Below are 72,089 nucleotides of genomic sequence, written 5' to 3' on the forward strand. Positions count from 1 at the left end.
GACTGTGGATTAATGGATGTATTAAGAACGCTGGATGCTATTTTTTATTTTTATTATTATATTATTATTATTATTATTATTTTTATTCTGTCCTCTAGCGGGGGGCGCGTCGGCGGAAACCCCCGGTTTCCAACCACTGTTTCTTTTTCATTATTAGTCACGTTGAATAAAAGTAAAACCATTCGTGGAATGCGCCGATGATTTATTATTTTATTCATTCTGCATAATCTACGCCGGCCGGCGTCTATGTCTTTTGCAGTGGAAAACTCTATTTTGACTCACCCAGTTCCAAGGCAGCAGATAAAGCAGTCGCCCATGGTTTCCAGCGTCCACTTCCCCTGTAAACGCCTCATCTGCTTTCTATGTCGCCGATAAAATAAGGCCCTTGCTTTGTTTGCTTTCCCGTATCAACCGGCCGCGACCGATTCGAGCAATTCAGACTTGCGTTCGAACGGCTTTCAGAATGCAGGACGGCAGCGCGCGTCGGGGCCCGGGGACGCTGGGGCGGCATCTGGCCCGGCGGCTAGTGCAGGTGGGCGTCCGCGACGTCTTCTCCGTGCCCGGCGACTTCAACCTCACCCTACTCGACCACCTCATCGCGGAGCCGGAGCTCAACCTGGTGGGCTGCTGCAACGAGCTCAACGCCGGGTACGCCGCCGACGGCTACGCCCGCGCCCGCGGCGTCGGCGCCTGCGTCGTCACCTTCACCGTCGGCGGTCTCAGCGTCATCAACGCTGTAGCTGGCTCCTTCAGCGAGAACCTCCCCATCATCTGCGTGGCCGGCGGCCCCAACTCCAACGACTACGGCACCAACCGCATCCTCCACCACACTATCGGCCTCCCCGATTTCTCCCAGGAGCTCCGATGCTTCCAGACTGTCACTTGCCACCAGGTACCCCAACCTTCTCCCCCCAATTTCGTTGCGAAATTTAGGGTTTATCCGATCTTAAACACGGCTTCGTTGATCTGCCCCAATCTGTAGGCGGTGATCAATAATTTGGACGATGCGCATGAGATGATCGATACTGCAATATCCACGGCTTTGAAAGAGAGCAAGCCCGTGTACATCAGCATCAGCTGCAACTTGCCGGGGATATTTCATCCCACCTTCGCAAACGAGCCTGTTCCCTACTTCCTCGCGCCCATGTAGGTGTTCGGTGCTCTCTCTCTGTCTTCAATTCTCGTTAAAATGAGAGGCGATGGTCCTTTGCAGGGTGAGCAACCAATTAGGACTGGAGGCTGCCGTGGAAGCAACAGCAGCATTTTTGAACAAGGCCGTGAAGCCAGTACTGGTCGCCGGACCCAATCTGAGGGTGGCTAAAGCACAGCAAGCTTTCGTGGAGCTCGCAGACGCGTGCGGCTATCCAATAGCCATCATGCCATCAGCCAAAGGACTGGTACCGGAGCACCATCCTCACTTCATCGGGACTTACTGGGGCGCCGTGAGCACCAACTTCTGTGGAGAGATTGTGGAATCAGCTGATGCTTACATGTTCGTCGGCCCGATCTTTAACGACTACAGCTCTGTGGGGTATTCTCTCCTGATCAAGAAGGAAAAAGCTGTGGTGGCAAAGCGGAACCGTGTCACCGTCGGCAATGGCCCCTCTTTTGGTTGGGTTTTCATGGCTGAATTCTTGGCTGCACTGTCTCATAAGCTGAAGAGGAACACTACTGCTATGGAGAATTATCGTCGTATCTACGTCCCTCCAAGCATGCCGATGAGACGAGAGAACAACGAACCTTTGAGGGTTAATATCCTTTTTAAGCACATTCAGGCATGCCTTTGAAAATCAAATTCAACTTCACTTCGATTCAAGTTTGTGCTTGTTGTTTGTATTGAGTTTGTCATATGTTTTCTTTCAAGCAGAGTATGCTGAGTGGAGAGACCTCTGTCATTGCAGAGACTGGTGATTCATGGTTCAATTGCCAAAAGCTTCATTTGCCGGAGAACTGCGGGTGAGTTGGTCGTCGTCTTACCATTGTGAATGGCTGGGAATTGTGATCATGAAGCCATCAAACGGTTGACCTAGTGATACAATTTTCTCAGGTATGAATTCCAAATGCAGTACGGATCAATTGGATGGTCAGTAGGTGCCACTCTTGGATATGCTCAAGCTGCCAAGGAAAAGCGTGTTATTGCTTGCATAGGAGATGGGAGTTTCCAGGTGAATTGTTAATCTGTTCTTAATGATTTTTATAAAATTGAAGAGCTATTATTGTTGATGAACTAAACAAATATAAAGAGAAAACATTATTTCTTGGATATTTTTCCTCTAAATTCTTCATTCTTTTATTTACTACTCAAATATCCTTCTTTTTGTGTGGCTCAAATGAGGTTATTATCTATGATTCAAATGTAATCATACAGATGCAATCTCTAAGACTAAGAAATGAGATAGCTCTTATGTTTTCATTGTCTTCATTTTTCTTTTCATGATTACTGATTATCACTGTTGCTCTTCGATAATTGGCCTATAATTCTATAGGTGACTGCTCAAGATGTATCTACAATGATCCAGCAAGGGCAACACAGCATTATTTTTCTCATTAATAATGGTGGATACACTATCGAAGTAGAGATCCATGATGGGCCTTACAATGTGATCAAGAACTGGAACTACACTGCAGTTGTTGATGCCATAAACAATCAAGCAGGCAAATGTTGGACTTGCAAGGTGAGTTCGTTGCAAGTCGCGACCATTGATGACAGATCTAAGTTTTGAAATCAGTTTGACATGGAAACCCCTGGTGGTTTATTGCAGGTGAACACTGAGGAGCAATTAGAAGAGTCGATAGCCACAGCCACAGGAGACAAGAAGGATTGCCTGTGTTTTATCGAGGTAATTGTGCACAAAGATGATACTAGCAAAGAGCTTTTGGAATGGGGATCAAGAGTCTCATCTGCTAACAGTCGCGCGCCAAACCCACAATAGAAAAACTGCATGATATGAGTAAAAACTAAGATCTTTTTTCCTTCACGATCCAACTAGGTGTTGTATCGGGGTCGGAAATGAATAGATTACCTAAAGTTGATGATCCAGGGGTTTGCTATATCTTGTTCACCCTTTTGATATTGAAATTGTGTTCAGTATTTCTGCTGCCACTACAATGTGTTGTATCAGTGTAGCCTTTGAATAAAAGCTATCCAATTGTGCTCCATTTTTACATCAGAATTCCTGTGCACTTTACAATTATTCTGGGCATTGCAGGGCCATTCATTTTCTTATCAACTTCCATCCTCAGATCCTTTACTTTGTGTTTTTTTTTTTTTTTTTTTTTTTTGCAAAATCAAAAAGGCGTCCATCTTTTCCAAAGTCGACGAGTTCTCCATTTTCAATTAAAGTCAAATAGATATCTTACTTAACGCTAACTTTATATTTGAGAGGAGTTGAGTAAAGGGGAGGGAAGGATAAATAGGGAGACAGGGAATTTCTTTTTTCTTTTTACATGCAGATTTATTTAAAGAAAAGAGGATTTTCTTATAGTTTTATATGTTTAACCTTTATTCTCCCCATTTTTCTCCCAAATGAATTTTCTCTTCCTCTTAAATAAGGGTAAGATAAATATTTTACTTTTTCTCTCTTTCCCATCCTTTCCATTTTTTTCCCTTCCATTAATAAATCTTCTTTCATCCCATCCAAATAGAGGGTAGCTGTCCAAAATACCCTTCCATTATCATATAATGCTTATTTGAAATATTAGGTTACCATTTAGAAAATGATATAAATGTTGAAACAATCTCAATGGTCCGTAGTACCATATATTTTGGTATTTGAACAAAGGGTTTAAGTTAGGTTCACCCTTGTTATTTGATATGTCTATATGAGTGTGCAGGTATGCAGGATACACATGTGACTCAGGTTGATGGCTTCGAGTCTGGTGAAGGATGGAGCATCCGAGGGACCGTGGACAAGGCAGCGAGGACAAGGGCCAAGGGAAGCGACTTCGAGGCATACGCGAAGGATGACATTGGGGACGAGCCGCGAGTTTGTATGCATCCAAGGGACGAGAGCCAAAGGAAGTAGGCTTGAAGGCAAGAGGTCAAGACTGCAAAGAAACGTCAAGTGAGTCGTAAAGGTGAGAGTCCAAGTGCTGAGAGAATGTACTCGGGTATCAGTCGACTGCTGGTTTCACCAGTCGATTGGTGCAGGTCCAATCGACTGACAGCGAATAAAATGTTTCTGTTCGCTCGGTCAGTGTGGAGCAGTCGACTGCTAGTTTTAGCAGTCAACTGGTATTGAGCCGTTCGGATGTAACGGCCGAATTTCGGCTACATTTTTTTATTTACTTAAAGGAGTATCCTAATTTCAAAATTATTAAAAAGAGTACAAAAATAGTATTATTCCCTTTATATCTCTCCCGTCAACCTCCTAAATCCCCTTCTCTCATCGTTTTTCAATGCATCCTCTCTCTCTAGGATTAAAAATGATCTAATATTTTCTTATATCAGATCCACCGTTGGACTTGATATGAGATTATATCATGCCCATGATAGACCTGATATTTTTCTATATCAAATCTACTCTGAGTCTGATATGATCTAATATCAGGACTAGTATGAGTCTGATATTTTCTCACAATAGATTTAGTGTGGACCTAATATTTTTTCATATCAGGTCAAATAAGATTTAGAGAGAGGATTTAAGAGATGGGCCAGAGAGGGAACACAATAATACTATTTTTGATGTTATTTATAGTAGTTTTAAAGCTAAAATGTTTTTTTTATAAATAAAAAAACCTGGCTGATAAAAAGCCGTTGAATAAAAGCTATCCAATTGTGCTATATTTTTACATAATTCCGCTTTTCCTGCAAGTGTCCGCTTTACATAATTACGCTAGCTTTTACCACATGTAAAAGTTACATGTTAACTTCTATATGGATGATCATGATTAAATAATATTTATTTAAAATGTAATGAGGATTATGGAATCCCTATCAATTATTTTATTTGTTAAAATATTATTTTAATTATGTTATCGTTTAAAAAGTAAAATTAAAATGATATAAAATTATTATCACGTCGCGTGTGTAATATAATACATTGAAATCACATTGTCATTAGGGTAAAGTACCTAACTTTTGAAAATCTGAATCATTTGGGCTTTGAAAATCTGAATTGTTTGGATTTTGAATGTCACCCTTACATTCAGAATCAAGAATAACGGGCTTCCCTATGAAAAAAATTATTTTAATTTAATAGTATACTAATTCGACAGACCCATGCAATAGTGCAATAATGCAAGGGTTACGCTAGAGAATCCAAGCAACAAACTACTGTAACAGGCTTCCCAATGAAAAAATATTAATTTAATTTAATATTATACTTATCTTAGTAAAAAAAACTAAGAAAAGTATATTTTTTAACATTGTCGACCTAAAATATTTATAAAAGCTTCTTTGATCATAGTGTTGTCAATTCTAAGATATGGGACTAAAGAGAACTATATTTTTTTATATAAAATAATCAGAGAAAATTAATGATGAGAAACATTCATAATAATACGTTGCAGCAGAGAAAATTATTTCACTTGTGGAATTACTAATAAACGTTAGAATTATTTTTAGTGTGAATGGAGAAAAGGATATTAATGTAAATTTATTTTAGTCTTCACCAAAATTAGTTAGTAAAGGGGAGAGATTTTTAATAAAATAGTAACATTATAAAAGCTAAGGCTAATTTCTCCTGAATAAGAGGTCCAACGATCAGATAATAGGTTAGCCTTTGAATAAATGGGTTTTTATAAAAGGAATGATCCTGTTTTCTTATTTATTCAAAAAAATATCCTAATTTTAAAATTATCAAAAAATCATAAAAGATAATATTATTCTCTTCTTATACGGTTATACCTCCCGCTAACCTCCTAAATTTCTCTTTCTCTGATCATTTTTTTAATACAACCTCTCTCTTTGGGATTAAAAGCAGGCCTAATATTTAGCCGCTCCTTTTTGATAAAAAGATAAAAGCTATCCAATTGTGCTCCCTTTTTACATAATTCCGCTTTTCCTTCAAGTGTCCGCTCTACAAATATTCTTGGCGTTGCAGTGCCATTCATTTTCTTATCAACTTACATCCTCTGCGCCGCAAGCTCTATCAAACGGTCTTTGGAATATTATCTAATTTTATTATTAAATTGAATCTGTTATAGAATTATTATTTTTTCTCTAAATTATGTAAAACAAAATCAATTTTGGCAAATAAAAACTTTATTTATTTATTTTATAAATTTCCCTAAAATTATTCCCTTCTTCCGTCGTTAAATAGTCCAGAACGAAAACAGTGGCATGCGGATCCCACGTGCTTCACGTCCGCTTGGCCAGCCCGCTTGCTTATAACAAACTGCGGATCCATCCATCCACGCATTTGCGTTCCGCTGCGGTGAGTGGATCTCTGTCTCTCTTACTACATCGGAGACGATGAGGAGCTTCCTGGTTAGATCTGTCGAGTCAGCGCTCAGACGTGGCGGAGCCTCCTATGGCCGCCGCCTCTTCTCCTCCGACGCCGCCCCTGAGCGCAAGGTCGCGATCCTCGGAGCTGCTGGTGGTATCGGCCAGCCCCTCGCCCTCCTCATGAAGCTCAATCCCCTCGTCTCCAGCCTCTCCCTCTACGATATCGCTGGCACCCCCGGCGTCGCCGCCGATGTCAGCCACATCAACACTCGCGCCCAAGTTTGGAAATCTTCCTTCCTGTTTCTCTCCGCCTTTTTTTTTTCGATCCTTGCGGGGATTCTGATCGGATCTAGGGTTTCGGGTCTGTCATTTGATCGATCTCCAGGTGGCGGGCTATGCGTGTGAGGATCAGCTTGGCACGGCTCTTGAGGGTTCCGATGTCGTGATCATCCCCGCTGGTGTGCCGCGGAAACCCGGCATGACTCGCGATGATCTCTTCAAAATCAACGCTGGCATCGTCAAGTCTCTCTGCACCGCCATAGCCAAGTACTGTCCTAACGTAAGTGCTTTTCTCTCCTTCACCAACAAACTATTGCACTTCCTCTTTGTGTTCGTTCCCTCCAAGCTTTTGAGGAATCATGGTCTATAAGGAGAATTAATTTGTGTTTCTTTTAATCAGGCTGTTGTTAATATGATAAGCAACCCAGTGAATTCAACTGTACCTATTGCGTCTGAGGTGTTCAAGAAGGCAGGAACATACGATGAGAAAAAACTGTTCGGCGTTACCACTCTTGATGTTGTCAGGGCTAAAACCTTCTATGCTGGGAAAGCTAAGGTTCCGGTGGCTGGTAATACCTATTTCTTGTCGTATCTGATATTTTCATAATTTGGTGAGCAAATCATCCGAGTTAAACGATGCGGTCGTTTATACAGATGTTAATGTTCCGGTTGTCGGTGGGCATGCTGGCATAACAATCTTGCCTCTGTTCTCTCAGGTGATTGCTGGGGATTTGATGTAATAATGTTGTTTCTGTGTTATGAGCCTATGATTAATCTTTGATAGGTTAAAATTTCCTTTTTCCACAGGCAACTCCTGTTAGTAATGATTTGTCTCACGAGGATATCAAGGCTCTTACCAAAAGGACCCAGGATGGTGGGACGGAGGTTGTGGAGGCAAAAGCTGGAAAAGGCTCAGCAACTTTGTCAATGGCGTAAGTTACACATCTTATTCTATTATTTGACGATTCAGCTCTCTTTCATTGTTTTGAATATATTGATCAATGTCTATCTTGGAAATTGTTATTTCCTAGTATTTCTCCTTGACTTTTCAATGTTATGTTGAGAAATTTGTGTTTGGTGCCTTTAAGAGTTCCTCACTTCTCTTTCGGATCCAGGTTTCCTCTTTTTCTATTGAAACAGACAAGAAGCTATATCTTACTAAAGTAGTTTTTTTCATTTCTATTAATTTAGTTAGTCACATTCTGTTTATCCTTTATATAAGACGAGATAACATTGAACCAAGGTGATGTTCTCCTTAGAACCATGATGGTTCTCACATTCTGCCTAGATCTCTCAAATCCTACTTACTTTGCCTGATTAAACATATTAATGCATATAAACTTTTATTGTTGATATTGTAACACCTGAGTTTAGAATTTTGGGCTTATAAAGAGGTTTTATAAGTTTACAAGAGGAACTATTATTAACTTGTGCTTAAACATTTTGAACTAGTAGTTGGGCGTAATAAGTTATTGGGCTAGTTTTCTCATTTATGTGGGTTTAAGCTCAAAGCAAAGCATCCATAGGTACCAATTTCTACTACATTTTAAGTTTCTTAAGTAAACAAATTTCAGATGCCTAACTTTAATACATGAATGTGTGGCGTTCAAATCAGATGTAGGAATGATGATATTTAGTTAGTTCAATAAAAATTCAGTAAGATGATGTGTTGTTTCATATAGTTTTGATTCCGATCATTTTATCTCCTATTATGTTATTCCTGTTTCTTGTTTTTAAGACTCAAGCCAGGTTTTACATTCATAATGACCTGCTGGTCTAGAAGTGTTTAAGAAATAACCCACCCTAAACCTCACTGGAGCCAAAGATATGGGCAATTTTGGGTCTTGCTTTGGGTTTAACGGTTTGATGTTTTGGTTTTTAGTGGGATATACTGTTTTTCTTCTTCTTTCTGACTTATAAATACATTTTGGAACTGAAATCCAACCCAGTGCAATCATTTGTATTGAAATTTATATCCATGGCCTGGATGTGTCAAAGCAGCGATGTAATATTTCCCCAGAGGTAACCTGACATGGCATAATTTTGAGTTTCATATATGAATTACTTTGAACCTAAACTGTACCACCATGTTGTCATGGTTTGACTGAATTGCTTTGGTACTAAAGTTCACACCAAATTGTTTTTGTGACCTGACTAGTTGTACAGCATGGATTTGGTTTAATACCATATGCAACCTTGAACACCTACCTGTTCAGTATTCCATCTTGATTTGCTGTTGCTCATATTATTTATGTTTCAGCCTTCACCTATTAGATTCTAAGCCGCCTTTTCATTTTGAAATTTAGTGATTTATTACTTTTTCAATTTGGAATTTGGTGAATTTTGCCTTTTCATTTTGAAATTTGGTGATTTCTACGTGGTGTAACTGCTGAGAAAGAATAAACCTATCCATTGAAGTTAACTGATAGTCCGGTGCAGATATGCAGGAGCCATTTTTGCAGATGCGTGCTTGAAGGGTCTTAATGGAGCTCCGGACATTGTTGAGTGTTCATTTGTGCAATCAAGTGTTACCGAGCTGCCATTTTTTGCATCTAAGGTCAGTTACATTCTTGTTGGCTTGCTGATTAAACAAGCACGACCTAAGCTTTAGGATGTTTAAGCTTATTTGATAAGGTACGCGAGCCAAACCAAGCTAAGTCGAATCTAAAATTAACCAAGCTAATGAAATGATTGCTCAAGCTTGACTTAATTTATTTTTTAAAGCTTGAGTTTGATTTAAGCTTGGTTTGAGCTTGGTTTATTTAGATATTATCGAACTCTCAATTTCAGCTTGATTGAAATTTTTACTTGTTTGATTGGTTATTGAATTTGATAATTCAAATTTGTTTGTTCATTTTAATTTTTTTTAAAATTTATTTAGCATGTGATAATAGTTTTGTTAATGAACATGATTCACGGACATTAATGAGCTGAACACATGTGTTCAAGCTTATTTATTTAATTTATATTGTATGTATTAAATGAGCTTTGACCAAATCAACACCAAACTTATTCATGATTGTTCGATTCATTTATATCTTTAATTACATGTTCGATTCATTTATAGCTTTAGTTACATGTATAAGCTTCAAATCCCTGCTTACTAACTGCGTACCTTCATGCTATTCCCGCTTTGTGTTTCGTCAGGTGAAGCTGGGGAAGAATGGAGTGGAGGAAGTTTTTGGACTTGGCTCTCTGTCTGATTACGAGAAAGAGGGCTTGGAAAATCTGAAGCCTGAACTAAAAGCCTCAATCGAAAAGGGTATTAAGTTCGCACAGGAAAATTAAGCATTAAGTTCCCAGTTTCACAAAAATTTTGCTGTTGCAAGTGGAGGGGTCAGCGACTCAGCATCTCAATTCCAGCTTTGGTACTTGTTTTAATAAATTGTTTCCAGAGGCACAGTCAAATCTATCATTCACAAATTGTTCTATATGATTGGTTAGGTCCAATCCATACTGCGTAATTTTCTATTGTTTTTGTCACTAAGAAAATCTAATTGATTGTTTAATAAAATTAATTAGCATGCTCTGATTAGCTCGTGTAAAACATAATGCTTTCTCGTAATTGTTGACTGAAGTAAACTCAAATCAACATCGTTTTCTTTTCTTTGTCTTTCCAATAGGGGAAAAAAAGCCAACAAAACTTTTTCTATCCAGATCTTCAGATCCTCAATCCTGGGTCCTTTCTTGGTTTTTTCACAATTTACACGTTAGATCAAGACTTAAATCTGGTTAAAATTCTCTACCTCTCCTATGTTCATCCTTTTATTTAGGTTGTAATTTTAGATTGAGTCAATTAGCCGGAGGGCGGTAGATGGGCCGTTCCTTGCTACATAACTAATTTCAGTTAGATTTTGATCGTGATTCAATGTACAAATTGTGGAAAGGATAAGAAGAGATTAAGGATTATGAATCAGAGGATCGGAACATATTTTTTTTAAGCTATTTTTCTTTAGGGAAGAAAGAATAAGGAATTTATTATTATTATTATTTAAAAGGACAAGAATATTTTTCAAAAGTTATATGTTTATTTTTATACATGTTAAAAAAATAGGAAAAACATAAATTTTTAGATAAATTTCAAAAAAAAAAATGTATGTTGGTATTTTTTTTGAAAAAATTATCCAACAATAAATAAATAAAACAAATGTTTTCCTAGCTAATTGACAACCATTGTGCAGACGGAGTTCGATAAATGAGTGTTTCCACAGACTTGGCCAAAACAAAACCCTAACCTCTCCTCTGGCAACCAGCCTCTCCTCTCTTCACCTCTACTGCAACTGAGAAGAACGCCATGTCTTCGACTCTCCTTGAGGTGACGCGCTCCGCCCATGAGGACGTGGAGCGCCTCGAGCGACTCATCGTGCGAGAGCTCCAGCGCGAGCCCGACCACAACCGAGACCGTCTCTTCCAGAGCCACCGCGTCCGCCACATGATCGACCTCATCACAAACACCACAGATAAGCTTGTAATCCCGTGTTCTCATATCCTTCTATTATGTAATCTCGTCACATTATCTTGTTGTCTGGCTTAAGCGTCTGATGTGCAATTTATTTACGTTGATTTTTCTTCTCTCTGCAAGATTGATGTATACGAAGACAAAGACAGTGCGAGGAAAGATGAAATTGCGGCGCTTGGCGGGCAGACTGCAACTGGTGCGACTACGCTCTTTGGTGCGTTTTATGATAGGCTTAAAGAGGTGGGTGTTCATTCAAGCTCTAGATATTGAAAAAAAAAACTACCATTTATTTGGTGGGCATTTGCTTCTGCTTCGGATTTGGCCGATTTTTACATGGTTTAGTGCACAATTCTCTTTCCGATATTCAATATGATTTACGGAGATCTACACAATTCTTTTTATGTTGATGTTTAGGAAGCTTGATTTCGTAATTTTTTCAAAATTTTGCATGATTCTGAACTTTACCTTGTGCAGATCCGTGACTACCATAGGAGACATCCATCAGCTCGTGTGGTTGATACAACTGAAGAATACGAAGAGCTTCTAAAGGAAGAACCACATATTGAATTTAGTGGCGAGGTATCTTAGGAGTCTGTCATAATTTTGTGCTTGCTTTTTCCTTGCGAAGGACACTTGATTCCATTTTTCACATGAAATCAATTTCAAAGATTGAGATTCAAAGCGTGACACCAACTTGAAATTTATCCCACAAAACACAGGATTCCTGCTTCATGATCTAGATTATCTAGTTACTTTCCTGCAAACTTGCTTATTTTTCTTTGGGTTCTTCCATATTGGTTATGTCTGTGTCTTCAATATATGATCATTGATGGGTGAAGGAATCCAGTTTAGTGAAATCCAAACAGTTCAATTGGTTTGGCACAAGAATTATATATGTTAACATATGGAAGTATTGTTGCTTAACTCAAGCTCTGACTATATTTTTGCCAAACTAGCTTTTGAGTTTGAGTTGTACTTTTCTTTTGGTAATTCAGTTGATCTAGTTATCAAGGATGAGTTTTGATGAGTTAAGTATACTCAGTAACTCAAGAAACTGAAAACATTCTATTCCAACAAACAGCTATAATGTTCTAACTAAGCCCAGTAATATGAGTGGCAAATGGCGAATGTATGAGTGCAGTGGAGATGACATAGTCATGGAAAAATGAATATTTTCTTCTTTTGATGTTTGTTCACTGTGGTGTGGAATCTTGTGAATAATAATTCTTTTGTTTCTTCCAATCACGATGAGGAATGGGATAGACGCCTTTGTGATTTTTGGATTTTAATTTCTGCAGGATTTTGTCATTGTGCATGCAGGATCATGCTGGCACACAGGGTAAGCTTTAGGTGTTTATACATCTTCGTGATCATATATCTGATGCCTTTCTGAGCTAGGCTGTCCTGCAATTTTTGATAATTGGGCAAAGCTTACCTTTTCATGGCGTTATGTTGGGGTGGATGGTTATTCTAAATAAAAATGAACTATGCACTTAATATATTTCAGAGTATACTATGTTTATTTCTGAGAGTACCTTCTGAGATATCAACACGCAATTGTGTTTTGTGGTACTACAACATAATTTTCTATTTATGTATTTTTGGTTGTTTTCACAGGAAGCTTTTGGCCGATACCTTGATATGCATGAGCTATACAATGAGTATATCAATTCAAAGTTCGGGGATTCTTCTACAGAGTACCTGACTTTCTTGGATTCATTTTCTCAAACTCAAAGCATTCCATTCCATCTGAAGTTGAGTAGGTAAACCCTGATTTTATATTTTGGCGTCTCTTATTTGTATTATTGCAATTGCAAATGCCAATGCACCATAGCCATCACAATTAAGTAGTTTTTGTTTCATTTATGATTTATTTTCACCCATTTTCTGTGGAAAAGGATGTTCGAGAGGTTCTTTCTTTTGCTTTTCTTTTAATTGTCATATAGTTCTCTCTAGCTTTGTTAATTTATTCAGTACTTTTTAACATTATTTTTTATTTTTCTTTAGTAGCGATGCTATGCCATAATATGAATGGAAAAAAATAACTTGAACTGCTCTGACTTTACTTTTTGTTAATTCTGACAGACAATATAAGGAATATTTGGAGCATGTTTTGCAGTATCTTGTATCATTTATGGAGCGTACACAGCCACTACAAGATCTTAATAGGTTATTTGAGAAGGTAAAGTTGCTGATTTTTTTCTGCTAATGAATTCTTTAAGTTAATAACTTTGATATACATCTACTGTATTTTATTCTATGAATACTTTAGTTAGCAATACTAATGTTCTCTTGGATGAGAGATTGATCCATTGACTTGTTAGACCCAACTATTGACCTAAATTTCTTAAAGTCAAAGATAATAATAGCTTACCGTCTAAGCGTATCCATTTTTTATATGCCACACACCACCTTGCTGGACTAAAGTAGGATGTTAAACTTGTGACAATATTTGTTAATGTCTAAAGTCCAATTCATGGCCCATAATATTCTTAAGTTGGCGACACATGATGTCCAATGATGGCTCAACCATCACATAGGCATCCCTTTCCAATAACACAGCTTGTGTAGTTGAAAAACTGACACATTATCACAGGCTTAATTAAGTATTTTGACAAGTGATTCGGCCTAACAAATTAATGTGATGGTTAAACCGGACAAATTAGTGGGTCGATTCTTTAATCTAATGGGTCTTGAGAGAATGTAATTTAAGAATTTGATTGTTTTAGAAAAAAATTATTATCTTCTAATCTTGCATTTGATTATAATGTGAAATGTCTTATTTTCATCTTTCCGTCATCTTAACAAGTATCTCTAATTTCAATGTAAATTTACTAATTGGTCTTATTGGAAAGCAATTGTATTGATCTTGGCACTGCCTTGTTTAATTTTATTTGAGTTGCCCATCAATTTGTAGTTTGACTGATATGAGTTCATTAAATACATGGCCATCATTTATGCCTGCCCTTGTACGAGAGAAGGACAATCTCAATCTCTTGTTAAAGCAGAGAAAGAACACTAAATCTACTGAAATTGCTAAATAATGATCATAAGTCTAGCTAGTAGTGGGCTTCAAGTGTTGGCAATTTTATACCGCCATTTGATGTTCCATGATGCTATATTTAATCCTATGTAAATCCTGAAAACTTTGTAAACATGTTCCTAAGAATTTTTTTTGAAAAGGTAAAAATGATTTGATAGTAGCAATTTAAAATAAAGAATATTTAAAGATATATTTTAAGTGCAGTAAATTGTATAGTAAACTATTTATGTAAATTGGCTATGACTAATTATGGGCAATGTGACAATAGTATTTTGGATATGACATGCTCAAAAAGGTCCCATTTACATTTTTCAACCGTAGTTCATGATCAATGCTAAAAATCAAATCAACGAGATCAAGTAATCTTCACAGTTTTGATCAAAACTATCTAGTTTATTCACATGCTTTCATTTTTTAAAAATATTTTGTCGTTTCCTCTACTTCTAGTCTTTTCTCAATTAATCAAAATATGAACATGATCTCATTTTCATGCTTTCCTTATCTAATGAAATTGCATTTATAATCCTAAAAAAATTGAATTAATAAGATCTAGGATTCATAAAAAATATGATAAAAAAATTTGTAAAGTTTGTTTCTAAATATGTTTTCTTGCTTTTCCATATTTTGCTTTATTTCTTTTGATGTTTTCGTCAATTTAAATTTATATTATTCTGTGAACCTTTAATCTGGTAGATATTGACTTAATTTTTTAATCACTTGTTGAAGCTGAGTTGACCACATTTGCTTAGTGGAAGCTATTCCAAATTCATAGAGTGATATTAATAGACGGTCTTTTTACTAATATAGCATAACAAGAAGTTTATTTTTCTCGTAGCAGCTTGAAGTTGAGTTCGAACAACAATGGGCTGATGGGAAGGTTTTGGGATGGGAAAACAAGGGTTTAGACAGAGATCCTCTTCCATCACAAAGCGATGAGCTTGATCTTGAGTATTACAGTACACTTGAAGAACTTATGGAGGTTGGACCTGAAAAATTGAAAGAGGTTAGTTCTTTGCCCCTTTACTATTTCTCTAAGCTGGCAGTCTATACAATTCATTATCCCCGATGGTCCTATGTTTTTCAGTTTTATTCTGGTGAACACTGACGTCAGTTTATTTCAATCAAATTTATAGTCTTACATCATCTACTGATGTTGCCAATGACTAGGCTCTGCTATTTTTTTGCCTGCATTGCTATTTTTTGCTTGCTCTGTTTGTTGTGTGATACTGATTTCTTACATTTTTTGGAATAAATGAAAAGGCAGTATAAATTTGGACCTTTCTTGGCCTGGTAGCTTATTTCATATTGTATTTTACAAAAAAAAAACATTTCCCAAATAACAAGATTGTTTTGAAAATGGGATTGACGCTTTAAAAGTTTCGATAATTAACATTTATTGAGAAAAAGTTAATTTAGCTGTTTCCATGACAGATTTACTATAATGAAAGTAGGATATAATAGTTCACATTAGGAATAGGGTTGGGCTTGGGTTGGTTCATTTTTTTTAGAAAAAGTTCGACGCTTGGTTTGATTCAAGTTATTAAAACATCCCCATTTACAGATTCATACTTAGAAAAAAAACTTAACTAAATCTTTTTAGCTTGGTTCGCGTTTCAAGGATCTCAAATTTTTGTATTTGGGGATTTTGGATTTGTTATACTACACTGCACATTTCATAGAAAATGAAAAGGGCACTCTTTATTATCCTTATCATCAAAAGAGCGCCTCATTTTTTTTTAAAAAAAAATCAAAACAGCATCTCACTTATAATTTTCTGCCCAAAATATTCCTTTGTTCTCAGTCAGTTTAACCGCAAGAATATGAACTGGCAACCTGACCACCACCTTGGAGCTACTTTAACCAAAGCAGGTCCAGGGTTGAGCTGTAGCTCCAAAATGGTGCAGCTTTGGTCAAAGCAACTCCATCGTGGAGCACACAAGCTATTTTGGGCGTAAAATTTTAGGTGGGGCGTTATTTTGATAATTTTTGAAATTGATGATATGGATAAAAAGGGCGTTCTTTTGATTTTCTGCCACTGAATTGAACTCTACAAAAGCTCTAGCACTAGAATTAGACCTATAATTCACAAAAATTGTATATTGAATGCAAGTTCTTCAATTCACAAGAACTATATATTTTAGATTAAAAAAGAAACATAGTTCCTATTGTCATGTTTCAATTGTAAGTCACTGATAGCAATAGACTAAAAATTAATCAACATTTTTTCTCACTAAATATATAGGATCCAATACCCACACAACTAAGAGAAATTATCAACGATGAGAACTCAACATGATGAGCTATTTACCATAAATTCTAATCAGCTTAAATGTAACTGCATGTTACAAAGGACGTCAAAAGGAATGCTGGACATAGAAGGGTTGCTGATTAGATTTATGTTGCAATGTGGAAGAAGAATTAGTGGAGGTGAGGGGTGGATATAAGCAACATATTTTCTTAGAAAAACCAATTTTTTAGTCAGTTCACTTTTCAGGATCTATTGGTAATCTATCGCTCTAAGCCATAAATCAGGACACACACCAAAACTTCCAAACAAGACTTTTATTTACAAACTTGAAACTTGCCATGACAGGTTGACAGTAAGTCTGTTGTGGAAAAAAATGAATAAACTTTGCTTAATTAATGTGTTCATAAGGCAGAATAAACACTTTCAAAGCATAAATCTCAGTACAAAAACATTCTTGCAACTGCAGAAAAGGGATGCAACGTCGTATGGTTCTTGCAAAAAACACTATGAAATATGATATGCAGCCATAAAAAAATGAAATTTTTAACCTATACTACTTTTATGGATTCCCTAATGATTAACCTGATAGAAATTGAATTGACAACTTATCAACCAACTTTCACTGTGCATAGATCATTTGAGTAATTTACCAATGAAAGTTATATACTCTCCTTCCAGGATTTACAAGTCATTTGTTGATGATGCACACACCTTCATAATCTTAGTTATATATCCAATTACAAATGTACATGCATCTCTTTTAAGGGAGGATCATATAAGTATTAAAGTATGTTGTTCTCCAAATGAAATAAAATGAATGTGGCATTCTCAAATCTAAGGATCATTTAGACAGACACCTACCTTGCATGAAACAGCAAGCTACATGCAACAATTGTTCTCTGGGATTTTATAATTATCAAATTACTTAAGATAACAAATTTTATTAAACAATGCAATTGTAATATATAATGAAGTGTCTATACAATCTGATTGCTCCTAATACTAAGGCACCATCACTAACAGTACAACCTTGCATGATTGGTACTTCAAAGGAAATCAAACTTTGATTATGACATAGTTTGAGGTGGATATTGGAAACTATAATAAACTGTTAAAGTTTAAATGAATGCCTTTTCCCTCCAAATTGCAGCATTGCTTCCAAAGGGAAGAACGACTAATGCTCTCTCTGGCCGTGCTTACTGTTAATTTTGCTGAGGCTTATTGCTGACCATGAATGTTCTCTCTGGCTATGCTTATTGCTTGATACTCTCGGGGCTTGATACTAACCACTTATGTTCTCTCTGGCTGTGCTTACAGAAGGGCTAAGGCTAAGGTTCATATAATATCCATATGGTAGCTAGTTTTAGGTGCTTCCTGCTAGGTAATTCAGATTAATGTTTGTGGTCATAGTTGGCAAACTCTTTGAATGCTTCTTTAAAATGCTTTAATATAGACTAATTTAGCATGCAAAACGGGTAGTATTTCTTTTCAGTGATTTTTTTATGCTTATGATTATTTTCCATTATGCTGAGTAATGACAACACTTTAGGCCTTGGCGGCTCTTGGCTTGAAAACTGGGGGTACTCTTAAACAGCGTGCAGAGAGGTTGTTTCTTACGAAGGTTAGTAGTAACGTCTTGTTTAACTATTATCACTACTTTGGGTGTGTGTGTACCTTGGTTTCAGTTTCCATCTATAACTAGGCAAATTTATCCTTAATCTTTGTGCGTTTGCTTGCTTCTAGTTTTTTCTTTCTGTTTCATATTTGAATAAGCATCAAGGCAAGTTGTTTTGACAAAATTTTATAGCTTATATTGATAAAATTCTTTATTGTTTCCTTATTTTTGCACAGTAATTTTTGACCATTCATTTTCATGATTGCTAAAGGTAAAATCAACTGTGTTCCTAGATAGACGAACTATGTTTCATCTGGTGGAATCTTTTTGCATGGGATTTCTTGTTTTACAACCAGTGATAAGATGAATATTTAGGGTTGATCTTGATTTTCTTCCCCTTACACAGTGATCACAATTGCTTGGATTTTAATAAGATCTTATGATCCTGCATCACAAATTGGCCTTGGCATTTGTTTCCCAAGTAGGATTTTAATCGAGATGGTATCTTGTACATCCTGATCTTAAGTTTCGATACTATTATTAGGCACGATGTCAATGTGAAAACTTGACTTAATGGAATATGCTGACATTCATATAGGTTCCCTAAATTTATCTACACATGTTAGGTTCACGTTGTGAACAAAGAATATGCTTGCACTAGCACTCACTTAACTTTGCTACAGCTTACATCATTATTGTGAACAAAGAATATTGTGAAGTTTCAATAAGACATCCATCCTGACAAGATAATTTTTAGTCCTTGAGAATGCTTCCAAATTTTCTAAACTGTATTTTGAAATATAGACAATCAACAATTACTGCTCATACTGGAGATTGGGCTATCTTAAGGTACTGGTACACCACTTGCTATAGTATATTTTGCCAATTTGCTTAGATTGTTATCAATTTTGGACCATGCTTTAATCCTATAACCTTGTCATCACATTTCGTAGTTATCTTTGTTCACTAGCTATTTAGTTTTCCTAGATTTTTTTGTCTTCTAAAGGTCATGCACAGATTTCTTTGATTTAATTTAATTTGATCTGGAAATTTGAGCATGGTTGTGCTTGTTTGCTTATGGATAACTTGAGCATCTTGGTTCCCCTGTAGAACACTCCTCTAGAGCAACTTGATAGGAAGCATTTTGCAAGAAGCTCACGTAACTCAGAGAAAAATGTTGCCACTGATCAGATTAGTTCTAAGAAAGAAATTGCTTTAATGGAGGCAAAGTTGCATCAATTATGTGACCTTCTAACAGAGGTTAGTCTATGACTGTTCTTTTTAAATGCATTCTATCAGCATTTATTTGTTATTCTTGATAGTTTGCTTGATATGCTCATTCAAGCAATTCGTACACACATCTTTTTTAAAATTCTTTCAGGAGAAAATAGTGTTGATAATGTTCGGTTTAATTCTAAACACTGTGAACTTTGGCCTTCCATGATTTCATATCATATGATGGGTATATTATTGAAGTAGAAATTGCAGGTTATGTATTATGACAGTACACTATGAATTCTGTAGATTAAGCTCTCGTTAAAATCGAGGATGTATTTACTTTAGTGTAGGAACAGGAAGAAAGAAAGGAACAGTAGTGGTAAAAAGAGGAGGGGAAGGCCGCGAGAGAAGGAATTTCCTTTGAATTGTATATTTGCTAAGAGAGGACTGTAAGAGAAACAAAGAAAATGACAAAGTTACCCCTTTCATCGTCATTCCCAAGACATGCTGGTTAAACTAGTTTCTTATAAACTTTTTCATCTTTCTCCCTTCTGTCCTCTTTGAACTAAGAGTGGGGAAAGGAGGCCTAATAAACAAGGGAATTGATTGTTTTCCCTTCCTTTTCCTTCTATGTTGGCTTCCTTCCCTTCGAGTAGACAAGTCCAGAATGTGTAATATGCATGCACACTACCATTTAAAACCAGAAGTACACTGTGCTTCTTATTCTCTCATTTCTTGTAATAACAAATGGTCCCATCTTTTTATTGGCAGGTTATTGATCTAACTAAAGAAAATATTGAAAAGAAGCAAGCTTTAACATATGAGGAAATGGAAGCAGAACGTGAAGAGGTAACCTTCCATTCATTGATGAACTCTAGGATTGTAACTTATAGATAATAGCTGTTGTACTCTGTGGATAGTTGCTGATGAAATGTATTTTGATCTTGCAATACACTTGTAGACTTTGCAGTTTATGTTTTGTTCAGTGTATAATTGCCTGTTTAAATGGTAGAAACTTATCTCTTTGGCAAGCCTCTTACATGGTTGAGGATATTAAGGAGGATGGAGCTGGGTGCATAGCTAAATGTTGTGATGTGGTTAGAAGTAAGAACGTGGAAGCTCATGCTGTGGCTAAGCTAGAGATGGTGGGGGCTGTGATCTTAAAGTGGACTTGGTAGGAGGATATTAAGGAGTTAAGGGCTTGGTCTCTAGCTAAATGGCGACATCTATTTAGAATTAGGAATATTTAGGTTCTTGCTGTGGCTAAGGTGATGATGAAAGGGTCTTCAGGTGGAGGTTAGTTTGTAGTATTGTAGTTTTCTGAAGAATTTAATGTAATAGTTGCTAGCTGTTTTAAAAAAACATTTATAATTGTCTTTGCTTTAGCAATATTCGGCTTATCCAATGTTAGGCCATCAGGTTAGGCATGCTTTTTGACTTAAAAAGAAGCCAGTGATTTCTGTTTGCTTGCAGAGAAATGAGAGGAAAGGAAATATTGTTGATAAAAAGTTATTATTTCATCCTATTTCTTTCCAAGTAAACAAGAAGTAGCTTCTGTATTTATTCTGAATTCTGATAGACTATTTTGCGTACTTGAGGTGTATCAAGGTTTTGTGGACTTAATATCCTAATCATAACTGAAATAATTGGGACCCATATTGGTTCTCTTTTTGTATGTTAGAGAGAATTTTGTCATATTGTTGTTTGAATAGCCTACAAAGCTGCTAATTAGCTGTCATTTGTAGAACACTGCAAGCTGCATGCAATATGGTTGTGCAATTATATTTTCTTGAATCTCAGTGCGAAGTTTTTTGGTAACATTGTTATATTGTGGCTGTAATTTTTATTTTTTTTTAAAGAAGTACATGCAGGTAGTGTGGCTATTATGTAACACATGTGTGATGCTAATAGGATTGCGTATGTGCCTCATGTTAATAAGTTAGTTTATGTTATTTATATTCAACAAAATGTGATTTACATAGTTCTTAATATCTTAAATCAGTACTTAATGTAATGAACTATTTTCAAGTCAGGGTAACTAGGTTTGGAGAGTCTTGCTTCTCATTTGAAAAGAGGAAGCTTTTTCCCTAGTCAAGCATTATACATCGATATTTTTCAAATTAAATATTTGATTTCTATTCAACTAAATTAAACCAATTTGATCAATGCGTGTCATGAAATAAAGCTGGCATTTAGAAAGATAAATAAATAAAAAAATACTTTAAAATATTTATATTCAGTAACAGTACAAATAAATATAACATAATATATAAGGATGCTTTTATATTACAAAAGGTATGACAATAAAAGTAAAATAATTAGATTAAACAATAATATAAATGTATAATAAAAATATTTAACTTGTGGTACTTTAATGTGTGTTAAGCATTACTGCCAATGAGCTAAAATGATATGTAAAAATAAAAATAATCAAAGATGCAAAATAGAAATTTTTGAAATAAAATAACTAAATTAAGATTAAATAAGTGCAATACATTAAATGTGAAATCTATTATATGTAAAATATATATGTCAGAAAACACACTTTTTATCATCTAATTTTTAGGGTAAATATAATTACACTTCACGTAGTTTACTGGTATTTTATATGCCCTCTCCCCACCCCACCCTCACTCTTTAAATATTCACTTTAGTCCATAATATTCATTATTATATTACATTTAATAAAAGTTTATTCTAATTTTTTTGTTATATAAATGATAGTTTTTTACTAGATATGATCATTGAGAATGAAAGTCAGAATAAAATTAACATATTACAACATATTAATTTGAGTTAAATTAATAGATACTATAGATCTAGCATGGATATTTTTGGTAACATGTCAATATATGGAATACCAGTAAACTTCATGGATGCACAATTTGTTGGGTATGTTTAGTTGGTGCCTCTTTACAATTTTATATCAGCAACTGAACATTCAAAATAATTTTCATCTGTGCTTAATACCAACGATGCTGACTTGCAAGTCTCAAGCTTTTGGTGTCTGCCACATGGATATTATCATTTATCCCATAGCTGAAGGCATTGGATTGTATGCTAATATCAATCTTTTAAGTTACTTTTAACTTTGTAAGAAGAAAATTTTGGTCTCCCTTTACTTACACTTTCAAACTAAATTGATTCAATATTTCAATTATTGATTAGATCTTTTTTGACGTGTTTTGGTCATATTGTTTCACTTTCTCACATTTTAATATTTGTTGGAGCTATCTCTCAATCTTTTTTATATAAGTTCTTAATCTTAGTGTTCTCATCTTTTCTACAATAACTTTTGTATTCTTTCTTAACTACACTTCAATCCTTAATGCTTGATTTGTCACACCATAAATTTATAAACTTTTTTTTTAATTCAAGGGGCACATAAGGATCACAAAAGACTCTAAAAGCTCCTCTTATTTTTAACTACCCAATCATCTTCCATACCAACTTGTTGAATAATAGATGAGATACCATTAACTAAATAGTTAGACTTGTTATCTATAAAGACTGGAACTAAGCAACCTTTGGAAAGTAGTATTTTCTTGAAACAAAGAGCATTAGTCTGTTGATTATTTATATTTTATGCTGTGTTGTTTGTAAACTATTTTTTCTCCACAAACTCTTTGTGTAGGTCTAGTTAATCAGCTTGGTTCTGTGTGTTAATTGAATATAGAAGCATTAGGTATATGTGACCCACATATATACTATCTGTTATATTATAATCTTTAATCAGATCTATATTAGTCTTGCTACAGCATAGAATCCAACTTCATAAGCACTGGGTCTGCCTCCAGATGAACATGTAGCCACAAAGGAATCTGTACATGTAGCCACAAAGGAATCTGTGAGTAATGGTTAAAGGATACATAGCTAGCAAATGCAGGCAATTAATTCAACGGTTAAAACCTTTAACTACTTGTTTACTCATGGTTTTCTCCAGTCCTCTTCCAGAATTTGATTTTATGTATCAAAAAGATTTTGTTAATAGAATGATATCTTCCTTCCATCTTTAATTTTCTTCTGTATCTTAATTGCCTTAATTTTTTTTCAAGTTTAAATCACATTTTTGTTACTTCAATCAGGAGGTGACACAAGCTGACTCTGAAAGTGATGATGAGGAGCAACAAATCTACAATCCTCTAAAATTGCCAATGGGCTGGGATGGGAAGCCTATTCCTTACTGGCTTTACAAACTTCATGGACTTGGACAGGTGTGCTTACATCAGTCCCTATGTTCATGCAGCATGCAAATTTTATACTCTTGCTCTAGACTTATCTGATTCCTTTAATTCACCATGTTATTCTTTTATGTGGTCCAATGTAAGCAAGCCTTTCACAGCCATCTGTGATTATAAAACTATTGTAATCTATTTTATAATTTCACCTTGTCAATACATGGTTCATGTGAAACCATTCATCCAAATGTGCGTGCTATCAAATTAATGGCTTCATTTTATTGTACATAAGCTTTTGCTCTTTTTTAATATGCCCATATTAATACTCAATAATTTCATAGCTTTTCCTGTCTGTGCTGATGAAAGAAATAGGCAATAATTTCATAGCTTACGAGTATACTCCGTTTAGTGCTTTTGTTTCCTCTGTTTTTTTTTTTGCTTCATGGATTTCCATATTAATTGTTTTGTCTACATAGCCGTGCATGAACTATTGTTTATCTACGTAGTTTGACTGTGAATTTTCTGTAGGATTTTAAATGTCGTATAATGCAAATAGTTCAGAGTTGCTAATTAACACGAGGGATCATTTTGTTCCTTTGCTGTAGGAATTCAAATGTGAGATATGTGGGAACCAAAGCTACTGGGGACGAAGGGCATTTGAGCGCCATTTTAAGGAGTGGCGTCACCAGCATGGCATGCGCTGTCTTAACATTCCTAACACTAAAAACTTTAATGAGATCACGTCCATCCAGGTAAATACAGACATTTACATTTACTTCAATGAGATCCCGTCCATCGATACAGACATTTACATTTATTTCATAGCCATGCTTTTGAATTCAGTTTAGTATATGGCTCCACAAATTCCAAAATCCTGCAAATATGTCACCAACTATTATTGATTGCTTAACCTTCTAGCATTAATTTGAATTTACACATTATAAATTCATAGTAAATAGCAGTATTCATAATAATTTGAGTTTATTTTTTTTTAAGTAGTCGGCACTCTGAGACAACATGGCTAGTCTAATAGTGTATTTTTACCTTCTTTGTAGCCTAATAGGAATAAATTGTTCACACGTTTCTCTAAAGGCTACTTTTCATTATAGCAATTTTATTTTATTTTCAAATTCTTTCTCTATCTTCATCATTATTTCATTATTAAAAAATTGGTTTAGATATTTTAACTCTTCTAGAAATTTTAAACTTTGTGACATCAATGGAAGCGTAAGCAAGTTACCTACCATTCACCATATGGTAAAAGAAATCTCACCTTGAATGTTACCCATCACTCACTATGGTAAAAATCATGCGATTGAATTTCACCATATGCCTTAACAGAGCTATTAATTCCTTCATCAGGAGGCAAAAGAACTTTGGGAGAAAATACAAGAACGTCAAGGAGTCAACAAATGGAGGCCCGACCTTGAGGAAGAGTATGAAGACAGAGAGGGTAACATCTATAACAAGAAGACATACACTGATCTGCAGCGCCAGGGGCTGATTTGAAGAGGTGATCAGTTTCATTTGATTATTGGGCAGTTTGTTTAGTCTTGTTATTCTGAAAAGTACAATTTAAATAAAAAAAAATGTAACATTTTTTTGTTCTCAACGCAGGATCTGAAGAGATTTCAGCAGCCAATGGAGCTTGTTAAAGCCATATCAGCTACTTAAACGCATTTGAGCCTTTTCTACTATCATGTATTCACATTCCAGGATTAAGGTTTGACACTAAATGAGTGTGTTAGGTTTAAGGTGTTGTATTGCATTAGTAAAGTATCATTTTTCTCCTACAAGTGCTCGTGATTTATGTGGAAAGTGCTCGCCATCTGCTAGTTGTCAATTAGCAGGAGTTGTATGCGAAATACACAACGTTGTTCAATTTTCAATCTGTTTCCCTCGCCATGTACTAGCTGGTATATTCAATTTACGTTGAGGGTAGCAGATCTAGTCTACGAAAAATGTTCATCAGTTATCAAAATAACTTGAGAAGCTTTCACAATGGATGATTTATTAGTTTAGTGTTTTTAAGTTATTACCAAAATCACCTACCATTAGAGCTAGTGCTGTAAATAAGCCGAGTCGAATTTTGGGGTGTTCAAGCTTGTTTGATAAGGTAATCAAATCGAGCTTAAAATGAACTAAGTTTTTGAAATGAATATTTAAATTTTGTTTGATTTATTTTTTATGAGTTTGAGCTTGGTTCGTTTAGATGTTATTAAGTTCTTAATTCAAGTTTGTCTTGAGCTTGGTTCGTTTAGATGTTATTAAGCTCTCAATTCAATTTTGTTTGATTGTTTGAAATTTTTAATTGTTCGATTGATTATTGAACTTGATAATTTAAATTTATTTATTTTATTTTATTATTTATTTAGTATATTGAAAAGAATTTTATTAATGAATATGGTTTGTGAATATTATTCATGAACGTTGTTCACGATCGTTAACGAATTAAACATATATGTGTTCAAGCTTATTTATTTAACTTAACGAACTGTTAAGTTTATTTGTTTAATTAATTTTATATATATTAAATGAATATAAATAAATTTTTATTAAGTCGAACATCAAATTTGTTCACAAACGCTCGATTCATTTACCGTCTTAATTAGAGCCATCTCTTCTTGGGCTGGATCTTCTGCGCTCATCAATATTCCCTTGTGATTTCTTAATGACGCTGATAATTTGAATTTAAATTAGTCGACAACTATAACAAAAAAAAAAAATTAAATTTATTGTTTCATTTTTTTAATATTTCTGTAAAAGAAAATTCAATAAATTTAAACATCTTCCCCCAAAACCACCAAATTTAAAAGGAGAAATAAATCTCCTTAGATTTTTCTTATAAATTTATTTATTTATTATTATTATTATTTGTCTTTTAGTTCTCTCTATTTTTCTTCCACAGTACGCAGCACTGTCCAGTGCCTTGCCCTTGGGGGTAGCCGTAGGCCTCACCACAACCTTCCCACGGCTCCACCAACATGCATGCTTGCGTTTAATGGTCTCGTCTCGTGATTCTCTTCTTTTTAAGGCCCATGTCTCGTCTCCTAAGTAACATCCTACTAGTAAACATACTCTGCACCAAGTATCCAAGAATTACGTTGCAAAACAGAAGCAGTTCCAGTGCTGTATATTAAAACACCCTTTAAAGCTTGTCCGTTCTAGATTTACTTAATAACCTCTTTAAAACCAGATGGAAACATAATTAACATCCATTAATTAAAAAGAAGCTTTTATCAATTTAAATCTACTTTAACATCAGCTAATGGATTGGAATAAAAACCTGCTACCAAATAGTGGGTTCAGAGTCCTCTAATAGTAAGATGCCGGTGCTTTACAAGGAAGAAGGCATCTCCACAAACAAATTGTGGACCAAATTCAGAACTCCAGGCTCTGGCTTTTGGTGCTCTTTAGGCGAAAAAAAACAATGGTGATGGGATATCCAGCGCAATGAATGCATCCAACAACTATAAGGCAATGATATTCACCGCTTTGTAGCAGTGTGCATTTATGTGAAACCTAAATCATCAAGCTTGGGGGACCATTAACACTAGGCTTTATGCTGAGATATGTGAGGCACAAGGAAAGCCTTATGCCATGATGATAAATAAGAACAGTCCAATGTACAAAGCCATTACGCAATTAGTGGGGTTTTGGGAAAAAGTTTATTATATGTAGTCTTTCACTATTTTGCAAGAAATTATTTCCAAGACTTGAACCTGTGACCTCTAAATCACAGGATAACAATTTTTCCGTTGCATCAAGACTCCCCTTCCTATGTGATGATAAATAAAATCACAAGGCAGTACGCAGAACACATTAGTATATCATTGTATCATAGAGCAAATTTTCAGATGAGTTGTGTCCGTTAGTAAAAGGAAAAAAGAGCTTAAAAGAGAAGTAAACTTGTAATGGACATGCATTGTGGAAGGAGAAAGAATTCATAAAGTTATTTTATTTGGTAGAAGTGGTAGCATATCAATTCCACAAGGATTAAAAAAAAAATCAATGAACATCTCTTTTTCCCTCTCCCGGTCGCTCCTATCTATCGACTAACATCTTCAGCTTCCAATAATCTGTTTGTGTGCCGTATATACATGCAGCGAACAGCCAACAACTTCACTCGATCAAACTGCTCGAAGAGCAGGTACAGGCATATATGGAAGATAAACGGTGGACTGACAGGGAAAAGGGATGAGATTGGATATAGCAATAATGGAGCAGAAAATGGTAGGAAAGAATGAGCAAAATGGGCAATGTTGAAGCAAAGTAAAGTAACCGTGGATGAATATGAGCTCTTTTTTGGATTCAGGTTCACTCTTGGACACAAATTGAGTATATTGTAGCTCAGTTTCTAGACTAAATGAGGAAGCTGTGAATTTTCCAGGATCTATCAAAATTGCTCAATTGCTTCTGTCACCTTAAAGACTGTAGTGGCTCACTGATGACTCCAACACTCGATGGCTGGGGCAGATCATCTCCTTGACTCTTCTTCCATTTTTGTAGATCTTAAATGTAGGGACTATCCTAACATTCTCAGCCTTTGCAATAGCAGGACTACGACTGATATCAACCTTTTGGTACAAAACGTCAAAGCAATCAGAAACCATAATAGAAGGAAGACAACAGAAGATTGTGATGCAGAACCTAATACATCACCTTGAGAAAGTTTGTAGATGGATGTCGGTTGCACAGTGCATCAACAAAAGAGGATAATTCAGTGCATTGTGTGTTCAAAGCTGTCATGAAGTAGACAACTGAAGCTCCTGAAATAATAAAACCAACTTAACAGAGGAGCAACGTAAACAATAGGACTAGTAATCAATATAAGTGAAAAATCAAAACTGACCAGGTAAAGATACTGCTGCATGGAATTGTTCCACGCTAGTGACTTCCTCAACATCTCCACCGAACTTCAAGTTAGAGACATCCTCACCACGAGAAGTCTTTAGTGCAACCTGGGCACGGAATAAGGCTTCAGCGACATCATTGTCCCCAGGAAGCTCTTTCCTCAACACTTCATAATCTCGTACAGCTTCAGCCCAGCGCTCAAGCTAATTATGATGTAAGACCAATGAACAAAGAAAATTCACAATCCTTCTATAGAGCATACAATGTCAAAGAAGCAAGATTATATGAGACAACCTTGGCATAAGAATCAGCTCGTCTGAGGAGAGCCTTAGTGTAGTTAGGTTGGAGTCTCAGAGCTTCATTGCAATCCTCAACAGATTTACCCCACTGTCCAAGCTTAGAACGGCATGCTGCTCTATTGCATAGCAGTACTGGGTTTGAAGAACTGGACCTTAGTCCTTCCCCATAAGCTGTACAGGCCTCAGCAAAATTTCCAGACTTAAAGAGCTCATTTCCTTGAGCCCGAGCTCTTGCTGCTGATCTTATGCTGTTCAATACTGATGTCACTTCCACACTCCTAGCATCTATCTGCCTGGCCTTCTCAGCAGCTGTTACTGCATTCTCAAACCTACAATATTCATTTTTATCTCATGACCTAAGAAATGATTTATGGTATGATATATTACTCTGAAATAGTCACTTACCTTCCCAATGCCATATCAACTTGCGCTTTAACAATGTAGAAATAGGAATAGGAGAGCATACCAAAGATTTTGGTAGCGGGGAGTACATGGATTGAATCTTCAACTTGAGATCTGGTAAAAGTTGAGTCAGCCTCATCTAACTTTAGGAGGTTGAGGAGAGATTCTGCTCTCATTGCAACAAACTGCAACATCAATTAAAAGTAAATTAATGACATTAAATTTGCCTTCAGAATGCAGAATAAATAAATAACATGCAGAATTTACCAGCATAGAAGTATCCGCTCCTGCAGCAATTGCAGCGTCAGCTTCCCTTAATGCGGCCTTCCAATCTCCTATCCTTCTTGAAACTTCACAGTTCCCCAAATGCCTCTCTACTTCTTGCAGCTTCTGCAACTCAACAGGGTCGGGTGGTTGTCCAGTCAAGAAAAGGTGTTTCCTTCCATCTTCAACAAGCCCCAACCTGTAATATGAAATGGTTTAGACTAGGAAGTATCATATCTAAAACCAATCGAAATTTGAAGATAAGAATCCGAGGCAGTCATAACAGAAAATGTGAAAGGAGAGTTTGGGGAAAATGTCATGTGAAGATGGCAAAAAACGCATCTACTATAAACCAAATTCAAATCTCAATCAGTTGATCACCATGCTAACTAGGATAGATATCTAGGATTTTTTTTAATGTTCTGTTCAGAATCTGAACTAACAGTTCACATGATGAATTGCAAAAGGTCACTCCCTAGTAAAACAGTGTATAAACTAGTAAGAGAACATTGCACATCTCGTGAAGGAACCAGAGAGAAAGAACGTGACATGTACTATAAGAACTTCAACCAACCGTCTACTCAAATCACTCTACGATGTTAAGAAAAACGATTTAAACATAACACTAATTCATCAACACAGGAAGACAAGGAATGAAAAAAAACTTCCATTATCAGTGTCATCACTTGAAAACCAACAAAAACATAAACTACCAATGGGATCAACAGAAAACAGACACCTTTAGGATGAAAAGAACGCAAAACAGCGGAGATCTTCCAAACATATGGATCATAATTGTGTAAAAACGATCCATAGAATTTCAAAATTAACCACCAAAAGTTATATGCTAAGGAGAGAAAGGAGCATCGATTGATTACTAATATCTGACCTTCCAAAGCGCATTTTGTAGTGAGGAGTGAAAGGAGCGAAACCAAGAACAAGCAAGTTAACAACAACACTTGAATGGTACTTCTACTCACCGTATGTATATACATGCTAGGCGATGCTGCGCCCGCCCGTTGGTCGGATCCAATCGGATTGCCTCCTCGCATTCTCTTGCTGCTTGTCCTACCCTGCCGAGACCCACAAGAGCTGCCGCACGATTGCTACGGCAAGTACTATTTTGGGGGAACATGGCAATCGCTTTATCATAGAGGGCCAAGGCATCTGCATACTGCCCTTTCATGTAGAGCTCGTTCCCGGCCCTTGTTATTTCCTCGGGATCGATTCTGCTGAAGTCTCTCCTTGCGCTCGAATCCTCCATTTTCCCTCTGCCAGCAACCCCACCCCGGATTACGCTACCATGACCATAGTTCCCGGTACCAGAACCGAGCACATCGGACCTCGGCGCCGTCCTCTGCATCAATCCGGTCTTCCCGATCTTCCCCGAGGGGAATATGTTCCCCGCAGGAAGCACATTGGCTACAGGAGAGCTGGCCGTACTGTTACCAGCGACGCCAGCGCTACTGCTACTGCCACTGCCACCGGAGTAGATCTGCGGCCCAGAACCCGATCGACGGTGGAAGGGGCTCCTCACATTCTTTATTTCCATGGATACCGGGCTGTTCTCACAGGACAGCTCGCCGGAATGGCTCCGGCGCGCAGCGTCGGCCACGCCAGCGCCAGGAATCCCAGCCCGAGCGGCAGCGGAGGCATTCGCGACGGTCTTCGCTGAAGCGGATCCGGAGGAACTGGAGCAACTGCTGCTCTGGGATGGGTTGCGGGGCCGTAGAGGGGAGACGGGGGACCCGAGGTCAGGGTAGTCGGGCTTGTTCTCCTCCACGTCGAGCGCCGCCTTGAACCTCTCAACCACGGGCTGGATCCGGTCGGGTGACGCCGAAACCGAACCGCTTCCTTGCTCCGGCCGGCCTGTCTCGCCGGCGCGCGACATCTCGGCCGCCTCGTTGTCTCCGCTTCGGATATCCCGTCCGCCTCCTGCTTCCCTGCTTACCCGTAAACTCTCACAGTAGCAATGCCTACAGGGGAGGAGAAACCGCCACCAAACAGTACAAGAACCTCTCAGGGAGCAAGAAATGCGAGATCTCGAAGTGGGCAAACCAGACCAGAGAAAGCAATGGAGAACACGGAGATCTCAACGAGAGATCAAGGAATGTCAGATCAGAGAACGCAAGCAAGGAGAAGAGAGAAGAAGGAGGAAGAAGAAGAAGAAGAAGAAGGGAAAGAAAAGAAGAGTGAGGGAGCAAGAAACAAATAAATAGAACCTCCATTTTCCCTGTGTCGTGACGTCTCGAAAAACAAAATTAATATTTCTGGATACGTATTTATTAATTTAATTAGTATTTTTAATCGGAGGCCACAAATTGATCTCCCAGTTTCGATCCATCCCATGACCAAACTGCCCACCAGAATCCGCCTCCTAGCAGTGTATTTGTGTGAAATTTAGAGCGACCATGGGGGTGTTTAGGTAATTTAGTAGAGGAGACGGGAGGCAAAGGCAGGTGGTCATGCACCGCGTTCCAAGTGCCAGCTGGCCTGTTGAGGGAGCCCGAATGGCTCCATTCCCTTGCCAGCTAAGCGTAAATACTTCAGAAGGTGATCCGACCGCAGCCCATGGGTCTGATGGAGTGATCCAATAATTACCATAGTGACGAAGCAAGTCCATTTTTCTCTGCTGTATGATTTTGTTTCCAACTATATATTGCCATATTCTTCCTGAAGAGAGAGTTTCTTCAGAGGAGGACGGAATTCTGTAATGCGGCGTGTATAGTACAGAGGATAGATATGATAGGAGAGAGGATAACACAACATATTCATGTTCCTAATTTTTTTTTCCCCACCTAATCACTTGATTATAGATTATAAATTAATCTTATAATTTATTATCTTTTATATAGAAGGATGTTTTAGATAAATATAATCATCTTTACTACTAAAGAGGATGACACTGCGTAAACCCAAAGAATGGATAAGGAAGCTAAGTTCATCAATTGGACAAGATGCCCTAATACATACATCTCACAAATTTGGCAAGAAAAAACTATGACGAGCAAGGATAAGTATGTCTGCAGGATCTGAGTTAATGATGGGTGAGAGATGTCGATGAGTCATGAGTGAATACATAACCTTCCCTATCACTAGGGATGTGAAGGAGTTAAGTTGCTCACTGTCTATTCGGATCTCGATTTAAAAAACAAAAGTTCAATTAAATTCGTTTGATTAAATTATTGAGTTAAGTTCGAGCCTGAATTCGAGCTCAAATACATTATCGAGTTGAGCTTGAGCTTAACAATATTTGGTTCGTGAGCTCGTAAATATATTTGTTTAAAGGCTCGTAAACGTACTTGTTAAGAGGTTTACGAACATGTTCGTTAAGAGGTTTATTTAAATATCACCTTCCAAATTCTAAGAGAAATTATAAAGACAAAATTAAAAATTGATCTCTGCCTACTCTCTCAATCCAATGGCTGAGATTGTTTCAAAATTCAACCGATTAAATATGAGAAATAAAAATCGTTCTATCTTCTGTGCACAGTTTCTTATGGTCAAACCCTAGCCTACCCCATCCATCGCCTCATCGATGTCGTTGACCCTCGGAAGATCAACAGTCTCCCGAGAAACTCTCGTCACCTTGTTGTCACCTCGTCATCTCATCTAGGGGTGGGAAAAATATTAAAAATTTTGGTATACCGCATATACCATACTTATATATATCGTTCATACTAAAATTTTCAATATCGGTATAAAATTTATTATTTTTCAATATTTCAGTATATATCGAAATACTGAATAAATTATTTGTAGTAGCTACTGGTTTATAGATGTTACAGCAGCACAGGAAAAACTATGTTATAGTAGCTACCGAGTAGTAACAACAGAGAAAATTGTGTTTTAACTGCTACAATGTGTTTGTCAAGTAAACTTTAAGAGGTCATAACTATTGATTCTGAATGAACCATATAATGCACAATATATCAAATTGAAGATATTTGAATAATCTTCGATATGATATTTGTGTGTTCTATGATTCAATCCGAATCAAAAGTTATGATATTTCAAAGTTCACTCGGCAAACACATTGTAACAACTACTAACTGGTAGCTGCCACAACACAATTTTCTCCGTTGTAGCAGCTACTGGTTTGTAGATGCTACAACATCACAGGAAAAACTATGTTTTAGCAGCTATTGGTTAGTAGTTGCTACAATAGAGAAAATTGTGTCGTATCAACTACTGGTTAGTAGCTGCTACAATGTGTTTGTCGAGTAAACTTTGCGAGATCATACTTTTGATTCTGGATGAATCATAAAATACACAATATATCAAATTGAAGATCAATGAACGAGCTTCGATTTGATATATTGTGTGTCTCATAATTCAATTTGAGTCAAAAGTTATAACCTCTCTGTTGGTGTAGTTTACACTAACAGTCTAACTCAGGTTTTGATGAATGACAAGTAAGTTAAGTTAGGTGTTATTGTGATCTAATTGCTTAACCAAGTGTACAGGAGTTGATGAGTCTGGATGACCTGACACCAAGTTAAAATTCAGCTAGGTCCGTCGGACTAGATAGTTGGTGCGAAGCCCAGATAGGTCAAAGGGTTGACCTAATATTTGGCAGGAAGTCTGGTTGGGTCCACGGGACCTGACGACCGGTAGAAGTCTAGTTGGGTCTGCAGACCTGACAACTGGCATGAAGACATGGTGGGTCAAGAGGCTAGTCAAACGACTGTAAGTTGGTAAGTAAAAGTGTCACTGGAGGAAAGTGACTCGGTGAGAACGCGTCCAAGTTAAGGGACTGTAGGCGTTAGTCCAGTTTAGGTCTATTTTGGATCCCTAAACTGAGACTTTAACTAGTTCCTGGTCCAGGGAGGACAGGAGCTAATTATTATTACTCATGATGATTATGCTAACACTTGTCTTGCAGGTTATTATTTTATTTATTGGACTAACACATTTTTCAAGGTAAGAAGAGCACAAGAAGCCTCAAGTGAACAATACCTGAGGTGCCTTCAAGCATTGGAAGGCGCCTTCTGTAGGATAAAGGTTAGAACTCGTCGGCGATAAGGAACAACAAACTTAGGATCAGATTTCTCAGGTTAGAGGCGCCTTCAAGCCTATAGAAGGCGCCTTCCACGCCCTTTATAAGGGCATCTCGACCAAGCTTCAAAACACAACTCATATATAAGCTTATACGTGCCCAATTGAGGTTCCAACTGCTCTGGCTTCCTATTGCAACTCTGCCACAACGCTACTACACCCGTCTACCACTGAGAAGCCGCTCAAACACCGAGTTCGAGTCGACCATCTCCGAAAAAGTGTTTGGTAACATTAATCTTTGTAGTTAATTATTGCAACCATACGAGTGCAGTGTGTTGTACTCCATCCCCTCTTTCGACGGTTCCGGAAGAGGCATTTTAGTGGATTATCTATCGATAGGTTCGCGGGACCTAGGTCTTAGAATAAGAGTCGCCGAAGGCTCTGAACGAAATAAAATCGACTGAGTTTTTCTTGTGTATTATTATTTTTAATCTTTTCCGCTGTGTAACTCCTTTTAACTCACAATTCTCAACGAACATAATTCTCTTCCCTCTCACGATCCAACAAGTGGTATCAGAGCAGGTTTTGCTCTGAATTGATGCAACCACTAATCAAGCCAGGGGGAGTTGTTTTATTCTTTGGATTTCAATTTTTCGTATTCTATTTGAATTGGTAAAAGTTTACCTCTTGAAATAATTCTTTTTCGTTAGATTTTTACTCGAAGTTGGTGCAACACCATTCGAATTCCTCAATATCTTTTTTATTTACTTAAACTCTACTAATCAAGACGAAGTCTTGGTATACCTTTCTCTAGTTCTCTATTTCAGTGATAAATGACCCAAAATGAAGGATACAACATTGTTCATCCTCCACTATTCAACAGGGACAATTTCCCATATTGAAAGAAATGGATGAAAGTGTACCTAAAAGTCAACTTCGACCAGTGGTTCAACATCACCAAAGGATATAAGGCGCCAGTCGACCACAACATCGGAATTCCAATGGACCTAGAAAATTAGAATCTGGAGATGAAGAAAAATGCCCAGATCGACTTCAAGGCTCTCAACACAATCCAGTGTAGACTAATGAAGGAGGAATTAAATCGCATCGGCCCACATGAAAATGCAAAGGAACTATGGGACAAGCTCATAGAACTACAAAATGCTGGAAGGAGAATCCGCTAGTCAGTTGCATGCAAAGATAAAAGATATCCTCAACGAGCTTCACACAATCGACCATTAGATGGAGAACCAAGATCTGATAAGTTATGCTCTAAACACATTCCCTCGAAATGCATTGTGGGCATCCATCGTGGATGCCTACAAAATCATGAGGAATCTATCCAAATTAAAATTAGATGAACTCTTTTATAAATTATAACTGCACGAACAAACTAACACAAATCTGAGAAATGTATTGCTCTTATTGTAGGAACGTCAAAAGAAAAATCTAGATCTAAACCAAAACCTAAAGATGAGTCTGACCCAGACTCAAATGATGAAGAACCTGGTAAGAAAGATGTTCACTAAGAGAAAGAAGAACTTCACCAAAAAAGATCTGCAGAAGATCAATTCCACTTCCAATTCTAACAACAACAAGACAAACGTCACATGCTTTAGATGCAACAAAAAGAGATATTACAAGAATGACTGCCTAAATCTCAAGAAGAAGAAATCTCTTAAGGCAACTTGGGATGAATCGTCCGCAAAGGAATCAGATAGTGATGAACCAAAGCACATTAATTATCTCGTGTTAATGGCAAACATACCAGAATCGGAAAGTGAATCGAAAGACGGGTCCCAACTTGAATCGAGCCACAAGTTCACACTTGTTTTTGAAGGTTCCGACGAGGTACAATCTACTTTAAGCCAAAAAAATTAAAATAATTGCATGTTTACATAGGAAATTAACTATATTTGAAGATCAAATTAATGAACTAAGCAAAGAAAATAAAACACCTAATGAACAACTAAAAACAAATTCAACAACTGAGCCGATTCAAGCTGAAATCCCAACTCAACTCGCAAAACTTGAGGATAATTCTAGATTGAAAAGTGAAGTACTTAAACTAAAACAACTATTAGAAAAATTTACAACTTGATCTAAGTATCTTGATGTAATACTTGGATCATAAAGAGCTGTCTACAATAAGTCCGGACTTGGATACAAATCCAGCTCAACTAACAAAACCTTTATATTTTTAGTCAATCAACATAAAAAATAAACCAAAGCTTGGGTTCCGAAAGCGTTCCTAACCACGCAAGTAGAAATCAATCAATACTACGTACCTAAACATAAAATACACTATCTAAAACCAATTAAATCAACTTTAATCTCAAAAATTAAACCCTCTAAGCTAAATTCAGTAAAATCAACCAAAGCAATAGCTAAACCTAAATTAAATAAAAATAAAATTAATTTAAACTCAAACTATAACCAAGTCTATTATAATTATAAAGAAAATCGATACAAACCCAAAACTTAAAACCTAAGTCCAATAATTCAGGGAGAGATTCCAAACTAGTTAACACCTCCAAAATTAACAACTTACCTAGGTGGGTAACTAGGACTAGTCTAAAAAGGGATAAAAGTTTAACTTGATAAATTGTACTAGTGAAGTTTTAGATAATAGTAGATTAGGGAAACTCTGCCTATACATGTCTAGGAAGATATGACTTCAACCTGGTGCATTTGGCCTAGTGAAGCTAACTGAAGCTACCCCTTACGAATCCTAATTGGTTAGATCAGAGTTTTATATTAAGTTCAGTGGATAGGACTTTTTGAAAAATTTTGAAGGCGTGGTTACTCTAATAATGTCTAGGTGACTCACCACAGCTTGGAAGTTTATCCAAAGAATGCATGTTTGTTGAACCTAAAGCTAAACTTGAATCTAACACAAAGTTAAACCAAACCCTGAATTTCAATCTAACTCATCTCACAAAATCATAGGATTCCTTGATTGAAAATATAGATCGAGTGAGATGACTAAGGATCAAATTAAATTAAATTAAATCAACTCAAATAAATTAAATTAAATCAAATCAAAATCAAAATCAAATTAAATTAGATTAGCCTCCTAAATTATTTTTTAACTTAACTAACTTAAATTAATTTGGAACTTAAAGTTGTATCTTAAATTAATTTCTTAAGCTAATAAATCTTTGACTTAAATTAATTTTTAACTCAAATTAATTCTTAAATAACTTAATCAATTTTTGACTTAAATTAGTCTTGTTAATAATGACTCCCACTTTGTGTAGGAAATCTAAGTGGATATTGGACATTGGTTATTCCAAACACATGACTGGGGATCTCACCAAGTTTACTCAACTAACATACAAAAGCCTAGGAATAGTTGTCTTTGAAAATAATGACAAATTTAAGGTAATTGGGATAGGTGATATCGAACTCAAAACTAACTTTATTGTTAAAAAATTATTACTTATTGATAATTTTAAATACAATCTACTTAGCATCAGCCAGTTGTGGGATTCTGGACATAAGGTCAGGTTTTTATCATCTGAATGCTTAATCAAGTGCATAGATAACCCTAACATAAATCTAAATGGGTTTAGGAAGGACAATATCTATGCAATTAACCTAACCATCTTTTCACTTAAGTGTCACTTGACACAGAAAGAAGAAATTTGGTTATGACATAGAAGAATGTCCCACACAAACTTAGAAACTTAACAAAGTCAAATGACTTAGTTAGAGGCTTACCAAAATTATCTAACTTAGATTCAATAATCTATAATGCTTGCCAACAAGGAAAGTAAACCAAATCAACTCACAAATCAACAAATCAAACTCAAACAATTATTATGTACTAGAATTGTTGCACCTAGACCTATTTGATTCCTATGGAATAAAGTTAATAAACGGGAGTCTCTATTGTCTAGTAATAATAGATGATTACTCAAAATTCACCTGGGTAAAGTTTTAAAAAAATAAAGATGAAACATTTAAAGTTTTCAGCAATTTCTATAAACAAACTGAAAATGAAAAAGATAAAAAATCAAACGAATTAAAAGTGATAACGGAGGTGAATTTAGGAATCATAACTTTAATACATTTTGCCTAGAAAATGACTACCATCACAAATTTTCATGCCCTAAATACCCTAAAAAAATGGAATAGTTGAAAGAAAGAATAGAACCCTACTTGAAGCCTCCAGGATAATACTAAATGAATATCAACTTCCTAAATACTTTTGGGTAGAAGTTGTTAGTACATCCTGTTATGTACAAAATAGAACTACAATAAATAAAAATTATAATAAGACTTCATTTGAACTCTACTATAATAAAATACCTAATATCAAATATTTTAAAGTGTTTGGGTGCCCAGTTTACATACTAAATACAAGAGAATACTTGGAAAAATTTACCTCAAAAGTAGAAAATAGAATTTTGGTACGTTACTCATTAAACAGTAGAGGTTACAGAGTATATAATAAAAATACACTAAGAATTAGAGAAACCATAAATGTAAAGTTTGAAGAATTTAACCTTAACTTAGAATGAACTCAGATTCAACCAATTGATTTTTATTAGAGGTAGCAATAGTCAAGGGGGAGCAAGTGAAAACCTAATTCAAGAACATGAAGAAGAACATCATCCACAAGAAAATGAACAAACTAGAACCATAAGGGTCAGCCCAAACCATCCACTTGAACAAATAATTAGTGACCTCAACCTAAGAGTCCAAACTAGGTTTGCTTTTAGAAACTAAGCTAAATAGCCTTAATTTCTAACATCGACCCCAAAATAATATAAGAATCATTAAGTGACCCAGATTGGATCTTAGCCATGCAAGAGGAATTGACCCAATTTGAAAGAAATGAAGTGTGAACTCTAGTTCCATTACTAGAACATAAAAAAGTAATAGAAGCAAAGTGGATCTTTAGAAACAAACTAAATGAAAAAGGAAAAGTTGTTAGAAGCAAGACCAGATTAGTAGAAAAAGGGTTTAGCCATATTGAGGGGCTCAACTACAATGAAATCCATGTCCTTGTTGTTAGACTTGAATTAATTAGAATGTTGTTGAGCTATGCGGCCCATAAGGGTTTCAAATTATATCAAATGGATATAAAGTCGGCCTTTCTCAATGGATTGATTAAAAAAGAGGTATATATAAGTCAACCCCCAGGGTTTGAAAACTTAGAACATCCTAATCATGTGTTCAAACTAAAGAAAGACCTTTATAGTTTATAACAAGCTCCCAAAGCTTGGTATGAAAGGTTGACCATATACTTAATCTCAAACAACTTCAAACAAGGTCAAGTAGACTCAACTCTCTTTGTAAAAACAATTGATCAAGATCTTTTTATAGCTTAAGTGTATGTAGATGATATAATATTTGGGCCAAGTAACTCAAAACTTCTATAATAATTTATAACATTGATGGAATAAGAATTTGAAATGAGTCTAGTAGGACAACTAACATTCTGTTGGAGCAATCCCAATGGTTCGTGGGACCATGTGTTTTGGTGTTTGGGCAAAGGGTTTAAGTTAGGTTTACCCTCGTTATTTGATATGTATACTTGAGTTGTGCAGGACTGCAGGTGACACATGTGACTCAGGTTGACGGCTTCGGGTCCGATGAAGGATGGCATTGAGGACAAGCCGCGGGCTTGAATGCATCTGAGGGATCGTGGACAAGGCAGCAAGGACAAGGGCCGAGGGAAGCGACTTCGAGGCATACGCGAAGGATGGCATTGGAGACAAGCCGCGGGCTTGGATGCATCCGAGGGACGAGAGCCAAAGGAAGTAGGCTTGAAGGCAAGAGGTCAAGGCTGCAAAGAAGAGTCAAGAGAGTCGTGAGGGTCCGAGTGCGAGTGAAATGTACTCGGGATGGGAAACCCTAAGTTTAGGGTTGTACCAGTCGACTGGTACTGGGATCAGTCGACTGGTGGTGAGCACAGAAGCATTCTGTGCCCGAAATGGCTGGGATCAGTCGACTGGTCATGGGACCAGTCGACTGATAGATAGCCGTTGGAGTGCCGTTTGGCTGGCACCAGTCGACTGGTGCATGGACCAGTCGACTGGTAACGGGCAAATCAGCCTTGCTGATTTCTCAAGCTCTATATAATGGAGCTTGGTATGGCCGGCCAAGGCGACGAAATTAGACTTGGTTAAAGCCTGATTAGTAGTCATCTAGTGCTCTAGCAATCCAAGTGTTCTTGATCGAGTTGTGGCGAGGTTTCTCCACCGACAAGGAGGATTGTGCTAGCCGGAGTTTCCGGGGACTAATCCACCGACGGATTGAGGGATCGTCCACCTTACGGACAGCCGTGGAGTAGGAGCATCATCTCCGAACCACGTTACATCGACATGTATTGGTTTGCTTGTTCTTTTCTTTGTCTTTAGCTTTCGTATTCGTAATTAGTATTTGTATTTCCGCTTGCGCACTAACGAATACGTAGGAAGCGAGTTATTGGGGGCGCCGTCCATTCAACCCCCCTTCTAGCCGGCCACCGATCCTCCAACAAGTGGTATCAGAGCGAGGACGCTCTCCGTTGGACTAACCGCCAAGGAAGCATAAGATGGCCGGGTTGATTGTCCCTCCAAAATTTAAAGGAGGAAGCCTTGGGGACATCACCTATTGGATGAAGAAGATGGAGATCTTCTTCAACACGGATTGGGACACTATGATGGTGGTAAATGAACCGTTCAAAGTCCCAAAGGACAAGAAAGGAAAGAAGCTCCGAACACAACGTTGGACGGAGGAGCAAACCTCACGATCGGAGGCAAACTCAAAGGTAATAGCAATTTTAATTGATTTATTGCCTCCTAATGTGATAAGTGGTGTAGGTAAATATGAGAACGCCCATGAATTGTGGAGCAAAGTGAAGAAATTTCCATGGGAAGAATTCATGCCTACACAAGAAGAAAGAAAATCCGAAGAAAGTGATGAAGTGGTCCAAGAGGAGAAGAAGGACCAATCGGATGTGGAGCCCATTGAGATGGGTCTAGTTGCTCAAGTTGAAGAGGAGCAAATGGAAGTTGAGCCATGCTCAACATCCGAGGAGGATAAGGAAGATGAGACATCCTCTACAAAGGTTGAAGAACAATCCAAGACAAGTGAAGAAGAAGTCTTGGAGGTCAACCTAGTGAGCACCTCCACCGAAGCTAAGTCAAAGGACCACATAATTTGCTTCGAATGCAATGAGAAGGGACACTACAAGAGTAGGTGTCCAATGAGTAAGAAGAAGGTATCTCCTAAACTCAATTCAATTCCTTTAGAATCTAATTTGAGTTGTAGGAAGAAGAAGGAGAAGAAGCACATTAGATGCTTCACGTGTAGAGAACTTGGACACTACCACACAAGATGCTCGAGGAAGGCAGAGTTCAAGAAGTTGGAGCATCTAAAGAAGTGGGAGAAGAAGAAGAGGAGCTCAAGTCAAGGGGGAGCTTCAAGGGTAAGGGAGGTATACCCTAATTTGAAATGCAATGCAAATTCTTATGTTCCCATGCATGCTAGGAAAAATAATGATTATCATTATTTAACAATGCAAAATTTTGGATTTAAGTATCTTGATAGGAATAGGGTTAATGTAGATCAAAACCCTAGGAGGCCAATTCATGAAAAACCTAGGAATGGTAGACCTAAGGATGCCCAAGGCATTAATCCCAAGAAGAGGAGACATATGCCTAGAAAGGGTAGGTCTAGGAATGTCCAAGGTGGACATGTTGACTCTAGGTTTAGGAACCTAGAAAGGGAGAATCAAGCTTTGAAGGCAAAGCTTGATGGTTTAGAGAAATTCCTTAAGAGATTCACTATTGGATCTAAGGGATTGAGTATGGTGTTGGGTAGCCAAAAACCCAACAATGATAGATTGGGCTTGGGATACCGATCTAATGTCTCCAAAGCTAAGGGAAAGTCTTATGCTAGAGTTGCATATGACTATAGCAAGGAGAAGCCAATAAATGGCAAGGGAAAGCCATTTAATAGTAAGGAGAAATTAACTAAGGACAAAGTGTCCAAGGTTAAGAAAGTTACGTTTGTAGGCCAAGTGTCACCGGGGGTGGACCGATGTGGCTTAGCCATTGTGGATGAGTCACCTAGGGAGGTGGCTAAGGCAAAGAGCTCTAGGGGGAGCTCTAAGAGTCAATTTGGGACCCATGACCAATGGATCTCAGGTGGGTTCTACTTGGGGGTCTAGAGGAGCCATGGAGTGTGCCAAGTGGTTTAGAGATGGACTTGAGTCTCAAACCTAGGTATTTGGCACACATGGTTTGTGTTTCATGCAAGAAATATGACATTTGGGGTCATATAGCATGATAATTGGTTTTGGATGTATAGATGCCATATAAACCAATGCTAGGGATGCATTGTGGGTTGGTATAGGCAAATACATCAAAAGGAAGCCAAAACTAGGACTTTAGGTCAAGGTTCAATTGAACCATTTAGCTAGTTTTGGATTTTGTGTCAATCTTGGGATTGGTGATAGATACATTTTGTAATGTATTTTTCCCAAGTAGACAAGGGTACAATAGACCTCTCCACAAAATTTGGGAATTTTTGGAGGTCTAGGGAATTTCTGGTGCATTTCTGAAGTTGGCCTGAAAAGGCTGATTTTTCAGATACCAGTCGACTGGTAACAGTGTTTTTCGACCACAGAATGCTTCTGTAAGGTTCTGTCGAAGGGGGGCAGTCGACTGGCACTTGGGGCAGTCGACTGATACCAGTCTGAAACTGTTTTCAGCATTGGTTTGTGACCATGTCAACTCACTTAGATGTATGGGATCCAAGGGGGATTAATATATGAGTTTAGGGTCAGTTAGATGATAAGTTTTCAACAATTGGGATATTGTTGGAGAACTTTTTGGATGTTAGGCAAAGGGGGAGAAGTAAGGTTTAAATTGGGAAAACCTTAAGTGCCTTTGCATAGGGGGAGCCTTGGGATAGGTTCTTAAAAAGCCCGTGGTAAAATCCTAGCTCATTGGAGAGTATAGGTGTAGGGGGAGCCTTGGGATAGGTTCTTAAAAAGCCCGTTGTAAAAATCCTAGCTCATTGGGGAGCATAGGTGTAGGGGGAGCCTTGGGATAGGTTCCAATACATGATCCATTCGGCGGTTGCCAAGAGTGTAGCCTTGGCATCGTAAGTCCATTCGGCGGAGTAAGTCCAAGTGTGTAGCCTTGGCATCGTAAGTCCATTGTATTAGCATGTTTATTTGCTATTTGTTTTCCCTAACTTAAACGTATTGCCAAACACCAAAAAGGGGGAGATTGTTGGAGCAATCCCAATGGTTCGTGGGACCATGTGTTTTGGTGTTTGGGCAAAGGGTTTAAGTTAGGTTTACCCTCATTATTTGATATGTGTACTTGAGTTGTGCAGGACTGCAGGTGACACATGTGACTCAGGTTGACGGCTTCGGGTCCGATGAAGGATGGCATTGAGGACAAGCCGCGGGCTTGAATGCATCTGAGGGATCGTGGACAAGGCAGCAAGGACAAGGGCCGAGGGAAGCGACTTCGAGGCATACGCGAAGGATGGCATTGGAGACAAGCCGCGGGCTTGGATGCATCCGAGGGACGAGAGCCAAAGGAAATAGGCTTGAAGGCAAGAGGTCAAGGCTGCAAAGAAGAGTCAAGAGAGTCGTGAGGGTCCGAGTGCGAGTGAAATGTACTCGGGATGGGAAACCCTAAGTTTAGGGTTGTACCAGTCGACTGGTACTGGGATCAGTCGACTGGTGGTGAGCACAGAAGCATTCTGTGCCCGAAATGGCTGGGATCAGTCGACTGGTTATGGGACCAGTCGACTGATAGATAGCCGTTGGAGTGCCGTTGGGCTGGCACCAGTCGACTGGTGCATGGACCAGTCGACTGGTAACGGGCAAATCAGCCTTGCTGATTTCTCAAGCTCTATATAATGGAGCTTGGTATGGCCGGCCAAGGCGACGAAATTAGACTTGGTTAAAGCCTAATTAGTAGTCATCTAGTGCTCTAGCAATCCAAGTGTTCTTGATCGAGTTGTGGCGAGGTTTCTCCACCGACAAGGAGGATTGTGCTAGCCGGAGTTTCCGGGGACTAATCCACCGACGGATTGAGGGATCGTCCACCTTACAGACAGCCGTGGAGTAGGAGCATCATCTCCGAACCACGTTACATCGACGTGTATTGGTTTGCTTGTTCTTTTCTTTGTCTTTAGCTTTCGTATTCGTAATTAGTATTTGTATTTCCGCTTGCGCACTAACGAATACGTAGGAAGCGAGTTATTGGGGGCGTCGTCCATTCAACCCCCCTTCTAGCCGGCCACCGATCCTCCAACACATTCTTCCTAGGTCTACAAATCAAACAAACAAATGAAGAAAACTATGTTTATCAATAAAAATATACACTTGAATTACTCAAGAAATTTGGAATGGAAAACTCCAAAGACATTAAAACTCCAATGACCACCAATGTAACCCTAGACAGTGACCCAAATGAAAAATCTATAGACCTCAAATATTACAGAAGTGTTATAGGAAGCTTACTATATCTAACTACAAGTCGACCTGATATTCTATTTGCAGTCAGTATGTGTGATGTTGGTGCAATTGACCTCTAGGGTTTCGATGTTTGACAATATGACCAAGGGTTGATCCAAACAGGACTTGATGTTTGGGAGAGAGAAGTCTAGTCAGGACTAGATGACTAGCAAAGGTAAGTCCTAACCAAAGGTTAGGCAAAGTGGAAGTCCTGATGAGTGAAGTCGGGTCCTAGTGAGTGAAGCTAGGTGGTGGAAGTCCCGGTGAGTGAAGTCAGGCCCTAGTGAGTGAATCTAGGTGGTGGAAGTCCTGGTGAGTGAAGCCGAGCCTTAGTGAGTGAAGCTAGGTGGAGGAAGTCCTGGTGAGTGAAACCAGGCCCTAGTGAGTGAAGCTAGGTGGAGGAAGTCCTGGTGAGTGAAGCCAAACAATGAAAATCCTAGTGAGTGAAGCTAGGCAACCCTAGGAGGTAACCCTAGGTTATACTTGAATTCTGTTAATACTGTGCTAACTCAGTATTGTAGGGAAGCTTAGCTAGGTCAACGGACTGACCAGGTAGCTGACACGAAGCCCAGACGGGTTGAAGGGTTGATCGAACGTCTGGCAGGTAAATAAAGGTAAGTCACTGGAGGGAGTGATTGTGAGAATGCGTTCCTGGGAAGGGAACTTAGGTGCCGATCTGACTTAGAACCATTTCGGAACTCTAAGTCGAGATCTTGACTAGATTCCGGTGTCAAATAGACAGAATCTAAGTTATACTCTACTTGTTGAACTTAAACTATGTTAATATCTTATTTTGTAGGGTATATACATCATATGTTTACCTCCGGACTAACGTTTTCTTGCAGGAAGGAAGTTGTTAGAAAACTGGGGTCCGGGCGCTCGGGATGGTTCCGGGCGCTCGGAGGTCTGGGCGCCCGGGAGGGATCCGGGTGCCCGGAAAGTGAAATTCTATCCCAACATCACCTCGCCAAGTGGAGTCACTGATTGGCTCAGCTATGTCACATCCAGGGTGTCCTAAAGGTTCCAGGTGCCCCGAACCTCATATATAAGGAGGGTCCAGGCTGGAGTCAAAAACAACAACTCTCAATTTGATTTTTGGTGCTCCTGTGACGCTGCTGACAATGCTCTACCTTTCTATTCTTCATTTTTATCAGTATTATTTTCTTTATTAGCATTCGTGTACTTTAAATTGTAAACATTTTCAAATTGCTAGTGAATTATCTATCGAAAGCACCCTTGTGTGCGGGCCTTGGAGTAAGAGTTGACACAGGCTCTGAACCAAGTAAAAAACCTACTTGTGTCACTTCTTTTTGTTCATTCTTTTTTCGTTGTGCACTTACTCTACGAAAATTTTGAATTCGATATTCACCCCTCTCCTCCCCCCTCTATCAAACACTTACGATCCAACATGTGCTAGGTATCAAACTTACGCTAAGGAATCACATTTGGCTAATGTTAAAAGAATTTTTAGATACTTAAAAGGAACATCCAATGTAGGAATGTGGTACCCTAGAACAACCAATTTTGAACTTATAGGTTTCTCTGACTCAGATTATGCCGGCTGTAAATTAGATAGAAAAGGTACAAGTGGTGGTTGTCAACTACTTGGGTCATCACTTGTCAGTTGATTTAGTAGAATGTAACACTGTGTTGCTTTATCTACTACTGAGACAAAATATATAGCACTAGAAGAATGTGTTGCACAACTACTATGGATGATGCACACCCTAAAAGACTTCAATCTAAACTTTAAAAACATAAAAATGTTAATTGATAATATTAACTCAATCAACTTAACAAAAAATCCAGTACATCATTCAAGAATTAAATACATTGAAGTTAAGCACCACTTTATCAGAGACCATGTCATTAAAGGAGATATTGAACTCAATTACATTAAGTCTAAGTCAAACTTAGCTGACATATTTACCAAACCACTCCCTGACAGTGAATTTAACAATTTACGTCAATAATTAGGAATGTGTTTCATAGACTAGGACTTCTACTTTTAATTTTTTTTAATAGTTTGTGAATTCTAGGAAAATACTTTACTTTTATTTTCTAAAATTCTCATTTTCTTAGACTTTCAAAATTGACTTTAGCCTTAGTCTAGATCAAATCCATAGAAAGTATAATCCTATAGATCTTGGATTTGAGCATCTCACTTGGATTTGAGCATCTCACAAACACACTAGGTCTCTTTTAATTGTGCATTCAAAAACCTAGAAAGACGTGAGATGCATAGACAAATTTTCTGGACTTAAGATATTTATATAAGTGCATCATCGCAAGTCTGGGCGATAAATATGAAATAACAGTGATTAGGTTAAGTAATCCATCTTAGTCAAATACTAACTGGGCACATGTACTTAATTTGACTAACCAATTTAACACTGATATCTTCTGATAGTCAGTTAGTAACTATCGATTAGACATTTAAGGATAATTTTTAGATGACTATTTTCCTTAAAGAATATCAGATACAGGGGAGAACACTTTCAAAAATAATTTTTTTAACTTTCTCTATTGAAAATGAAAATTATGTTTTGTTTGGATTTCTTTTACTCAAAATAAGTTAAAAGCATTTTGAATTCTTTTGAAAGGATCTTTTGAAGACATTTTTTTTATAAAGGATATTTTGTAAAAGTCTTTCGAATTTTTAAAAATTTTCTATAACAAAAGCCTATTTTGAAAATTACTGGTTATTTGAAATTATTTACTAACCTTGAATTTTTTTAACATTTACTAAAGTTTTTTTAACGTTTACCTAAAATTACTTTGAAGATTTTTCCTTAAAAATATTTGAAATCCTTAAAGTTAGGAAACTTTTTTAAAAATATTTCTTTGTTTAAAAAAATGTACTTTACAACTACTTCTAAAAACAAAAATCTTGTTTAAAAAGTATTTTGAAAATATTTCTAATTCTTGTTTAGAATTGCTTTTTTGAAACCTGGTTGCTGAAAAAGTCTATTTTGAGATTGTACTTATTCTTGGAAATTTTACCTAGCAATTTTTTTAAAAAAGCTTATTTTCAAATAGTTTACCTAACATATTTTCTGAAAAAATCATTTTGAAAAGCTTATAAATTTTGGAAACTTTCTCGAAATTAAGTGGAAATTATTTTTCAAACTATCTACTTTGCAAAATGTAAGTTGCAAAATATATTTTAGGAAAATACTTTAAATTTTTTTTTGTTTTATTCAAAAGTTATCTTTTTCACTTTGAAATTTTTTAGAAAATCACTTTTGAACCCATTCTTTCAATATTTTGAAAAGTTAGCTACTTTAGAACTTTAAAATTATTTTGCAAACGTTAGCTTTTAAAACCTATTTCAAAAATTAAATTAAAATTCCTTTTGTTCTAGAAAGTTTTGTAATTGTTTTGCAAAAATTTTATTCCTTTCATGCTTACTTTGCAAGACTTACTTTGTCCCATGCTTACTCTGTGTATCTTTTTAATGAATGTCAAGGGGAAGGGTTAGAGTTTAAGTTAGAAAAAATCAAAGAAAATTAAACGAACCTAACTCTAAAAAATAATCAAGAGAACCAAACTAACTGTCTTATTTTAGACTTCTCTTAAAATCATTTTTTGTTATATGTTTTGCATATTTTTTTTATAACTCTAACCCAGGTTATCATTGCATCAAAAATATGGAGATTATTGGTACAGTTTGCACTAATAATTTAACTCATGTTTTGATTAATGACAAGTGAGTTAAATTAGGTGTTGTTGTGATCTAATTTCTTAACCAAGTGTGCAGGAGTTGATGGATCTGGAGGACCGGATACCAGGCTGAAATCTAGCAAGGTCGATTGGACCACATAGTTCGTGCGAAGCCCAGATATTTCAAAGGGCCGACCTGATATCTGGTAGAAAGTCTGGTTGGGTTTCTGGGACTTGACGATCGGCATAAGTCCAGTTGGGTCTGCGGACCTGACAACTGGCATGAAGACCTAGTGGGTCAAGAGGCTAGTCAACCGACTATAAGTTGGTAAGTAAATGTAAGTCAGTGGAGGAGAGTGACTCGATAAGGACACGCCCGATTAAGGAACAGTAGGCATCAGTCTAATTTATATTCATTTTGGATTTCTAAACTGAAACATTGACTAGTTCCTGGTCTAGGAAGGACAAGAGCTAATTATTATTACTCATGATGATTGTGCTAACACTTGTCTTTTTATTTATTGGACTAACATATTTTGCAAGGCAAGAAGAGCACAAGAAGGCTCGAGTGAACAATACCCGATCGAGGTGCCTTCAAGCATTAGAAGGCGCCTTGGCACTATTCATGGAAGGCGCCTTCGCTGCAAGGAAGGTGCCTTCGCTGCATAAAGGTTAGAACTCATCGGTGATAAGGTGCAACAAACTCAGGATTAGATTTTTTAAGTTGGAGGCGCCTTCAAGACTATGGAAGGTGCCTTCCACACCCTTTATAAGGGCATCTCGACCAAGCTTTAAAACACAACTCATATACAAGCTTCTACACGTCCGATTGAGGTTCTAACTGCTCTATCTTCCTGCTGCAACTCTGCCACGACGCTGATACGCCCGTCTACCACTAAGAAACCGCCCAAACACCAAGCTCGAGTCGACCATCTCCGAAAAAGTGTTTGGTAACATTAATCTTTGTAGTTAATTATTGCAAAGGATAAGTGCAGTGTGTTGCACTTGTTTTGACTTTCTTACTCGATCCCCTCTTCCGGCAGTTTCAGAAGAGGTATTTTAGTGGATACCCATTGATAGGTCCGCAGAACTTGAGTCTTGGAGTAGGAGTCGTTGAAGGTTCTGAACCAAGCAAAACCGACTGAGTCTTCCTTGTGTATTATTTTTCTTTAATCTTTTCCGTTGTGTAACTCCATTTTGTTGGTGCAATCGACCTCTAGGGTTTCGATGTTTGACAATATGACCAAGGGTTGACCCAAATAGGACTTGATGTTTGGGAGAGAGAAGTCTAGTCAGGACTAGATGACTAGCAAAGGTAAGTCCTAACTAAAGGTTAGGTAAAGTGGAAGTCCTGATGAGTGAAGTCAGGCCCTAGTGAGTGAAGCTAGGTGGTGGAAGTCCTGGTGAGTGAAGCCGGACCCTAGTGAGTGAAGCTAGGTGGTGGAAGTTCCGATGAGTGAAGCCAGACCCTAGTGAGTGAAGCTAGGTGGTGGAAGTCCCGGTGAGTGAAGCTGAGCCCTAGTGAGTGAAGTTAGGTGGAGGAAGTCCTGGTGAGTGAAGTCATACCCTAGTGAGTAAAGCTAGGTGGAGGAAGTCCTGGTGAGTGAAGCCAGGCAATGGAAGTCCTAGTGAGTGAAGCTAGACAACCCTAGGAGGTAACCCTAGGTTATACTTGAATTATGTTAACACTGTTTTATCTATTGTGCTAACTCAGTGTTATAGGGAAGTTCAGCTAGGTCGACGGGTTGACCAGGTAGCTAACACAAAGTCCAGACGGATCGACGGGCTGACCGGACGTCTGGCAGGAAAGTGAAGGTAAGTCACTGGAGGAGAGTGACTGTGAGGACGTGTTCCCGGGAAGGGAACATTAGGCGTCGATCCGACTTAGATCCATTTCATATATCTAAGTCGAGATCGTGACTAGATTCCAATCTCGAGGAGACGGAATCTAATTACTATTATACTTATCTATAAATTGTGCTAACATTCTATTTTACAGTATATAATTTATACTTGCCTCAGACTAACGTTTTCTTGTAGGAAGGAGATTGCTGGAAAACAAGGGTCCGGGCGTCCGGAAAGGATGCGAGTGCTACTGTTTTCTGTTTCTAATTATTGTTAGTACTATTTCCTTAAAGGCATTTGTACTTAAACTTGTAATATTTTACGAATTGTGAGTAGATTGCCCAACAAAAGCACTCGATGAGTGTGGGCCTTGGAGTAGGAGTTGACATAGGCTTCGAACCAAGTAAATTGATTCTGTGTTAGTGTTGTTGTGTTTTTCGCTTATTCCGCTGCCTACTCTATACGTCGATAATTTTTTTTAATCGATATTCACCCCCTCTATCGAATTCATGATCCAACAAGTGGTATCAGAGTATGTACCACTCTGATTTGGTGCAACCACCAATCAGGCAAAGGGGGGGTCTTTTTATAGAAAAATTAGATATCGTTTATTCTTAAAAAAAAAAATTAAGACCATTTTTCCCTCCAAAAATATTTTTGAATTTTTTTTATTTTTTCACCGTTGGTTAATATTAATAAAATATCACATTTACCAAAATTTGAAATAATATTTTATTAATATTGTTAATTAGTGAAATATTATATTGTTTCTCCAGCAATGCTAATCCAAGACCAAGTCATGGGATTTTTTGTTTGTTTCTTTGTGTGCAAGACTAATGTCTCTTCTAGAAGGATGGAGCATCCCCGAACCACCTCCATATGAGATGTACGAGACATGAATTCAATCTGTGGAGAATGCAAATGAAAACCTTTATTCTTATGAACGACCTCAATGGTGGCATGGCACTAAGAAGACCAACACAAAACTCAGAAGCAAACCAAAAGGTAATAAAGTTAGTTTTAGATTTGTTACCTAACGAAGTTACTTATAGGATAGGGAAGGTCAAGGATGCCCACAAGTTTTGGACCTACCTGACCAAGCTTCACGAGCAACCGTTGGAGTTAGACCATCAAGTCGAAATTGAATCCAGACTCGAGTCAGATCCAACGGAAAAGCCTATTGAATTAGGGGATGCGCTTAAGGTTAGTATTGTTGGTTAGTCCTAGGAAAACCATACCGGCTCTACTGTACAAAATTTTGTACAAGTGTCGAACCTTTCCTTAAATAACCTATTTCTTTAGAAGTTAAATTAGGAATCGCAGACGGAACTTAACATCATTGATTCCAAATTTAACTTATCTGTCCTAATGGTTTAGATTTGAATCGCAAGCAGAACTTAACATTATTGATTCAAATCCACCTATGTTATTAATTCTATTAAATATTAATTTCTAAAATTGGCTTCCAGGACTGCATGGCGAGGCACATGACTTTCATGGATATGGGAGCAACCACCACCGCCTAGACAAATACTTTTAAGGAAAGCTAATATTTAATTTTCTTAAATAACTCTAGGTTAACCAAAAAGAACAACCGAATCACAAATTTGACAAAGTAAAAAAAAACACAAACTCGAAAATAAATTCGAAAACTAGATCTAATTGCCTCTTGTGTTTGGAATTCTTACAAAGAAATAAACTAGCATGATGCGGAAAATAAATACTAATAATACCTTTCTTTGTAAACTTTAATGACCTCTTGATCTTCTGCTGTATTCCTCTTCTAACCTCAGACGTTGTGTGGGCAACGATTTTCTGAGATGAGAACCACCAAACACCTTCTTCTTCCTTCTAGGTTTTGGCCACCAAGAGTCCTTCTTGATGGAGAGGTTCGGCCACCACCAATGCTCCAAGGGATGCTAGAGACTAGGCTTCCTTTCTCTCCTTCTCCTTGCTTGATCCGGCCAGCAAGAGAACTCCACCAATGAAGAAGTTTCGGCCACAATAAGGAGAGGAGAGAAAAAGAAGGGGCCGGCCACACCACCAAGGAAGAAAAGAGAGGAAGAAAAAGAATAGAGTTCTCTAGCCATGAAGGCACCTTTTATAATCCTTGGCTTTGGCAAATAAGGAAATTTAAATAAAAACTTCCTTATTACTTTTCCATGAAAAGAAAATTTTAATTAATTAAAATTAAAATCCTTTTCACAATTGTAATGGCCGTCCACCTTTAATTCTCCATCAAGGAAAGTTTTTATTCACAAGAATTAAAACTTCCTAATTTATTTCCGAAAATTTATAAAAAATTTCTCCAATAATTTTTCCCTTCATGGTGGATTATAAAAAGGAAATTTTATAAATTAAAATCTTTCTTTTAAACATGTGGATGATTTCCAAAAAGAAAAGTTATCTCTAAAAATTAAAATCTCCTTTCAATCTACAAATAAGAAAAGATATCAAATCTTTTCTTAATATTTTGTAGAAACTTATAAAAGGAAATATTTAATTTTTAAACTCTCTTTTAAATCATGAACATGGTTAAAAAGGAAAGTTTTCTTAAAATTAAAATCCACCTTTCAATCTACAAATAAGAAAAGATTTCAAATCTTTTCTTAATCTTTTGTAGAAAGCTATAAAAAGAAAGATTTAAATTTTAAACTCTCTCTTAAAACCATGATGTCCACATTAAAAAAAAAATTTAAATAAAAATAAAATCCCTTTTAATATGGCCGGCCAATCAAGCTTGGGCTCCAAGCCATGGTCGACCAATTAACTTGGCTCAATCCTTTGATCTTGGCCGGCCCTAGCTTGGGCTTCAAGCTAGCTTGGCCGACCCCATTAGGATGGGTAAGAAGGTGGGTATAGGTGGGTATAATTCTCTATATATAAGAGGCTACGATAGGGACCGAGAGGAGGAATTGGTTTTGGCCTCCTGATGAAATTAAGCTTCCCGTGTTCACCCCGAACACACAACTTAATTTCATCAATAATAATTTATACCACTAAAGAATTATTATTGAACTACCGCACCAATCCCAAATTATATTTTGGGCTCCTTCTTATTATGAGTGTGTTAGTTTCCCTGTGTTTAAGATGTCAAATGACCACTAATTAAATGAGTTACTGACAACTCACTTAATTAATATCTTAGTCCAAGAGTAGTACCACTCAACCTCATCGTCATGTCAGACTAAGTCCACCTGCAGGGTTTAACATGACAATCCTTATGAGCTCCTCTTGGAGTCATTCTCAACCTAGATTACTAGGACACAGTTTCCTTCTATAATCAACAACACACACTATAAGTAATATCATTTCCCAACTTATCGAGCTTATTGATTTATCGAGCTAAATCTCACCCATTGATAAGTCAAAGAAATAAATACTAAATATATGTGTTTGTTATTATATTAGGATTAAGAGCACACACTTCCATAATAACTAAGGACTTGTTCTTTTATTAAGTCAGTATAAAAAGAACTTTCCTTAAATGATCCTGCTCAATACACTTAAAGTGTACTAGTGTAATTTATTAGTCAAGACAAGCTAATATCTAATTACACTATGACTATTCCAATGGTTTGTTCCTTTCCATCTTAGTCATGAGCTTCTGTTTATAATTTATAAAGAATTGATAAGACGATCTCCTGCGTGTGACACCACACACCGTGTTATCTACAATATAAATTAATTGAACAACTACACTCAGTATATATAAATGTAAACACTTGACCTATGTGATTCTTATTTCTAAATAAATATTTATACAAAAAGTCAGGCTTTTAGTATACACTCTAACAATCGCCTACTTATACTAAAATACTATGTTGTCATATCTATTGCCATACATCTGATCTCCATCCCTTCAACATGCCCATCAAAAGGCCTTGCCTTAAGGACCTTAGTGAAAGGATCTACAGGTTATCACCTGATGCAATCTAGGCGGCAACAACTTCTCATCGTTATACGATGTTTCGTATTGGGTGGTACTTGCGCTCTATTGTGTTTACTTGCCTTATGGACTCATGGTTTCTTCGAGTTTTCTACTGCTTCATTATTATTACAATAAATTATAATAATCTTTCGATAAACCAGAAATCATATCTAAGTCCATCTTGAGGTTACTGAGTCATTCAGCTTCTATGGCTGCATCTGAGGCTGCCACATACTCAACTTCCATAGTGGAGTCTGAAAAGCACCTATGTTTAACACTCCTCCATAATTATGGCTTTACCTCGTAAAGTAAACACAAAAACCCCGAGGTTGACTTACTATTGTCCCTATCTGATTAGAAGTCAAAATCCTTGTAACCTACAGGGATTAAATTATTTGCCTACTAAACTAGCATATAATCTTTAGTCCCTCTAAGGTACTTTAATATATGTTTTACGGCAGTCTAGGTCCCAGTCCTGGATTACTTCGATATCTGCTAACTATGCACTGGGCAAAACAAATATTCGATCTCGTGCATAGCATACATTAGGCTCTCCAACAGCTGAAGCATAAGGAACTACCTTTATGTCTTTATCTCCTTGGATGTCTTCGGAGACATTTCTTTAGATAAAGCTACTCTATGCCTAAAAGGTAGAAAACCTTTCTTGGAGTCTTGCATGCTAAAACGAACAAGGATTGTTTCGATATATGAAGCACAATATACTTTTCTTGCGATCCCTTATTACTTTGATCCCAAGAATATGTGCATTCTCCCAAGTCCTTTATACCGAATTTGTTTGGACAACCATACCCATATTTCCGACAACATTTTGATATTATTTCTAACTACTAAAAATGTCATCTACATATAGTACAAGAAATACCACCACTTTTCCATCACACTTCTTGTATACACAAGACTTATCCGATCACTAAATAATTCCATAGGTCTAGATTACATCATTAGACCAGATGTCCAAGACCTTGAAGCTTTGCTTCAGTCCATAGATTGATTGAGCTTGCTCACAAGATGCTCTTTGCCTTTTGTAATAAACCCCTACTGGTTGCTTTATATGGATGCTTTCTTCAAGACTTCCATTAAGGAAAGCTGTTTTGACATCCACTTGCCAAATCTCATAATAGATAAAAGAATCCGGATAGACTTAAGCATGACTACCGGTGAAAAAGTTTCCTTTTTCAGCAAGCTTTGCTTTAAAAGCTTCCACCTTCCTGTCTATCCTCTTTTCCTATTGTAGACCTATTTTCACTTAATGGCTTTTACACCATTTGGTAATTCTACAAGCTCCCAGACTTTATTAGAATACATATATTCTAATTCTGTATTCATTACATTTTTGCAAAGATGCTGCATCTTTATCTTGGAGTGTTTCGTCATATGTCTGGAGATCAGGTTCATGTTTTCCCGGGATCAAGTCCGAAGACTCCCCCAAAAACATGAATATCTCAGGTTGTCTCACAACCCTCTCACCACGACGAGGCACTGTCTGTTGTTGTGATACGTGTTGCAATTTCTTATGATATTTCATCTTGTATAATTGGTACTAGATTAGACATGTCCTTTATTATTTTCTTAGGAACAAATTTACTTATGGGCTTATGGTTTATTACATAGTCTGTTTATAAAAATCGGGCATTGGTGCTTACAATGACTTTCTGATTTTAAGGACTACAAACCTCCTTTCATTTCTCTAGGATTACCCACAAATAAGTGAACTCTTGTCCAACTTCTCAGTGTCTCCCTTTAGCACATGTGCTGGCCTATCCCAAATCCGAATATGCTTCAAATTAGGCTTTCGCCTATTCTGCAACTCTATGGGAGTAGAGAGTTCTGACTTAGAAGGTACTATGTTCACTTCCGTTTCCAGAGTATATCCTTAAAACGAATTTAGTAATAATTCATCATCGATCTACTCATTTCCATAAGAGTTATACCTTCTTTCTTCTACACCATTCTATTGGGGTGTACCAGGTGCAGTTATTTGGGATTGAGTCCCGACTTCTGATAAGTGACTCCTAAACTCTCCTAAGAGGTGCTCGCCACTACGATCTAACCATAGTGTCTTGATACTTTTACCTTGACGTTACTCCACATCAGCCTAGTACTCTTTAAACTAATCAAAGCACTTAGACTTGCGGCGCGTTAAGTAAATGTATCCTTATCTCGAATAGTCATTTATAAAAGAGACGAAATATTCGAAACAACCTCTTGCCTGGATAGTCAAAGGTCTACACTAATCAGAATGAACCAATTTCAACATATCTTTGGCTCCATACCCCTTAGACTTAAAAGCTTCTTGGTTATTTTTCCTTCCAAGTAAGACTCGCAGGTTGGAAAAATTTCCACTACTTATGAACCCAAGAGTTCATTGGTTATTATCGTTTGAATCCTACTCAAGTTAATATAACCTAGCTTTAGATCCCAAAGATATGATTGGTTCATCTCCAAATGTTGTTTTCTCTTATTAAAGTTAGAAGATATGTTAATATTTTCCATTTGTTGCATTGTGGGAGTAATTAGATTTTTAAATTGCCAACCAACGTACCAGAATAGGTAAATTTCCTCTTTTTCTTGAGAACAATTTTGTTATTAAAAGAGGCAGAATATCAAGTTCTTTAAAAAGTTTAGAAACTGAAAACTAGTTCTTTCTAAACTTGGTACGTAAAGATAATTTCTCAAAAAATCCATGTTTTATTCCTCTCGGAGGATAAACACCTCCCACTGCAATAGCTGCTACTTTTACAGCAGTGCCCATGTGGACGGTGATTTATAGTTGTCAGGTTTCCTAGAACCTCTGCAATGAATTGCAGACATGATCAGTGGTTCATGTATCTACACACCAGATAACGGTAGAGAACACCACTAAATAGTTTCAACAACTAATAAAATACACCGTTATTGTTCTCAGTTCTGAGAGGGCAGTCTACCTTAATGTCCAAGTTTTCCAATCATTACAATTGGGACTACTAAGTCTATTCTATAGTATAACAACTAGGGGATTGATTAACATTTGAAATCCTAAGAATCACAAAAATATTTGGTCAAGACTAACATCTCAAAATCCCCGTGAATTTTGTATTCCACAATAGTGTGGGCGTATACAAATTCTAAAAGGAGATTTTATCCTTTAATTTTATTATCTTGTCAACTTATGACAAATAAAATTAATAGTTGGTCTGTCTTTAATCAAATATTTTGTCAAGACTCTAAATTTAAAATAATATTGATTCCTCTAAACAATATCATTTAAATTCACCAACAACTCAAACACCATGAATTTTGCATGCCACGATAGTGTGGACGTATACAAAATTGAACATTTATAAGAGGAGGGTTATACCCATTAATAACCTTGTCAACCTATCTTTATGACAAATAAAATTACCTCAAACACCGTGAATATTTTATGTCATGATAGTGTGGACGTATACAAATTCAAACATTTGTAAGAGGGGTTTTACCCATTAATTTTATTATCTTGTCAACCTGACAAATAAAATTTCCTCAAATACCGTGAATTTTGTATGCCATGATAGTGTGGACGTATACAAAATCTCAACATTTGTAAGAGGAGGGTTATAATTTTATTATCTTGTCAACCTATCTTTATGACAAAATAATAGTTAGTTTTCCTTCGGTCACACAAATAATTGCAGTGTCTCCAATGGGGAGGATACTATTAAATGAGCCTAAGTGTATACCATTACTTGATATTTAGTCCATTAAATAAGATTATGCCCCTTCCGATGGGGAAGATCACACGCTCTTAACTAATTTCCTATAACCATCCAAAATGGAAGTTTGATCCAGTGATCTGCAAACAAACTCATCCGATATGGAGGAAGGCACTCAGAGCCAACGCACAAGCTTGTTGCATCACTTACAAACCAGTAATGGAGGCCATGAGATTCATATACTAATCCCTCTCCTGTAACGCCCGCCCTCCCTGCTAACCCTAAGGGACGGAGCTACGATACTCAACGTACATATTACAGCGGAAGACTTAAAATCATTTTTCTTGGTTTAATAAAAAAACCGAACTACACTAATATGGTTTCCATAACATGATAACAAGTTAAATAAAAACATAACATCAAGTCAACCATGTAGTACTACAATTTATGAAACCAAAGTGTAATTCCTAAAAGTTCTTAAAGCAGGTTCTTATTTGGTTGCCTAGCCACCGCCACACACATCTCTTTGCCTCTCCTGCTGCTCCTTTAGCTCATCCAGCTTTTTCCTTTATCTGTGGTACAAGGAAAGTAAACTATGAGCACTCATGGCTCAGTAAGTTCCTTTCCAACTCACTAAAACCAAAAATCATTACATAATCAAAGAATATATCAACATAACATGATCTCAACTAGTCATGGCATAACATATCATACTCTTTAAGCATATCATGCAACATAACAAAATCATAATTAGTCATGGCATATCATCTCTTAAAGCATAGCATGAAATATAGCATAATCATATCTAATCATGGCATCTCATCTCTTAAAGCATAGCATGAAACATATCATAGTCATATCTAATCATGGCATATCATAAATCATAGCATTATCACAACATGATCATAAAGTATATGCAATATGATTTTGAAAACATGTATCCGAAAAAAACATGTGTATGTCTCATGATCTTTAAAACCATTTCTTCTTACATATATACTTGAACATAATATCAACATATTCAGGGCCCCGGCTTGTACCATACATACATAACATAAATGCGCGCGTCCTAAGTATATCCAAGGTAGCAAGTCTTGAATCATACTAGGAACTAGGTCAAGATCACAAAGCATGGCCTAGGGGCATACTTAAAGAGTCCATCCCTTATCAGCCTAGATCACAAAGCAAGGCCTAGGGACGTACTAAGGAGCCCATCCCTTATTAGCCTAGATCACAAAGCAAGGCTTAGGGGCGTACTAAGGAGCCCATCCCTTATTAGCCTAGATCACAAAGCAAGGCCTATAGACTGATTAGGAGTCCACCCTTGGTACAAGCCTTACAAAGTAAAGTAGCATGTATAAAAATGCATCATTTAGTCACATAGCATAGCATAAAAGTATGCATCACTTAGGCATACATTATGTCATAAAAGCATGCATCACTTAGGCATACATCATATCATAAAAAGTATGCATCACTTAGGCATACATCATATCTTGAGAAAGTATGCATCACTTAGGCATACATCATATCATAAAAAGTATGTATCACTTAGGCATACATCATGTCTTGAGAAAGTATGCATCACTTAGGCATATATCATATCATAAAAAGTATGCATCACTTAGGCATACATCATGTCTTAAGAAAGCATGCATATTTCTATCCACATAGCATATCATAAAAACAAGCATATTCCAAGCACATAGCATATCATTAAAGCATGCATATTTCTACTCACATAGCATATCATAAAAGTATGCATATTCTAAGCACATAGCATATCATTAAAGCATGCATATTTCTAAGCACATAACATATCATTAAAACATGCATATCTCTATCCACATATCATATCATAAAAAAAGGTATAAATCACAAGCATACATGGTTAAGCATAAGGGTGTATCATGTGATTATACTATCATAAGAAACATGGTAACATAGTTAACTTGGGTTCTAAGCTTCCTAAACCCTTGGGTTCCTATCATGGCCAAACCCCCTTAGGTCTCAATTTAGGTAAAAACAACCTCCAAGCATGTGAAACCTAAATTATCATTACATGAATTTCATAGGAAGCAGTATAAGTATGATTTACTTGGTTTCTAAGTTCTCCAAGTCCTTAAACTCATGTGGCTGAACCCTATCAGTATATAAACAAGGTCCCAAATGTCATGAAAGCATGGAAACCTTAAACCATATTTATAGCATTTTTTTTCAAGTAACATAGTAAGCATATTGAGCTAGTTCCTAAGTCCTTCAAGCCCTTAACTTATGTCATGGTCAAACTTTTAACAAGTGTTTATTAGGGCTAAAAAAAACATACAAGCATGTGAACTTGAACTAACATCATGTATAAATTCATAACAAGATATTATACAACATGTATGGCCGAAACTTACCCTAGCCTCAATTAGGTCATTAAACAACATATAGCATGGGAACTTTGTCTTTCTACTTATCATATTCCATGTAAAGTTGACATAAGCATATTTAATTCTTGTTCTAGGGTTTCTAGGGCATCTATTACTTCATGGAAAAAACATACAATGGTCCATTTAGGTCATGGAAAAATTATACAAGCATGTGACACAATCAACACATTATCCTATTTTCATAAGAAGCACTTTTAACACATTTGGTTCCATTTCTAAGGCCTCTAGGTCTTTTAAACCCGACTTGGCCGAAACTCAATAGTATATAAACTTGCTTCAAATAGCCTAAAAGCATAAGAAATCATACAAGTTTCATAGCATGTATAAAGACAAGCATAATAAACATACATGTGAATTGTGTCTTAGGCTTCCTAGGTTTCTTTCCCTTTTTTCTTTTATTTTTCCTCATGGCCGAAACCTACCAATCTTTAAACTAGGTTTTAAGTGGCATAAAGCATAGAAAACCTAAGTAAGTTTCATGGCAAAAATTACTAAGAACATCATATACAAAGTTGGTTCATAAACAAGCTAGGACCCTTGTGATCTTACATGTCATATATCATGTAACTAATTTTCCTATACTCAATTTAAACATAAGAACATTAAACAACCTTCATATCATAATATCACAGAGGTCTTGAGCATATTAGAATTTTGTTTAAGCTTTTCTAAACTATCCATCTTATCATGGCCGAAAATCTAAAAATAAGAGTTCATGAATTTCTAGCAATGTTCAACATGAAATTCTTTAAGAAAACTCTATATTCTATCATACAAACATGGTTACTTAAATTTAAAGGTCTTCCTAACCCTAAGCCCTTTTCTTGGCCGAAACATATAAATGGATTTCTTTTGGTTCCAAGTAACTTTTAAGCAAGAAAACCAATAAAAGATCCTTAATAGTTCATGGAGAGAATCTTGCACTAGTGTGGTTACACAATATTTTCCCTAACCTCTTTAAAATATTTTTGGCCGAAATTCTAGGGTTAGGTACTCCTCTGATCAAGCATCATTTAGGTATAAAAACATGAAGAAAATCCTTCCTACATAGCATAGAAAAAATATCATGAAATAAGGACTTGTTTAAACCTTCCTAGATTTGAAAACCCTTTCTTTGGCCGAATTTTTATTAAATTCTTTCCTAGGTTTTCTAATCCTTATAAAATCCGAAAATCACATAAAAAGCCTTGTACCACAGGTGAGGGGAAGCTTACATCCTTTTCGCTTGTGGATCTAAGGTATGGTGATGAAAGAAGTAGCCTCTTCTTCTAGTTCCTTTCCCTTGATTCCCTTGCTTAGTCCTCCTTGTATCTTAGGCTTTCTTAGGAGGAAAACCTTGGATTTGGGGCCGAAGATGGAGGAGAGGGGACTGATGGTTTCGGTGAGGGAGAGGAAGAATGAGAGAAAATGAGAGAAAAATAAACTTCTCTTTTCTTGCTCCCTTTTATGTTAAGGGGGAAGAGGTAGCAAAATTGATTTTTGCTTTCCTTCTCCCTTAGCCTTTTTTTTCTATTTCCTATTTATTTTATTTATTCATTTATTCTTACCATTCATGATGAAATAAGGGGGATTGAATCCTCTTAATTCCCTCTTTAAATTTTCGGCAAAAACAAAGAGGAAGAAGGAGAGAAAGGGAGGAAGGCAAGTTGCCTTTCTCTTGCTCCTTTCTTGTTTTCTTTTGGCTAGCTTTTACTCTTACCTTTATCATAAGTTTCCCTCCTTTGTTATCAATATCTTATCTCTATCCCAATTGGTTTCTACTAATTAATTCTATGAAATATAATATAAGAGGTTCAAGGTTCAATCCTTGACTTCCTCTTCTTTTTATTTCATTTTATTTCTTTTTGCTTCAACTCACTTCTTATTATTTTTCTAAGGCAAAATCTCATATTCATATGTTTATCTTAAAAGCTTAGTGGGTGTTACATCTCCCACTTAGTTATTTATGGTGAGGAATTTTAACCTATGCTAGCATATAACACATGCACACACACAGTAAATAAAAGCAATAAATTTGGAAATTAATTTTCCAACTATTATGACATTTTCATCACGGTCTTCCGTGTGCTCCAACCCTAGCTGCTGCCATCTTTAGCCACCGCCATCGGGTCGAGTTGTTGCATCTATCTTGCTTCTTATTCTGCTGCGCCTCTAGTCCTTCGATAGCACCACACCTCGCAAGGATACGATCAGCGATAAATATAGAATTTTACATACATCGATCCTATATTCATAAAGGAATGTACATGTATTCTAGATTGAACAAAAATAAAATTCTAAAAATAACACAGCTCCTGCTATATTTGATACATACAATCATCACACAAAATAATGCCCTTGACATGCCCAAGGGTCCAATCACACACAATATCTATATGTCATAATAGTTGGAGCCTGCAACCAAAGAGTTAGCACATCCTACTATTATCCTGCCAAAATTATGTATGACATGTGCATAATCTATTTGAAAACCAAACACACAGAGGCAAACCCTAGCTCTGATACCAATTGTTGGTTAGTTCTAGGAAAATCGTACCGGCTCCACTGTACAAAATTTTGTACAAGTGTCGTGTTAGGACCAAAAGTAGCTAGAGGGAGGGGGGGGGGTGAATAGCTCGTCTCGTTCGCTCGGTGCTCGGCGGTGCTTGTTTCTTCAAAGATGTGCAGCGGAAATACAAAGAAACAATCACACAACGCTAACACGGTTGGTTTACTTGGTATCCACCTCACAAGAGGTGACTAATCCAAGGATCCACACCAACACACACACCCTCCACTAAATAAACCTCTCCTTTATGGTAACTACCAAGGGCGGAGAAGCCCTACAAGACTCAATACAAGAAGAGAGGGAAGGGATACAAGAAATACAAGCTTACAAGCTTACAATGAGTACAAGAACCCTAACCCTAGTTTCTTCTTCTTGCTTTGATCCGCCTCTTGACTTGGAAGAGCCTCCAAGAACCTTCAAGAACTGGCGATCTCGAGCTTGGGAAAAGCTGTGGAGGAGCTGGTGAAGATCTGAGTTGAATCGGTGAAGAGGTGCCGAAGGAATCGCACGCCAACAGCTATAAACGACGCCAACGGTCGAATCCCAATCGATTGGATTGCTCCCAATCGATCGGGGAGGCTTTGGATCGATCCACGGATCGATCCAGAGCACCTCTGTGCTCTGGAAACATGCCTGGATCGATCCACGGATCGATCCACGGATCGATCCAGCGCTTATCGCGCGAAGCAGCAGCGTCCCAATCGATCCACTGATCGATTGGGACCTCTGGATCGATCCACGGATCGATCCAGAGGGGTTCTGTTCGCGGGGACTCACCGGATCGATCGGCGGATCGATCCAAATCTTCTGGATCGATCCACTGATCGATCCAGATCTGCTGGATCGATCCACGGATCGATCCAAACCTGCTGGATCAATCCACGGATCAATCCAAACCTGCTGGATCAATCCACGGATCAATCCAAACCTACTGGATCAATCCACGGATCAATCCAAACCTTGGTTTTTTCCCAAAACCAAGTCCAAAGCCCCCTAAACCAACATCTAGTCAACCATGACTTGTTGGTACATAAGACCTAGCATCCGGTCACCCTTGACCAGCTAGGACTCTCTCACCAAGTGTCTGGTCAATCCCTTTGACCCACTTGGACTTTTCTCTTCTTGCCAAGTATCCGGTCAGTCCCTCTGACCTACTTGGACTTTTCTTTCTTGTGCCAAGTATCCGGTCAATCCCTTTGACCTACTTGGACTCTCACCAGATGTCTGATCAACCTTGACCCATCTGGATTTCTCTTGCCTGGCTTCACTCACCAGGACTTTTCCAATTGCCTAGCTTCACTCACTAGGTCTTTCACCTGGCTTCACTCACCAGGATTTTCCTCCTGCCTAGCTTCACTCACTAGGACTTCCCAATTGCCTAGCTTCACTCACTAGGTCTTTCACCTGGCTTCACTCACCAGGATTTTCCTCCTGCCTAGCTTCACTCACTAGGACTTCCCAGTCAAGTATCCGGTCATCCTTGACCTATCTGGATTTCTCTTCAATCAACCTTGCATTGTCAAACATCGAAACCCAAACCAAGACTCAAGCTTGGTCAACCAGGTCAACCTTGACCTGAGGGATGTTGCACCAACATGTCGAACCTTTCCTTAAATAACCTATTGTGTTCTTTAGAAGTTAAATTAGGAATCGTAGATGGAAATTAACATCATTGATTCCAAATTTAACTTATCTGTTCTTAATGGTTTAGATTTGAATTGCAAGCGGAACTTAACACTATTGATTCAAATCCACCTATGTTATTAATTCCATTAAATATTAATTTTCAAAATTGGCTTCCAGGACTGCATGGCGAGGCACATGACCTTCTTGGATATGGGAGCAACCACCACCGCCTAGACAAAGCCTTTTAAGGAAAGCTAATATTTAATTTCCTTAAATAACTCTAGGTTAACCGAAAAGAATAATCGAGTCACAAATTTGACAAAGAAAAAAAAACACAAACTCGAAAACAAATTCGAAAACTAAATCTAATTGCCTCTTGTGTTTGGAATTCTTACAAAGAAATAAACTAGCATGATGCGGAAAATAAATACTAGTAATACCTTTCTTTGTGAACTTTAATGATCTCTTGATCTTCTACCATATTCCTCTTCTAACCTCGGACGTTGTGTGGGTAACGATATTCTGAGATGTGAACCACCAAACACCTTCTTCGTCCTTCTAGGTTTCGGCCACCAAGAGTCCTTCTTAATGGAGAGGTTCGGCCACCACCAATGTTCCAAGGGATGCTAGAGACTAGACTTCCTTTTCTCCTTCTTCTCCTTGCTTGATCCGGCCACCAAGAGAACTCTACCAATGAAGAAATTTCGGCCACAATAAGGAGAGGAGAGAACAAGAAGGGGCCGGCCACACCACCAAGGAAGAAAAGAGAGGAAGAAAAAGAATAGAGTTCTCTAGCCATGAAGGCACCTCTACCCCCTCTTTTATAATCCTTGGCCTTGGCAAATAAGGAAATTTAAATAAAAACTTCCTTATTACTTTGCCATGAAAAGGAAAATTTAATTAATTAAAATTAAAATCCTTTTCACAATTGTAATGGCCGGCCACCTCTAATTCTCCATCAAGGAAAGTTTTTATTCACAAGAATTAAAACTTCCTAATTTGTTTCCGGAAATTTATAAAAAATTTCTCCAATAATTTTTCCTTTCATGGTGGATTATAAAAAGGAAATTTTATAAATTAAAATCTTTCTTTTAAATATGTGGATGATTTCCAAAAAGAAAAGTTATCTCTAAAAATTAAAATCGCCTTTCAATCTACAAATAAGGAAAGATATCAAATCTTTTCTTAATATTTTGTAGAAACTTATAAAAGGAAATATTTAATTTTTAAACTCTCTTTTAAATCATGAACATGGTTAAAAAGGAAAGTTTTCTTAAAATTAAAATCCACCTTTCAATCTACAAATAAGGAAAGATTTCAAATCTTTTCTTAATCTTTTATAGAAAGCTATAAAAGGAAAGATTTAAATTTTAAACTCTCTCTTAAAATCATGATATCCACATTAAGAAAAAAAATTTAAATAAAAATAAAATCCCTTTTAATATGGCCGGCCAATCAAGCTTGGGCTCCAAGCCATGGTCGGCCAATTAACTTGGCTCAATCCTTTGATCTTGGTCGGCCCTAGCTTGGGCTTCAATCTATCTTGGCCGACCCCATTAGGATGGGTAAGAAGGTGGGTATAAGTGGGTATAACTCTTTAAAAATTAATTTTAAAAACTCATTAAAAATTTCATTTTAAAAACTCTTTAAAAAATTTATTTTAAAAACTCTTTAGAAATTAATTTTAAAGACTCTATAAAAAAAAATTCATTTTAAAAACACATTAAAAATTTCATTTAAAAAACTCTTTAAAAATCCATTTTAAAAACTCTTTTAAAATTCATTTTAAAAATTATTTTAAAATTCATTTTAAAAACTCTTTAAAAATTCATTTAAAAAACTCTTTGAAATTTTCATTTTAAAAACTCTTTAAAAATTCATTTTAAAATTTATATAAAAAATCATTTTAAAATTTATATAAAAATTCATTTTAAAAACTCTTTAAAAATTTCATTTTAAAAACTCTTTAAAAATTTTATTTTAAAAACTCTTTCAAAATTTAGTTTAAAAATTATTTTAAAATTCATTTTAAAAACTCTTTAAGAATTCATTTTAAAAACACTTTAAAATTTTCATTTTAAAAACTCTTTAAAAATTCAATTTAAAAACTCTTTAAAAATTAATTTTAAAAACTCTTTTGAAATTCATTTTAAAAATTATTTAAAAATTCATTTTAAAAACTCTTTAAAAATTCATTGTAAAAATACTTTAAAAATCTTTTTAAAAATTCTTTTAAAAAATTCTAAAAATCTTTTTATAAATCATTTTAATAATTCTTTTAAATATCATTTTAAAAATTGGTTAAAAATTATTTTGAAAATTCGTTTAAAAATCATTTGAAAATTGGTCACCGGCCGCCGGTCGCTGGTCGTCGGCCGCCGGCGGTTGTTGGCCGCCAACCGCCGCCGGTGGTTGTCGGTCGAAGATGGGCCGCGACAAACTAAGGGTATATTTGACATTCAAATTTTTGTTAAAAGGTGACCTCGTAATGTAATCGGATTACAATGTGTTTCTTTTGTAATCCAGATTACAAAACTTTATTACATTTTGTAATCCAGATTACATTATATTACAAGTTAAAAATGAAACCAAACAAAATAATCAACTTTGTAATGTAATCTGGATTACATTACAAGGCATATTACACCCTACCAAACACAACCTTAGTTAAATTAAAATTAAAATTAAAATTAAACTTTAAAATTAAAGTTTAATTAAGTTAAACTTAAACTAAACTCAAACTTAAAGTTAAATTAAAATTAAAATTAATTCTAAGTCTATGTTACTTAAATATAATTTAATAACTTGAAATTAACAACTTATTTAATTTACTTAATTCTTAATCTTATTAATTAATCTACTAATTTAAAAATTAGTTTGTTACTTAGTAAACATTTTAAAACTTAAGTTGACAAGATCTTCTTAAAAGGTTTTAGTGTACAATCACTTTCAAATTTTTTAAAATGGTTTGAAAACTCACCTTCAAACTTTGTGTTCTTTTAATTTAAATCAACCCCCTTGACACATAAGAAGTTTTACTTATGGTTAACAAGAAGTTCTAAGAATGTGTCGAGTTAAGGAGGAGCCCTGATTGAAAGACTAAAAGTAATTTTTAAAAATTACTTTTGCAAATCTATGAAACTAAGTTTGAAAAATTACTTTCATAATCTTTTACAAAATCTCTCTTTACTTTACAATTTTTTTTTGTGAAAACACATTGCAAAATATTTTTTTTTTTTTAAAAAAAAACTTAAACTTTCAAAAGTTATTAATTGTGAAAACTCACTTTTGTCTCTTAGAAATTTTGTTTAAAAGTTACTTAGAAATTTTAAATTAAAAAAAAGTCTTAAGTTAAAAATTTGCTTTATGATCCGGCGGTAAGGACGAGGGACCCCTTTTGAGGGGAGTCAATGCCACGTGGAAGTCAAAAGGTCAAACGGCCGACAGGAGAAGGGGGGTCGGTTGGCCGAACGGGGTCTAAGCAAAATCAATGACAACCCGACGAGGGAGTCGGGTCTCCGACGCTCATGGGGAATAGGGTCGCCTGACCGATCGGGTAGCCCACTCGGCTGAGGTAGAAAGCAGCAATACTGTGAACAGTCAGCAGAGCACACAACCGGGAGTATCCCGAGCGGACCAACACCTACGACCGGATGGACGTGAGGGGACTGCCGACCGGCCGGACGCTCGGCATGGGGTAAGAAGAGACAAAAGGACAAGGGAACATCTTCTGACAGCAGGTATGTTCAACGACCAGGCCATACACAGGATCTTACGACAGAGGGTTCCACTGTCCCATCAGAGAGGTGCTCGGACTGTAGCAGTATGGTGTCAGGCAAGCTCCTCTGACAAGCCCATGCTGAGGTATGGTAAGAGGACACGTATTCGCCTCGGTATGTGTGCATAAGCCTCTTCCTGGCTCTATATAAGGGTCCTCATTCTTCACCGGAGGTACGCATTCTCTCGTATTCGAAGCCACTTTTGCATTCCCTCTTGCCTGACTTGAGCGTCGGAGGGTCATCGCCGGGAATCTCCTCCCGGCCCGACTTCCTTGCAGGTTCGCCGGAGATCCGTACGGCCGGTAAGAGACCCACGTCGTCATCTCGGAGAGTGCCACATGCCCAGCGTCCGTCGATTCAGCATTCGGACAGGATCACTTTACTTAAGTTTTCTTTGATATTTACTTAGAATTTTTTTTTCTCGATCATTTTAATATATACGTTGAAAGGTGCTTTTACAAACACTTTAGAAAGTTTTTTTTTCGCACATTATTGGTACGAAACCTAATAGAAACTAACCTTAAGTGCATATCTTTTGATGTGTGCCAAAGGGGGAGAGTGATATCTTAAGTTAGAAAAGTTAAAACATTCCTAACCTCTCTCAAAAATTTTTGAATTTCTCAAATCTTGAGAATTAACCCTTAAAAGACCCAAGCCTAACTTAAGAAAATTGTCAAACATCAAAAAGGGGAAGATTGTTGGTGCAATCAACCTCTAGGGTTTCGATGTTTGACAATATGACCAAGGGTTGACCGAAACAGGACTTGATATTTGAGAGAGAAAAGTCTAGTCAGGACTGGATGACTAGGAAAGGTAAGTCCTAACCAAAGGTTAGGTAAAGTGTAAGTCCCGGTGAGTGAAGCCGGGCCCTAGTGAGTGAAGCTAGGTGGTGGAAGTCCCGGTGAGTGAAGTCGGGCCCTAGTGAGTGTAGTGAGTGAAGCTAGGTGGAGGAAGTCCTGGTGAGTGAAGCCAGACCCTAGTGAGTGAAGCTAGGTGGAGGAAGTCCTGGTAAGTGAAGTTAGATAATGGAAGTCCTAATGAGCGAAGCTAGACAACCCTAGGAGGTAACCCTAGGTTATACTTGAATTCTGTTAATATTGTTTTATCTATTGTGCTAACTCAGTGTTGCAGGGAAGTTCAGCTAGGTCGACGGGCTGACCAGGTAGCTGACACAAAGTCTAGACGGGTCGACGGGCTGACCGAACGTTTGGCAGGTAAGTGAAGGTAAGTCACTGGAGGAGAGTGACTATGAGGACGCGTTCCCAGGAAGGGAACATTAGGCGTCGATCCGACTTAGATCTATTTCGGATATCTAAGTCGAGATCGTGACTAGATTCTGATCTCAAGGAGACGGAATCTAATTACTATTCTGCTTATCTATAAATTGTGCTAACATTCTGTTTTGCAAGATATAATTTATACTTACCTCGAACTAACGTTTTCTTGCAGGAAGGAGATTGCTGGAAAACAAGGGTCCAAACGCCCGGCCGGAGGCAAGTTTTATCCCTATTGTCGCGCGCCTCGCCACGTGGAGCTTGCTGACTGGTTCGGTTCCATCACATTCAGGGCGCCCTGAAGGGATCCGGGCGCCCCAAACCTCCTATATATGGAGGGTGAAGGCTGAAGCAAAGGAACAACAACAAGATCTTCGATCACGTGCTCTGCTATACTCCTGCGACGCCGCGAGGCTACTCTGACAAAGTGCTACTGTTTTCTGTTTCTAATTATTATCGGTACTATTTCTTTAAAAGCATTTGTACTTAAACTTGTAATATTTTACGAATTGCTAGTGGATTGCCCAACGAAAGCACTCGACGAGTGCGGGCCTTGGAGTAGGAGTCGACATAGGCTTCTAACCAAGTAAATTGATTTTGTGTTAGCGTTGTTTTGTTTTTCGCTTATTCCGCTGCCTACTCTATACATCGATAATTGTTTTTAATCGATATTCACCCCCTCCCCCCCTCTATCGAATTCACGATCCAACACGTTTAACTCATGATTCTCGATGAACTTGATTAACCCCCTCCTCTCACGATCCAATACTCTCAAAGTTTATTTAGAAAATATATTGTAACAACTACTAACCAATAGCTGCTACAACACATTTTCTCTTTTGTAGTAGCTACTAGTTAGTAGTTGCTACAACATAGTTTTTCCTATGTTGTTGTAGTAGCTACTAAATAGTAGCTGCTACAATAGAGAAAATTATATTATAGAAGCTACTAACTAGTAGCTACTACAATGCGTTTATCGAGTAAATTTTGAGAGGTCATAACTTTTGATTCTGAATGCACCATGTAATGCACAATATATCAAATAGAAGATCTCTAAACAAGTTTTGGTTTAATATATTGTGTGCCTCATGATTCAATCTGAGTTAAAAGTTATATCCTCTCAAAGTTCACTTAGCAAATACATTGTAGTAGCTACTAATCAATAGCTGCTACAACATAATTTTCTCTATTGTAGCAGGTACTAACCAGTAACTACTATGACATAGTTTTTCCTGCTACAACACAACATACAAAATTTTGGTATACCAAAATTTTCGGTATGAAACTCATACCATACCAAAAATATAGTATACAGAATTTTCAGTATGGTATTGATATAAATTTTTTATACTAAATTTTTCGTATGGTATACGATATGGAAATTTGGTATCCGTATACTATACCGACCCAGCCCTAATATCGTCAGCTTTGTCGTCTCATAGCCTCATCGTCTCCCCAAACCTTTGTCGCCTCATCGTCACCATTGCTTGCCTTTACTCTCCTGAGAGACTAGCAGTCTGGCAGCAACAATCCAATCCTTGATCTCCAAATCAAATCCCCACTAGCCCAACATCGACAATCTCTTATCTTCGTTCTCCAAGCTAGATTTTTTTGCTTCCTTTGCTTATTTCCCTTACTTTTTCTACTTTTGTGGTTTGCATGACTTGGAGTGTTTGACCAATTAACATTTTTTTTATTCAAATCCATTCTTTTGTTGACATTTTTATATTTGATTCTGAACCAAAACTATGAGTTCGGTTGTAATATCATTGAATTGGATAATGTTGGATTGATGCGCACGTGAGAGGGGGAGGGAGGTAAATCATGTGTATTTTAAAAATAAAGTATTTTTTTAACTTAAAGAAAAGTGCAGCAAAAAAACTAAATATAAGTGAAAAACACAAGACTCGGTCTGTTACTTGGTTCAGAGCCTTTGGCGACTCTTGCTCCAAGGCCCACGATCCCTCAGATTGTATCACTAGGCAATCCACTAAAGAGCCTTTTTCGGAACTGCTGAAAAAAGGAATCGAGTACAAGAATTAAGAAAATTGTAACAATCCTATACTTTTATTTTTGCAAGTATATGAAGGGAATGCACAATAAAAATAGTTTGTTACCAACACTTAGAAGGCATGAACTTGATCGAGCTCATGTGTTGGTGTTGCTCTGTCAATAGCCGTCGGATGTCACGGAGCAGTAGCACAACAACAGTACAACATAGTCGATGTCACAGATTGATTGTAGTAGCTCATAGTAGAGATCTCTATTTAGGGTTGCTTGTGACCTTCTTTTATAGATGATTTGAGGCTCCTCCTTCCCTTGGAGGTGCCTCCAGTTGATCTGATCTTCAATGAAAACTGCACCTCTTATCCGCACGGAGGTGCCTCCTTCCCACTGGAGGCACCTTAATTCTCTGAGACTCTATCCTTCACGATTGTAATTCTTATATGCATGGGGAGGTACCTTCTTCCCCCTGAGGTGCCTTCGCACCTCCAACACTGAGGCGCCTCCTTACATTGAGGGGCCTCCATGCTTCCAGCGCAGAGGCTTCGACCAGCTGCTTCGATGTGCTCC

General features: G+C 37.1%; 4 protein-coding genes across 4 annotated transcripts; 3 read left to right on the forward strand and 1 right to left on the reverse strand.

Moving 5' to 3' along the window:
• Nucleotides 1-235: 235 nt before the first annotated feature.
• LOC122010253 (pyruvate decarboxylase 1-like) lies at nt 236-3,170 on the forward strand. Its single transcript, XM_042566729.1, has 7 exons — nt 236-892; nt 983-1,146; nt 1,214-1,775; nt 1,868-1,956; nt 2,048-2,165; nt 2,487-2,675; nt 2,763-3,170. The coding sequence occupies exons 1-7, from the start codon at nt 464-466 to the stop codon at nt 2,931-2,933; spliced, it is 1,722 nt and encodes a 573-aa protein (XP_042422663.1). The 5' UTR covers nt 236-463; the 3' UTR covers nt 2,934-3,170.
• A 3,176-nt stretch (nt 3,171-6,346) lies between these two features.
• Nucleotides 6,347-10,214, forward strand: LOC122010255 (malate dehydrogenase, mitochondrial-like). The gene is made up of 7 exons (XM_042566731.1): nt 6,347-6,667; nt 6,774-6,947; nt 7,068-7,236; nt 7,322-7,383; nt 7,475-7,599; nt 9,107-9,224; nt 9,815-10,214. Exons 1-7 carry the CDS (start codon nt 6,416-6,418, stop codon nt 9,953-9,955), a joined length of 1,041 nt encoding a protein of 346 aa, XP_042422665.1. The 5' UTR covers nt 6,347-6,415; the 3' UTR covers nt 9,956-10,214.
• Nucleotides 10,215-10,838: 624 nt separating this feature from the next.
• Nucleotides 10,839-25,378, forward strand: LOC122010254 (splicing factor SF3a60 homolog). Its single transcript, XM_042566730.1, has 13 exons — nt 10,839-11,135; nt 11,250-11,366; nt 11,601-11,705; nt 12,744-12,889; nt 13,212-13,308; nt 15,008-15,172; nt 17,967-18,038; nt 19,143-19,292; nt 20,022-20,099; nt 23,336-23,464; nt 24,034-24,180; nt 24,791-24,941; nt 25,046-25,378. Exons 1-12 carry the CDS (start codon nt 10,962-10,964, stop codon nt 24,935-24,937), a joined length of 1,527 nt encoding a protein of 508 aa, XP_042422664.1. The 5' UTR covers nt 10,839-10,961; the 3' UTR covers nt 24,938-24,941; nt 25,046-25,378.
• A 1,993-nt stretch (nt 25,379-27,371) lies between these two features.
• On the reverse strand, nt 27,372-31,371 carry LOC122010256 (inactive TPR repeat-containing thioredoxin TTL3-like). Its single transcript, XM_042566732.1, has 7 exons — nt 30,228-31,371; nt 29,251-29,446; nt 28,987-29,168; nt 28,577-28,910; nt 28,281-28,485; nt 28,091-28,197; nt 27,372-28,005 (listed from the first exon to the last, which is right to left on the reverse strand). The coding sequence occupies exons 1-7, from the start codon at nt 31,136-31,138 to the stop codon at nt 27,853-27,855; spliced, it is 2,088 nt and encodes a 695-aa protein (XP_042422666.1). The 5' UTR covers nt 31,139-31,371; the 3' UTR covers nt 27,372-27,852.
• Nucleotides 31,372-72,089: the final 40,718 nt, after the last annotated feature.

This window comes from Zingiber officinale, chromosome 8A (assembly GCF_018446385.1).
Source record: "Zingiber officinale cultivar Zhangliang chromosome 8A, Zo_v1.1, whole genome shotgun sequence".
Taxonomy (NCBI): domain Eukaryota; kingdom Viridiplantae; phylum Streptophyta; class Magnoliopsida; order Zingiberales; family Zingiberaceae; genus Zingiber; species Zingiber officinale.

Coding starts and splice junctions, on each gene's coding strand:
- LOC122010253 (XM_042566729.1), top strand. CDS start 464: ATGCAGGACGGCAGCGCGCGTCGGGGCCCGGGGACGCTGGGGCGGCAT. Junction 1,147..1,213: donor CCCTACTTCCTCGCGCCCAT/GTAGGTGTTCGG, acceptor GGTCCTTTGCAG/GGTGAGCAACCAATTAGGAC. Junction 1,776..1,867: donor TCCTTTTTAAGCACATTCAG/GCATGCCTTTGA, acceptor TCTTTCAAGCAG/AGTATGCTGAGTGGAGAGAC.
- LOC122010256 (XM_042566732.1), bottom strand. CDS start 31,138: ATGTCGCGCGCCGGCGAGACAGGCCGGCCGGAGCAAGGAAGCGGTTCG. Junction 29,447..30,227: donor CTAGCATGTATATACATACG/GTGAGTAGAAGT, acceptor TTCATATTACAG/GTTGGGGCTTGTTGAAGATG. Junction 28,911..28,986: donor GTTGATATGGCATTGGGAAG/GTAAGTGACTAT, acceptor TGAATATTGTAG/GTTTGAGAATGCAGTAACAG.
- LOC122010254 (XM_042566730.1), top strand. CDS start 10,962: ATGTCTTCGACTCTCCTTGAGGTGACGCGCTCCGCCCATGAGGACGTG. Junction 11,136..11,249: donor CAAACACCACAGATAAGCTT/GTAATCCCGTGT, acceptor TCTCTCTGCAAG/ATTGATGTATACGAAGACAA. Junction 11,367..11,600: donor TTTATGATAGGCTTAAAGAG/GTGGGTGTTCAT, acceptor TACCTTGTGCAG/ATCCGTGACTACCATAGGAG.
- LOC122010255 (XM_042566731.1), top strand. CDS start 6,416: ATGAGGAGCTTCCTGGTTAGATCTGTCGAGTCAGCGCTCAGACGTGGC. Junction 6,668..6,773: donor ACATCAACACTCGCGCCCAA/GTTTGGAAATCT, acceptor ATCGATCTCCAG/GTGGCGGGCTATGCGTGTGA. Junction 6,948..7,067: donor TAGCCAAGTACTGTCCTAAC/GTAAGTGCTTTT, acceptor TCTTTTAATCAG/GCTGTTGTTAATATGATAAG.